Source organism: Ciconia boyciana, chromosome 1 (assembly GCF_034638445.1).
Source record: "Ciconia boyciana chromosome 1, ASM3463844v1, whole genome shotgun sequence".
NCBI classification, from domain to species: Eukaryota; Metazoa; Chordata; class Aves; order Ciconiiformes; family Ciconiidae; genus Ciconia; species Ciconia boyciana.
In genome coordinates this window covers 129,024,151-129,096,239 of record NC_132934.1, presented here as the reverse complement: position 1 = coordinate 129,096,239, position 72,089 = coordinate 129,024,151, and the positions used below count along the sequence as shown (strand labels likewise).

The 72,089-nt window shown below is 38.9% G+C and overlaps 1 protein-coding gene across 1 annotated transcript; it reads right to left on the bottom strand.

The window, feature by feature from the left end:
• Positions 1–39,187: 39,187 nt before the first annotated feature.
• On the bottom strand, positions 39,188–41,359 carry NR0B1 (nuclear receptor subfamily 0 group B member 1). The gene is made up of 2 exons (XM_072852505.1): positions 40,771–41,359; positions 39,188–39,432 (listed from the first exon to the last, which is right to left on the bottom strand). Exons 1-2 carry the CDS (start codon positions 41,357–41,359, stop codon positions 39,188–39,190), a joined length of 834 nt encoding a protein of 277 aa, XP_072708606.1.
• Positions 41,360–72,089: the final 30,730 nt, after the last annotated feature.

Below are 72,089 nucleotides of genomic sequence, written 5' to 3'. Positions count from 1 at the left end.
TGCAAGACTGACTGTGTAATTGCACCAGTCTATAAGAGGTGCCTATTTAAGTGATGTTGTTTAGGGCATGACTCCACTGAAAGAAAGACAAGGTGGGAGTCTCCATGTGCATTAGCTCTCAAAAAAAAACCCCAAACCAAAAACCAAAATACTCAAAACAAAAGCCACTTCCATTGTGAAGATTTTTAATAAAACACAATCTATTTTTATCAAAATGCAAATTCATAAAACTCATTCTGACTTTAGTATGTCTTGCTGGTTTTGTTTCTTTAAAATATAAAACACAGTCATTCTTCTGTTCAAAGCTATGCAGTGAAGCATCCTGGAGCCTGTCACTAGAAGCAACAGTTTGAGGTAAAGCTGTGATTCATTCTTCTTATCATTCTTGTTCTTGGAATACAAGAAAAAGAAATCCCTGAAGTCTCTCTTACCAGCTCCACTGCAATTTACACAAAGTGAAAAAAAATTTAGCAAGTGCTCTGTGCAATGGCACGGTGGCATTTCTGAACTCTCCCAGATGACAGGCCAGATCCCCTGCTCTGGCTGAGCTCTGTCATGCTCCGGCACCAGAATACTGTGAGTATACCAGGGCTCCTCTCTGGCAGTAGAAACCAAGATTATAAGTGGAAGAGATGTGCACCCACCTGTCTTTCCTCCTCTATCGCAGAGACATAATCCAGCATGCACCAGAACCTGGGATCACAAAGTAGATGTAACCAGCAGTTTCTCCAAAGTCCTCCTGAGCATCGTCCCTTGTCTTATATTTAGTTTATAAACTCTTCAGTGAAGAGAATGTCCTCATGTTAGTGTCCAGCAATAACACCAAAGGGCTCCTAACTGCTGCAGCTTTCCTGATCAAACCTTCCCAAGTTCACTGTGGATTATATGAAACTGCTCAAGAAGCATTAGAGACAGTCGCCTGGTGTCCAGAGCCTTTCTGCACTGTTATGGGCCCCGTCTAAGCTGCTGATGATCAGACACGTCGGTGGTGTGGTGTGGTTTTAAAACACAACTACCCGTTTTGAAATATAAAGCAGCTTTCTGAAATTGCCTGCCCAAGGACAAAATAAGGTCATACAAAATAAGATTATCAAAGCTTTACTTTTATATAACATTTATTTTTTAATAAAGACTTCTCTGACATATGACTCTCTCTCAAATTGAAGCAGCATGAAAGACACTCTCAACATAAATGAGGGCTGCTTCCTCACTGCCGCAGGTGCAGTTATCTCTACTAGCATCAGTTTACTTTTGTCACCTGTGAATTTGCTCTCGTCCTGTTGAATGTCATCTACAGCCTTCTTAATTCAGAAATTTCTGTTCTTTCCAAGACTATTTGTGTAACTCAGAATAATTACAAATCCAGCAACGTTCATGAGATTAAATTAATTTTTGAATGATTCAGCCAGGACACCAAACAAAAACTTTGTATTAAATGATATATTTACTTTTAAGAAGGTTGATTAGTCAGACTACTTATTAGATTCATTAACATAAGTTAATTATGCTGACACAGAACACAGTGATTCAGTACTCATAAAAGTGACTAATTAGGTATGTAATACCTTGATAAACCTTCAAAACACTTTCTTAAAATGGCTGCTACAAAATGATATTCCATGTTCACTTTTCCTTTATTTAACAGGTTTTATTTTGGCTGTGTATGGTGGGCTTCCTGACTGTAAAAAGACAGGAATAGATTAGAGAAAATGGCAAGAAAGGTAGCAATAAACAATAAATAGTTTAGCAGGCATGATCTACGAAGTGATGGGAAAGGAATGTAACCTGTACAGCTGAGAGAAAAATGGCAAAGAGCAGATATGATAACTGTGTCTAAATACTTCAGGGGAAGTAACATAAAATACGGGGAGGAATCACTTAAAGTGATTAAGAGTAATATAATAAGGAGTAATGGGCTGAAACCTGAAGAAATAAATTTAATTTAGGTTAGACATAAGGAATAAAAATGCTAAAAGCAAGGACAATTAGACAATGGAAAGATTTGGCAAGAGGGGTAATTGGGGAACCACCATTAGGAATACTCCAGAGCAGACTAGATAAAACATGCACAGGTTTACTACTGAGAGCAAATCCTGCCCTGGTGCAGAGTGATAAACTAGATAACTCCTGGTACCCTTTCCTAAGCTATTATTTCAGTGATTGTCACGAAAAAGATGAGGTACAGATGAATGTGGTTTAATTGAGCTCTGATTTAGCAAGTTTTAGAGAGTGATTTCCAGAGCTGAACTCCTCCCAGTGAGCCTTAATGGGGAAATGAAGACTGACAAAGCTAAGCATGGAAACTTGACAGAGAATGCCAGACAGAAATGAGAAGAAATGAAATTCAAAAGAAGCAAATATATCTTCCATAGCCATATGCTCCAGTCAGAGTCACTGCCTTAATCATCCTGCAGACACGGCTTCATGCACAGACACCTGTTCTGATCTTTGAGAGCGCATACTGCGACATGTATGTGTAGCCCAGTATACGGCTTCCAGAACAACAGCCCAACAGCTTCACAAATGTAACGAAGCCCTGAGCAACACTTCCAAATATGCATTAATTACTGACTGTGTACTTAGCTAAAGTGAGCTGTAATTCCATCTAATTTTAATTTTTTTAGTCAAAATCACCCTGGCACTGAGAGGAACGTATTAAGTGCTTTTCTGGGGTGTGGAATATACAGTAGCTCTATTATGAGCCCATGATAATTCATGAGAAGTTCTACCCCTCATCTTAATCTATGATCTAATTTGGGATCTCATTTTCTTCCACCCTTATCCCATCTCCCCCTACATTATCCTCCAAATAAAATACGCTCACAGAACACCAGAATAGAAATAGAAGTCTATAAATCTTTCAGAAACATTTATAGAGCTGCTCTGCACTGTGGCATGAATTCAACTGACAGCTGCTGCATGCCTTTGTGTTCTCATTCATTAGACATTGCTGTCTGGAATAACACCGGCATAGGGGAATTCTTTATATCCTAATTATCCTTCTGCTCTTTCACTTGCTTCACAAGGTAGATACTTTGTAGGTATATTAGGAAGAATGTCCGAGGTATTGCTCTGGTTAACCAGCAAAACGTCAAATGTTCTGCAGAACCTTCTCACAATGAAAAAAAAAAAAAAAAAAAAAAAAAAAATCTGAACAGTAGGTTGGGGTGGGTCAGTTTGTTTAGGGAAGAAATTAATAACAGGCATTCAGAGACACAATTAAGGTAAGTGAAATAATGGCCTTTCTCCGACCCTCAATATTTAAAGAATTTCAGGTATTTCCTAAAAAGGAAAAAAAGGGGCAAGGCCAACTGGGCAGCATAAAAGGGCTGTGGTTCTAAGACAACACAAGCTGGGAGAAGAAAATAGCTTTGTTAACTTAACAGCGTTGATCAGTCAGCTGTGCCACAAGTTTCAAAAGTATTGACAAAAATGTTATAGTTTAGAGAAGACCACCTCCATATAAACTTAAATGCTTTGCCTTTACCTAAATACCAAGGAGGTCACTATATCATTCCTGGTAACAAATAAGAGGCATAAGTCATCCGAAAAAGGTCAGCTTCCAAAGAATCAGAGATGTCTGTGCTGGACAGCAATAGCTGGTGCACTGCATTTTTAATTTCTCTGATTTCCTAATTAAAAATCTTCCTTAGACAAAATGTCAATTAATGATATTAAAATACGACAGAATTTCTCAAGTCATGATTTATTAAAACATCCACAAGTTATGCCATCTGATTTTTATACCTGCAGGTCTACTCAGGATCTTAGCAACAATATAGGTTGTGTTTATTAGCAAATCTCTAATACAACGTTTATATTTTCAGTCTTAAAGAGTTGGGACTTCTGCAGCAAAGCAAGTAAAAGAGATGTTGCTCTTTGCTGCATGCTAATGGGCACCATTTCCTGCATTGCATATCTTCAGGACCTGCTGGCCTTGAGACTGTATCATATCCTTGGGGAAAATAAACCAAAGATGACACAGGGTATATAATTGTGACAGTGGGCTCTCAAATGCAGGCATTGCCGTGATATAGTCCCTCAGTACATTATGCAAAGATTAAAGCTGATGCTTGTTATAGTCTTTAAAGTAAAAATACAACTTGACTTTCTTCTCTCAAAGTCTGCCATTTGCCTCAGTAAGGCTTGATTTAGATGCTTGGACTAAATTTTATTTTAGCAGAAAGCTTTCTAAGCTGTGGCAGGGAAGGATGAGGCTGAGCTGCACTTTGTAAGTCAGCCGTTCCTAAAAAATACAAGGTTAACTTTCTTGAACTTTGTATATGTCATTATATACACACTTAGGTACGTGCATTCCTGGACCAATTTTATACAGGAGGAGGTGCTGTAGTACTAACAGTGGCCATCTGTTTCTCACAGTCAAAATTTAAGCTAGATGCACTTTTTATCTCACTTGTCACAAATGTTACCATTTTCCCATCTTTCAATACTTACAGATTAGGATGTCGCTCCATTACACCATAAAGGCTAGAAGGCAAAGGTCAGTAGCAACATAAAAGTCAGGACTCTCATTCAATATGGTGGGTGAACTATACAGACTCACAGCGGCCCAGGGCACTTTACTCTCACAACTGCGGTTTAACAGAGACGTGGCAGAAAGGAGATGAGACTTACACATTGGGTGGAAAAAGATTTAAGTCATGTGTGTGGTTAACTGCTTACAGCTGAGTGACACAGTAGGGAAGGCACTGACCACAGCAAACTGTTGAGTCTGTACCAATCCCGTAAGGATACCTGTAATGTCTTTTTTCAGCCACAGAAGGAGTAGGGCTCAAAGGGGGATGTGCAGACCAGGGAATGACCAAAGTGTGTCATTCAGAGTGACAGCACGTATGCATGACCAATCACATGATGTTAGTTGGACTGCATGCTAAGGCAAATTACTGAGTAAAATACTTTATTAAGAAATACATGACCATTACTTGAGAGGAGGCAATAGCCAAGCACTGAATGCATGTCAGGATTAAATTGGAATAATCAGGTATGCTTCTACAGGCAAGCAGGATCTTTGCATCCAAATGACTGGATCAGCTGTACAAACTGGCTCTTTTTTGATCACTGGAATGATAACCTTCCTACTCACCATGCTTCCTCCAATAAAACAAGCTCGAGTGACACATGCAGTGCTGAGTAAAACTTTGTGGATGGGCATGACTGAACAGGCATGATCCATAGTATGTAATGGCTATGCCTACATTATCAGCTTACTCAGCCCTACAACAGCAGATCAATTGAGCAAAAGAGCAAAAAGAGCTGGATGGCATCCACATGGGATGTGCTTTGCAGTTTTTCTTCAGGCTAGCTCTACTCCTGCCCTGTGGAATAAACACCCTGTAATGGCTGGAGCACATTATGTGCACTCCTGGAGCACATCTCCTGTTTAATTTCACCCCAAAGGAACCCAGTTCATGTGATGAGACAGCTCAGTGATATAAACAAAAGCACACTGGGTGGGGATGGTCACAAAATTCAAGTCAAAAGCACACTCCCAAACCAAAATTGAACTCCAGTGAGAAGCACCCAGCAGTGGTTTGAGATACCTGCAGTGGTAATAGCAGCCACTGGGATTCTCTAGCAGTTTCCCAGCACTATTCCTGCAAAGTCTTTTAAGATGTTCTGGCAAAACATTATCCCCTCTACATACTACACATTTTTTTCTGTTCCTTTGTATTGTGGTGACAAGAGATCCAACGAAGAGTCATGACCCCATTGTACAGGGCCTTGTGCAATACTAATTCAATACACTAATTATATATAATATGTGTATACACACAAGTATACATTACAGATCACTGCACCACTGTACTTGTGGGTGGATTCATCTCACCAAACTTAATTCCTGTGAAGTCAGGTACCTAGTCTTGGTGAGCCATCTAGTCTCTCCATAGCAGTGGAGAGGAAAAGAAGCACCACCAGAAATCTGTTCAGTCCATTCTCAAATGTGTGTCTAAGACAGGTATATCAAAACACCCTCCAAAAATGCTTTTTTTTCTCATTAACCATAGAGGCTAATGATCACTGTCTTGACTATATAAGTTTTCAAAGCTCCTGCCTTTCAATTTTCTTGTTTCTAGAATTATGTGGTATTTCAGTTGAGTGAAAATTGGTTTATCATTATTAAAAAAGTATCACTCTCACAGTTGACTGTCACATGGTGGGATTTACTATCACATAGGCTTAACATTGTTTCAGAGCCTGAAAATACATTGACTGTACTAAAAACTCTAGGTGCTTCTTTTTTACTGTAGCAATGGAGAATGTATTATTAAAAACTAAGGTACCAATTCCTCTTTCTTTTACCAGAATACTAAATCCACCAGGATTTAGTATTGGTTCAGCTGTATACCAACTGAACTGGCTTCTCTTAAAACACACTGTTTCTGCAGTGAAAATAGTCTATCTTCAGAATGTTAATATGTGCATTAGTTGTAGATTATTTTAGCATTCCCCCTCATGCAGTTGCCAAACCCTCTGGCCAAAAGCACTGAGACATCAAAGGTCATTTGGGCCAATGATTACTTTTGTCAGCTGGGTAGTTTCTTTCACTTGGCTAATTAATCATGCTCTGCATATTTCTCAGCCTTAGCCTGTCTCAGAGAAACAGTATCTGTCATTACTGGTACTGGGTTTATTAAAGGCACAGCAAAGAAAGTAATTTGCAGATAATACAGAAATAAAACTACAAAGGAGAATATCACAATATTGGACATTGTATAATTGACTGAATAGATGATAGAAATGTTTTGCTTTTCTTGGAACTCAGATATTACCTAGTGGGCCATACAGAAGGACAGGTGGATAAATACGGAAACCGGGTAGTTTAAATCCTACAGTCTTGTCAGATTGTAATTTGATTTGTAATAATTTTGCAAAATTGCCCTCTTAGTTGGCAGGCTGTACAGTTGGCTTTCATACCATAATTTAAGATAGGAAAACAAGATATTTTGAAACATGGAAGACTGAAAGACCTAAGATATTGAGGACACAACTACAAGCAGAATGTCTAAAATTGTGACAGCATTTTGAAGATATTCTTGTGAGAAAATATACATTTTAACTTTTAGGTACATTTTATATAGGCATACATCAAAATGCCCATTTGCACTTATAAGTTGTCTATTGTTTATTTTGCAATAGGAGTCAGCCTAAGTTTAGCATAGCATTCCTCTACTACTCTGAATGCAAAAAGTAGCGAACAATAAAACCAAATAAATAAATAGAAATAAATACAAAAAGTAACTCCTGTTAAAAGCTTGCAAGTTAGATCTATAAGTTCAAAAGGAGCCTAAAGGAACGAGGTGCCTAACATCTAACTGTGGTTAGTAAGATCAGTTTTAATGACTTGTCTTTTCTTTCCTTTATCAGTGGGAGCCTTTATTTTAGAAGAATAGCATAAGCTGTAAATAGAAGAATGTCTGTATTTTGGCAAACAAAGATTGAAAAGATTAAAGGACATTCTTAAGTTTATATTTGTGGGAGCTCCAAAAACTTAATTTCTTGTGCTCCTTTCCAGTTCTTTACCTATGAAGCTACCCTCTTCTTTCCATGGGACAGCACCAGTAGCTTTAGCACTGTGCTTAGAAATATGTCTTCCAAATCCAAAGAAAATATTAAAGGATATGCAGGTAAAGATAATCAATATGCCATCATTTAATTAGCAAACATAGGGGAGGTGGAAACTTCTACTGTTAAACTTGTTCAGTGTTTCCTATAAGAAGGCCTTTTTTCAGGTGCTTCTAAATTTGATCTAGTCCCAGCTAGGGCAAACATATTATTTAGCAAATGTTAAAAAATATGGAAATATTTTATTTGAAATGCTGTGGATATGCTATGGTTTCATATTTGGCAATATCAGGATTGGCTTTTGTGATTTGTATGAGCCTTCTCCTGAAAATATGCTGACATCTGGACTAACATAAGCTTTTGAAAATATGAAGAATCACTTAGGTTGTTGAGCTGGAAATAACTTCGTCCCCTCTCATCCCACACGGATGAGGAGACAGTGAGTGCACCGTCTCTGCAGGAAGAGAAGCAGCTTGCAGCAAAGGGCTATGAGGATTTGCGGGCATCTTTCCTGCAGGGACTATTCCCAGGTATGCTGGAGGAAACTTGGGTAATGAAATTAAATGTGGAAAACTTACCCTCTTGTCTCTCTCTCAGACTTTGTGAGAGTGATTTAAAAACCTGCACTTTCTTGTCCTAAACCTTCTCTTGCCTGACAAGTACTGTGACAAAGTCAAAGTCATGCAGGAAGGAAGGAGCAGTCCAAGGCTGGACCAAAGAGGGGTCCCACAGGATGCGGGACTGTGGGGAGCCCATGGCAGCAGGGAGAAGGTGAGCACTGCTTGGAGAAGGAGGCTGAGGCATCTCAGGAGAGAGGACTGGGGGAGGGAAATTTTGAAGAAGGCAGGGGAGAGGCGACGATACTAGAGAAAAGCAGAGGAGCACATACCCAGCAGAACATATGCCCAGAGCTTGGAACAGAAAACAGGACTCCAGTTTTAGGTTTCTCTGCTATCAGCTGATAACTGTGACACCCGCTGTAAAGCATCTTGCCCCTAGCTGAGTGTCGCTCTGCTGAGGAGGGGATAACTCTTCTATCCAAAATTCTGTCAGTTTGGAGGGCCCAGGTCTCTGGAACAAAGATACAGACTGCAATAGCCAGATGATTATTTTTCTTTTTTTTGTTTCTTCTTATAAAACGACAATTTCAACTCAAGCAACTAAAAACTCCAAAAGATAATTGTTAATCATTGGGTAAGAATTGGGTACCATGTATGATTTTAATTCGCCTACTGCTACTTGTGGATATTGCAGATATGGTTATCTTTATTGACATGTTGCACACTATTTCTTTTTTTCCACAAGAACCCAACTTCACTAACAGCAATAGATTATTATTTAACTGAATCAACTATTTTATAGACTTATTTATGTCTTTATTTTCATGTGCTGTGTGTGCATTTGTATGCATTTATATATTATATATTTAGCTTCTCTGTTTAACAGTGGCCTTGTGTCTTGTTTACTGCACGTTATTAAATCCCTGCTATGAAAATAAAGCATTATTAATTTCCTCACAGGGTTTTCTATAGCTATCTACATTATAGTATCTCAGTGCTTGACAGTTGTTGTGTTCACATCATCGCAGTGGTGGCTGAGATAAGAAGGAACCAAACCCCATTCTACAGAAAGCTCTGGACTTTAACATAGAATGATTCATGTAAAAAAATTGCTAATAATTTTCATTATGTCATTTGACAGCCTTTGACTTGCTATTTTTGATAATCTGTTTCTACATAGTGTGTAATGCATTCACAGCAGTTGCAAAGATATAAATCCAGAGTCAAGTTGAATTGGTGGTTTGCTTCTGCAAGGTGGCAGAGCCAAGCTGGGGCTGTTTGGCCACAGGGACAGAAGAAGCCAGAGGAAGAGGCAGAGCTATGAGGGTGGTCTCAGAGGAGGGCTGAAAGAAAAACTTTTTCCTTTCTGGAAGCATCAGATTTGAATGGACCCTGCAAAACCAGGTTTGCTGCTCCTGCTGCAACCAGAGGTAGGGCAGGAGAGATGGAAAGAATAACTGATACTTCCAAGAGAAGTTTTGCTTCTTCACATCCACACTTACTGCCCTACATCCCCCAAACTTTCTCACAGTCACAGCAGAAGTCAGCTTGTCTTTGCAGGGCCTCAACCAAGGCAGAGCAGTCAGTGGGGCATGGCCACTTTGCAATTCTCTTTTTTCCCTACTCCTACTCTGCTGACCCACTCTACTGCCTTTTTTCCGTATGCTCGAAGCCAACCCTAGATACACCATTGACAAAACAATGTACGTAGTTCTGTGCGTATCGTAGTTTGTCAAGTTCTCTGTCAACTTTCTTTTGCTCAGTATTAAAACCTACTCATTTTAAAAGGCAGTTAGCACTTACCTTTGTTATTGCATCAGTAAGTTAAGCTTTTCTCTTCCTTATAATATTAGCTGATACAATAATTGTTCCCAATGCCTCAGTCCAATTGTTCCCTTTAAAAGACAACAGTAATTGTCAATCAGCTTTCGTTATCTGAAGTGCTTACTTTCAGTCCTGCTAAATACTTTCCCTCTCCTTCTTGCTTAAAAAGCTTGGTTTGGAATATCATATAAATTGGTTTGTTGTTTTTCTGTTTTTAAGTAACCCAGTTAAAAGCCCTTTTGCCCAGAGATAAATGCTGTTCAAAACCACAGGGGTGGCTATAAAAAAAGCTGTCAGAGGTACAAAGAAAACTGTTCATCTACCATATATAAAGACATGAAATGGAAAGGTCAAGAGAGAGTAGTAGGGAGGGGTCAAGGAAACTTCAGAGCAGTCAGATTAGAATGAGACAGAGGGAAACAAGGTGGGGTGGGGGAGACTAGGACAGCTTTTCAAAGGAGAATGCATAGAGAATGTCTTCATATGTCTAGCAGACATATTGTTGTTCAGATTAGTATCTCCCTGTTATACGCATGGGGCACTGGCTTTTTCCAAGAGAACCTCAAGCACAGAATATTAAATTTTTTTCTTCCCAAAGTAACACATTTAGAACAGTGAATTCTGTAGAGACAATAGAACAAAGAATCGTCATCTAAACCTCATTTTAGTGTATTTGAGTTTAAATCAGCAAGACTCACAGTTGGGGTAGATAGCAAAATAACACTTCTATCATCCTGGTGAATTTACACAGAGATAATTCAAATAGGAACATTAAAGAAAATGGTAAGCTTGTTTGTTCGTGGTGAGGAGCAGGGAGAGGGGAAATGGCAGCCATCATTAAGCAAACACAAGGAAAAAGAAAATCAAGCAGGGAGCAGAAAAAGAGTAGCAGGAGTGTGAGGAGAAAAGGCAAAGGATAGAAATATTCAGCCACTCCTCAGGAATATCTTAGATTCAATCTGCTCTCAGCTTTAGTCTGCTAGTTACCTTCAATGATAGTTGCGGCTAGCTAAGGTCTGGGCAAACTAACCATTAAGAGTTTCTGTCTTCAACAGGAGAAATGCCCCTCCAATTTGCCAGTGGTATACAGTTTACTGGACATGAAAGAAATGTGATGAGTCAAGAATTTGGGGTTCCCTTTCTTCTGGGTACCTGAAGGAGCAGAAGCGGTGATGGATTTGCTGGACATGGCAAACTCCTTGTGATAAGCAGTGTGGTAAAGTGGCTACAGCCTCAGTACTGAGTACTGCATATATGGGGACCAAAAAGAGCACATATCTGTCCAGTTATATCTCCTTATAAAATGGGTTATCTGTCACTGCCTTATTAGGAGCCCTTAAATGTGACTATTCATATCAACCCCTTGAGATCTGGACGTGGTATAGAAATCCCTTGCTGGTTTCCTGCCCCGTGCACGTTCACTTAAGGCAGGCAGACTTTGCAGTTTTGTCTGTGCAGCTTTAGGAGCTGCACTTGCAGCGGCAAGCTTCAGTCCTGTTTTTTAAGGTATGCTCAAAACGGATGACCTGCAGAGCCTGCTGTAGAGTTGAGTGTATGCCTAGTGCAAATTGAATGCTGTAAGATTTTTACAGCAAGTCTCTAAAGAGTTCTGCCAAGCATGTAAGAACACGGTTTTTGAAAGGCTTTATAAACTGGTCAAATCAGTGTAAATAATCAAGCAGAAGTAATGGCCACCTTTATGTCCTCAAGATTAGTCCTCTGTGAAAATTGAAATCTCCTGTCTAAAAAACAGAGACAATAAGGCTCTTCAAAGAAACAACTGGAGATGCTGTAACTTAGGCAAACCTTCTCTTTATCTAACTTTAGTCTTGAAAACATTATGAAATGTTAACTGCAAGCATTACTGCTATCTCTGCTTATGATATACAAAAGGAGAGCATGCAGCCACCAAAGTACTACAGTATGCTGCTTCCCTTGCCTTCCCTTCCCTTCCCAGTCTGGTGTTAAATTTTACCCAGCGTTGTTCACTGAGGTACCACACTGCAGAGAATAGAGAATAAAACTCTTCCTTGTCTAATTTACTTGCTAGCTTTGTATCTCCAGTGAAAGCCTGATCAAACATAAGCTGCTGCTTGAAGTAGGACACATTTGTTTACTTTTCTTTCTTTTTTTGTGTGTGTAAATTTATTCCTTCATTAATTCATCTGTTTGCTCATCAATTTAAAGATTATTTTTATTTTTCTTAAAGAAACACTCAAGTCTTCATGTTACCGCAAGGTCTGTAAGTTTTTAAAGTGGGCTCCTGCAAGCCTTTTATTTTTAGAAACAAAGGGATTCCACACAAAATTGGACAGAAAGCAGGGGGTTTAGTCCATTGAACCAGGAAGAGCAATTTTATTAAAACTCTATGAGCAGTCTGATGCAAAAGGGAAGTGAAACGTGGCCCGTACCGATCTTTAAAGGTTTAACAGGATTGTCATTTCTAATATCACATTGAAGGAGAGCTCTTTTTTCTGTTTGTGGCTCAGGATGCACAAAGTAAACATGTCCCTAGGAGAAAAAAATAGTGTCTTCAGTACAAACTGTGAGTCATGGCTCACTTGAAAAGAGAAATAGTGAGGGAGCAGTGCCATCTACAGGCTGTGTTCCTGTATCCCTGAACAGGGCTAGTTACCACGGTTGTCTCCTTCAGGCACAGTCATGTATAGCTAAAACAGAGTCAGCAGTCTGCAGTATGTATCTGAATACCTGTTGGGGATGCGCAGAATAAATTTTGCATTTTCCATTATTTCTTCTGGCTATGGGCTTTTTCTAGCAAGCCCAACAATCTGAGTATTTTATTTTGCATTTTTGAATTGAAATTTCTGAAGGGCTGCACAGTGGTCTGAGAGCAAGAGTTTTCAGTGTTGAAAGGAAAATAATTCCTACCATAACACAAATTAAAAAAAAAAAAAAATCTTCGGTGGTGAGGAGACGTCAAATCAGTAACATGTATCCATGATTTCCTACCAGGAGCAAAAATGTCCGTGGTAAGCACCAAAGCAATCATTATGAAGAATATTTAAATAAACAAAAAGCACAACTGATTTGTAGACCTTACTGCCAGAGGTTACTGTGGAGCCAGGGTTATACATGTTCAGAAAGGAGTTAGACCACTGCACAGATGGAAGCAGCTGGTCCTTAAACACTATTAACGAGAGTAGTCTGGATGCAGTTTTTTTCAAGGAAATTCCTAAATTTCTGAGCTCCTTTGTGAGTTCTTGGGCACTATTGCTTGTATTTGTTCTCTAGACATCTGTATTTGCTCCTAATAGGGACGTGATAACCAAGTACAGTGGACTTTCTCCTGACTCAGTGCATCCATTACACTTGTATTTGTAGAAAAGGCTGAGCATGCTTGCAGGAACTAATCCTAATACAATACTAAAATCTCGAATGTAAAGGAATAAAAAAAGGCCAATAAAGGTCTAGTAAACCATGATTAATGTTAAGCAAAATAATGGGCTATGCATAGAACTTTCCTCACTGTAACATGTGCAGAAAGAAACAGTTTATCTTGTTAGATATTTTCCCCCAAAAAAACCCCAAAAGATAGGCATGCAGGCTTGGAGGCTGAGAAGACTGCTGCAACAGAAGGTATCAGAATATGAGTAAAGAGATTTTGTTACTCTGAATTTATATTGCATAGTGATAAAAGGAACTGATAAAAGTGATTGCATCAATAAGTCTGTTACCTCTTTTTTGGGGAACCCAAATAGATGTCTTCCTACATTTACCCCAACTCTTTAAGTTGTGAGGAGTCTGTAATTGGCTTTATAAGACACAGAAATGTAGACACTGCCTCTCATCAAAAGTTGTTGGGTAGGATTTATGTATTTTCTTTCATTTCGTTTTATGCTTAAAAGCAAATTCTCATTGTTACTGATGAAATACATCAGCATAACTAATCATAAAAGTGACTTTATATTTTTCTCTTATTGATTTCAGGTTTCTTCCATATTCTGAGCAGACACAGGTGTGCTACCCACCACCAGTGTATTCCACTTTCTTTTGCTTCTTACTATCACATTTTCCTTTGACCTTTAGAATGGCAGCAGCCCTGAAGAGGTTAGTGAACATCAGATAAGCTGCATGAGATTCGCATGGTACCAGTCTGAAGCTATTCTTTTTTCTGCCTTCAAAGGAATGACAGACCTGATAGCTTCCATTTAAAATTTGTTCATTTAAAGGCTATCATATTCCCTCTGGAGTTCTCATACGCCTTCCCCTTTTCTCAGACATAATCAGAGGAGACTTCCAATGTTAATCTCAGTTCTCTTAATCAAAAGAATGCAAATTTTACTGCCCTATCTCAGTTTGACATCAGCAGGACTGATTACTACTTAGGGACAAGGGTTATGCTAAGCTTATTCTTCCAGGGTAGAAATATTTTATAGCTTTACGCTGTTTGTAAGATGCCACCCTATTTCCCTTCCTCATTATAATCATCACTGATAATGTTCATGTTTACTCAACATTATCATTAGATCTCCCAGTAGTAGTACTGAATGACCATTTTTATTGCAAAGACTATACGTATTCTTTTCCCTAACCATTTTGTCCCTGCGAGGGACTTAAGGAACAAATTGAAATTTAATGCAGGGTAGGTTTTCTATTGTGAACTACATATATCTGGTCTGGAAGTGGCAATCAATAAAGATGATGTGCCACATTGTTTGTTGTATATGGACCTGTTCAATTCTTGATGCATGTTTCTGGTTACTTAAATAATGCTGCTTTTCTTGGAAGCTGTTCTGCCTATATTGTGTTTAGGACCATTTCTGCATTTCCTGCTGCTGTCCTTAATACTGTTCGCATGTTCCCCAGCTGCTATGAATGAAAACATAGCAACCATTCTGGATGGGAATGTTAACTGAAGACAGCAAAAACATGGAGATATGCAAGAGAATCAACTATTCAGAAATCAGACTGTGGGGGCAGAAGTAGGTGATTAATAGTCTGCTGAATTTGACCAAGTAAAGCTCAGTGTTTTTTTCAGTATTACTTAGGCCCTTCCATGTTCATAGGACCATTTGTACCACTATAAGTAGTCGGTATTATGCAAAGGTAAATCCCTAATATTAGAACTGACGGTAAACAACTTGTGTAAACTTAACTTTTTATTGATGAATCAGGGATGTGTTTCAGTGTACTGCAGGAATAAAAATCTGAGATATAAACAGGAGCTGTGAATGGATCTTCCATTATCTTCAAGTTGACAAATATGCCAGCCACTTTTAAATATGGTAAAACCTACTTTATGGAAGAGGTTTTTACTTATCTAGTCATCTCATTCATGCTGGGACACACTGACTCTCACCCAAAGTTTTCTTTGGAAATACACAATCCACAGGCTCAAATTTCAATGTAACGTTATTAGAAGGAGTAAAGTGCCCTACCACCTAGTCCACCTAAAAATATGCATGTTTTGAAAAGTCAAATTTCAGAGCAATGGATAACAGGGAGTTGAACAAAGAGCAGTCTTTTTCTTTCTTTCTTTCTGGCTTAAACCAGAACAAAAATGAAACCTTATTTCAAAGCTCTGATGGGTTTGTACTGGAACTGAAACTAAAACAGTTGCAGTCACAACTGAATCCAAAATGGAATGGGGCAAAGGTGTTTGTTAGGTGAGCTCCAGAGCTCAGATGCTGAAGAAAAAGAATGTAATCCTGAGATAAGTTTATAAATTCACTGACGTTCTGGTCATTTTGCTCTGGTCATTCTCATCTGTCTAATATCTTTCCTTTGACTGATCCATTTTTAATTTTTTTTCTATCAAATTAACTGTAATACCATTTTGGTTTATATAAAATTTGCATGAGTGAACTAAACTATAGCAGAGTTTATATATGAGGCACTAAACTATAGCAGAAGAGAAAATGAATGGAAAAAAAAATCCTGGAAAATTTACAGAGTTTACATTCCTCCTGCTGTACTTTTCAGAAAAGCTAACACTAGCCAAAATTACCCTACCCATAAATATTTCATTTTATACTCTCTATGGGGCTAGATAATGTTATTGAATCTGCCTCAGAAAACGTGAAAATTTAGAAGTTGATTCTGCCCCTTTTGAGCCTTTGCAGCACAAGGTGTCATTCAGAGAAGCTTGGATTGAAAGAAAACCTGAGAGTATGGAAGCTGCCTACAGTCAACTGAAAAAGCCTTGCACAGCCTTCTCTTGAACCTCCCTGGGAACAAGTGGAAGAGTGGGAGAAGAGTGAGAAGACTCACACCGAGTGTTGCAGGACAATTTAAGCTGTTTTGAGGCCTGATTTCTGTCCTGAAATACTTGCTTGGTGCTGTAATTTAGTCAGATGCTTTGTCAGAACTAGAAGCAGAACCTGAAATCCACGAATTTTATATAATCTTTTATGCTGGCAGATCCAATATGGCATTTTTCAATAAAAATATTTAGAAAAATGCACTTTTACATTGTCGTAAACCTTTATTTTTAGTCTTTCTGTCACTCCTCTTAATCTGGGCATGTTTATCAGCATCATTCCTCCTGGGCTGCCTCTGTAGGGTTGTAATGTATTCTGATCGCATAGTGCCTATTCATCTATAATGCTGTTGAGTCAGTTGCAGTCATATTTGAACATTTGATAGTTTAACCTTGAAATAAATGGTAGTTGAATATCTTTTCACCACACCCAAATATGTTCCTGACTAGTCATCAGTTTTTACTTCCATTCCCCTGTCATTACTATAATTCCATTTTTACAGCAGAAAAATCTCCCTCTTTAAAATATTGTTCATTATCTAGAAATAAATGACACTACCATCATCCTTAATATACACTAGTTTTGTGGGGGTGTTTGCAGTGTGTGTGGGAGTGAATGCATGTTCTTTCCAAAATTTTATCTCAAAGTTAAGCTGAAAATTCACTCTTTGGTTCCACGCAGGAATGCAGCCGCATTCCTAAAGGGAAATAGGGAGCCTAACAGCTGGCCCTGCTGGAGCAAAAGCAAAACAGCTATTTGGCTTCAACAGCACCAGGATTTTGCCCTCCTTGCACTGGAAACATAAAGATACGAAGGACTGAACAAACAGCTATTTGTATTCTACGAGGCATACTGTGCATTCTAGGTTATACAAGTCGATGTTATTCGTCAGTAATTACCTACACCTAGTAGGAACTAGGTGCCATTTTTATGAACAACACCTAGGATGAACTACTAGGAACTACAACTAGTACAAACATTTTAGGAACAGGTTCAGAAACACACGATTACTATCCTTACCATCCTTTCTTATATGGATGCAGTGGTGCCTCATGTAACCCAACCCTGTACTAATAGAGCTCAAGAAAGGAGGCTGTTTTAAAAACTAGGTTTTAGGCATCACCTGAGCAATGGATAATTATTCCCTGGTATGTGCCTGTACATCCCTTGAAAGCTGAAACTATGTAGGGGTTAAAGAGTGCAGTGTCATAAGCTGATTGTGGTTCACAGGCTGGAAGCTGGGCCACTCTGAATCAGGAGGTAGTGTGAACTCTTGCCAGCCATGAAGAGGTTTTGAATGCACTAAGGAGATGTGCATAAGGAATTGACTGAAGATGAAATTAAAAAGGTACAGGGTCATAGAGACAGCACTTCCCCTTATTATTACTATGTATCTTTATTGTTAAATTACATATTCCTACACAGCAATCTTTCTGGATGGCTTAGTAGGCTACAGTTTATATCTTTTTCAATCTACAATAAATTTACATTGCTGATATCTTCTCTTTTTTTTTCCTTTTTTTTTCATAATTTACTATATGAAAGGACTTACCAATTGTCGTGGTAAAATTAACTTTATCCCAGCCAAAACCAGGACACCAATCAATCTTGTAAGCCTGCATAACAGGTCAAGTGGCAAATAGAAGTCTTGTTATGATAATGATATATACAATGCAGGCTGTTCATGTTTTTCTCCAGAAGATTAGGTATTCAACAGCAATTTGCCAAAGTATAGTGGACCTATAAAGCTGAAAAGCTAGAGGGTCTATGGTTGCCAAAAGATGGGAATTCATTAAATATATGGAGTAATAGGTAATGGAAAACTTTTGTGCACTACAGTCTATAAAAATAATACAATCATAATTAAACAATAGAGAAATATTCAGGTACAAAAGTTCAAAGTTCAGATGATGGAAGAAATGTTAATTTTCTTTACAGTTCTGTTGTTACTGCAGAAAAAAACCGCAAGCTTGCTATGAAAAGATGCAGTTTTATTTAGCTCCCTTGTTTATCATAATATTACTTCAAATATGCTACCAAATTTTTAGACTCATCTGTGTAGAACCCCAGGATCACGGCTACAATTGATGAAATCAGGTTTTTAAGTTACTTAATTATAGTAACTGTATAAGTTATATATAACTTATAAGTATACTTAAATATGGTAAATTATATATAAAAATATGATTTTAAAATTATATAATTTTAATTAATTAGAATGGAGTAAATTATTTTGCTAAGTCTTTTAAATAGTCTTAAGGTTCTTGAAGAAACAAGAAAACAAATCCAATTTTATGATGTGTTTGAGGAGATACAGTATTTAAGTAGGTCTTTTTATGCTATATTTGAGCATATTGTGGAGTAGGTAAGGACTTTGAATGAAAATCTGTGTATTTGAATGAAATTTTCATATGCTAAAGCAGGAGACTTACTATGCTACTAAATTTTAAGTACAAAAAAGTTGTTTAAAATAATCTAGACTTTATTACCACACAATCATAATAGCACCTAGATGCAAAGTGACATAATCATCTCAAATTTTTCAATTTGTCAAACTTAGATCGTTTCTGCCCCAGTAACGTATCTTTTATTAATTTTCCCTGCAGGTATCACTGAATGTTTCAGTATGGCTTTGTATTCTGACAGGGATTTTCCCAGCGTGCTTTTCTCATTGGTGTCTTTTAAATCTAGCAGCCAGTAAGGTGATTGCCCTGTGTGGTTGCTGTAGGTTGGGTTGCTTCTCTTTCCTTCAAAATGGTAAGCTATTTTTAAGTTTCTGTTACATTTGGACATTTTCCCTCACTGCTCTGAAGTGCTTGCTTACTGTGTTCTGAAAATGTTCCTGCTATGTGCAAATTCTGGGAGTTTTTAAAATGAAAGTTATAGACTTAGAAAGTAGATATGGAAGCAATATTATCTCAGGGGAGGGAGAGCTCACTACTATAAACAGGATGGCTTTGAGGTAAAGTGATAAAAGTATTCAGCTACCCTAACAAAATAATAAGGAAGACAATAAAATAACTTGTAATAATTTGCAATAACTTTTTCTTAGAAAATCTGTTAAATAATTTTTATAATTTCTTAAATAATTTTTAAATAATAAATAATAATAAAATAATCTCTTAAATATTTTTTAAATTATGAGAATAATTAATCAAATGGAAAAAAAGATACTGAGGATACAGGAAGCTAATACAAAGCAAAATTTGTCTTGCCTACCCTGCAAAATAGATTAAAGCCAGCAATGAGCATAAAATCTGGAGAGTTACCTGTGAGGAGTCAAATATTTTACCGATGCTTGATAAATAATAGCATCTGAATACTATTGTATATACTAAATAACATCCTTAAGTCTTAAGATTGGGAAGTCAGAGACATTTTGTATCCTTCTGAGCATACAGAACTCTTATTTATCGCTGTAGTAAGCCATCTAAAAACATTGAGGAAGGTGAACAGGAGATGAGGTGATGGATAAACAATCCATTTAATAATACCATTTACTGCTGCTGTTGTTCCCATGTGTCTGCAAAATTCTAATTTCCATATGCTAATGAGCATTTATTGTCAGTCCCCAGTAAATTTCATTGTTTCAGAATATATTTGTTTATTTGTTTGTTTGTTTATCTCAAAATTGTACTTACAGGGCCTTCAAGTACAGTCAAAAGTGGATACTGCAAATCCTCCCACTTCTTGCTCCACATTCCAATATTTTAGCAACGTCCCGTTGACTCTTTCACCTGTTCAGTTTTCAAAGCACTGCCTAAGGTACAAAACCTGCTTTTTACCAGTTTCACATTTCACATCTGCCACATTGAAGCAGAAGAGAAAAAAAATCTGTTTAATTGCTCTTCCCAAAAGCAGTGATCTGTTCTCTCCCCTGCCACCTTCTTAATGCATTTTTATTTTCTTTACTACAAGTGCAGCAAAGATCATTGTACTTTCTCAGTAGGCTACAGATAGCTTACAAGAAAATTAGTGTCTGAAATGTGGCTTAGTGGTATATTAGTGTCTGAAATGTGGCAAGAGGGCAAGACAATGGAATTTAGATCTGGGACTTGTGAGCCCGGTGTCTCATAAGTAGGGAGGCTTTGATAATGATAATAAATGGATTCCAAACAAGAATGAGTCCTCAGACAATTTAGACATAGATTTCAAAGGCATCCTCCAACCACCTCCTCTAACCCCTTCCCATGCACATACACGAAAGTACCCTGCTCCTCAGCAGCTTGTCTGCAGAGAGGTGCCATTTGACAGATCCTTACCAGAACTATGTAGTAAAAGTGTGTTATAAAGCCGTGTTATTCTACCCTTCAGGTAAACTTAAACAGCAAAAACCTGTATACAGTCAGCTCATTTCTACATTTTTGTGGGACCCAGCTGGCTGTGTAAGGTAGCTCCTTTATTCAGAGCAAGACGTGAATCAAAATTTCAGATGTGGGTGTACAAAATGTGCGGCTTCAGTTTCCCAAAGCAGGAGATAAGTTTTGGTCTAGTTTTACTTGCAGAGTAAGTGTTCAGTGACGTTATCCTGCACCACCGTTTCACAGAGCTAAAATGTATGTGATGCTCCAGTAAGAAATCAAAGCCAGATTTACACTGCAGCTAAAACAGGGGTCTCAGACCTTAAAGAGAGTGACTGGACAGGACCTGACATATCCTCAGCAATTAAAAGAGGCACGCGGGGTGTGCTGCAGCTATATTCCTGTGAGAGGCCACACCTTCTCATCGCAGTGCAGAGGCATGTGGTCAGGGCTGCAAAGGCCAAAACAAGAAGCTCAGCTATTTTACTATTCCTGACGGTTACTTTTTATACAGTATTAGAGTCCAAACCGAGTCCGGAATAAAAAATAACTGCAAGAGTATCATATAAATGTAAATACATGCAAACACATAACTTTATAAAAATTTATTTTAATACATCTCTATTTACATAAATGCATTACATATTTGTATTTATAAAAAGTAAATATAAGTATACAAATATAAATGCTCATTTTGAAATAACTGATTGAAATTTCTGAGCTATGTTTTCCACATACTTTAAAAGACAATACTCCATAGGGCACTCATCTAATGATCTGTATTTGGGGTATTTCCCTGTATTAGAAGCAGCCATGACAGAACTATTTCATGTCAGGTTTGATCATTTGGGTGATTTACGATAGGATAAAGAATTAAAACCGAAGTATTCCTAATTCAGGTATGCAGTTTGATTCACTATGTCTTTCTTGCCTTTTGTGGTTCCCTTTTGCATTAACATTATTGGAATAAAACAGAACATTTCAAAATTTCTTCTCACAGCAGAAAATTCAGACACCTTATTCCCTTAAAAATTAAAAATACAAGTTTTATTTCAAAAATGGAAAGTATTATATGTAAAAAAATATTACGAGCTCTTTGATTTGCTTATTTTTCTGAAACAGACTGCGATGTACATTGCCTAATATTTCAACTGGAAAGGAAAAGGCACACTTCCATGAAATTTAGTGTTCCACTGAAGTAAGGGAAACAGCAGTCATGAAGTACTGCGTGAGAAAACAAAATAAAAAGTTAAACTCCCTTGTGACAAATTTTACTGCTTGAGGAGAAGCCATGTTCTTACTGGTTTAAACCCTGACAGCAAAATATCACAAATTTCCTCTGAGGATAGTGATTGTGTTTAACAAGATGCTCCTCATTTCTTCTGTATCTTTTGATGGCAGCAGCATATCTTCTTTCACCTACAGGAATATGCCTAATATTCTAAGAGAAGTATATGCAATACAGGGAACTACAGGTTTTATGCATAACTATCAAAACAAAACAGTTTTCAAAAGGTGGTTTTGTTTTTTTTCCTTCTCCTAGGACCTTTAGCCTCAGTGTGCCATACAAAAGTCACTTTCCATTGGTCTGTGAGCCTGTGTGACCTTCAGCGGACCTCCTGGAGAGGGAATCACTGTGACTCAGACACTTTGGCGAACGTGGGGTGACCTGCAGGTGAACACTGACCTGGTCCACATCCGTGCCCGCCCTGTAACCCCCAGAACTGGTGGTGCTCAATTACCAAAAGCTGTGTTCCCTTCCTTCCTTTCCCAAGACATTTCAGCTTTCCAGGTTACATACCTTATTCATGTATTTTCTGTAGCCGATAGTTATTTCTTTTAATTTCTTATGGCAATCATGCAAATGTAGATGTCATCTCTTTATGCAGACTTTGTAATTGCATTTCCCTGTGGACGTGTAGGTTTGTTAGTTGGAAGCGTCAGTTTCCATCCATCAGGCTAAGGAGATAACAAAATGGAGGAAATCATACCTACACTAAAGGAGCAAATTTGCAAGTGCTTTGACCCAGCCTGTTTATAAAGCCAGATGGACCATAACGTCATGAAGATTATTCAAGGTATCAACCGCAAGGACTGTTCAGTGCACGCGCTCTGAGAAGGCAATAGGAAGAGAGCGGTGCAAAGAGTGTCTTCCCTTTCTCACAAAATGGCCATAACAAAGGTCAAAAGATCTTTCATTCTCCTTTTCCTTGGTATAGCATCAAAATCAGAGCTGAGAGAGGGAAATATTCTCTACGACCAACGAGTACATGAAACATTGGCTTTTCCAAAACAGATTTAGTAAAGCATTAACCTAACCAATTATCACCAGGTTTGGTTTTGTTTGGTTTTCTCCACCAGCTCTCTAGGATTATTGTTGGGAGTGTGTCAGGAGAGAACGAAGGCTCCAAGACTGCAGCAAAACCTGCTTGTGGTAGAAGCAGGGTCAAAGACCAAGCCTACACTAGAAGTAGAGCAGCACAAGAGGACGTGTCGAGTGAAACACTGTGCTGAAGACCTATTATTCACACTGTAGGCCTTAAAGATATTTTACTTTGAACGAACCCTAGCCTAGTCCCATGAACTGGATGCCTGCAAGCAGCTGGAGCTCACCTCCTGGCTTAGTTTCATCTGAAGGGAATTCAGCTCCTGCTCTTCAACACCTGTCCACGGTGTGAGCCAAGGCATGGTATATGGGAGTGACTGGAAAATTCACTTCAAAAGTACACTCCCAATCCAAATGATACTGCTAATGTTGACGATTCTTATGCTTTGTGAAGGCACAGGGACACTTAGATAAAGTCTTTTTTTGAAAATAGGACTGCACATCCAGCACCATATTGGGAGAAATAAGAGATTTTTAGGTGCAAAGCAAAATTACTTGTTTCTTGCAATATAGCTTCAAAAACTGCAGATATTTTAAACTAGTCTGAGGATGGACTGGGAGTGGACTTTGTTTGGGTAGGGTATGTCTATATATATATGAATTCCACATATCTAACGTAATTCTCCTTTAGGCCTAAAAAATCCAGGAGCTCTGAGTGAAATATTTATGTCATCTGTCTATGTGTTGCCTGGCTCAAGTCAATACTGTTTGTTCCCAACTTTCCCACTACTTCCCATCTTTAAAAAAAAAAATCAGAACATAGCCTAAGAAGGAGGTCCTGGATTTTTTCCATTGTTGATTTTTAAATTAATTTAAAGAAATTTGGAAGAAAATAAAACAATATACCTGCATAATCACAAAAGTTACAACACTGTAGTCATTATCTTCTTGTATTTAATTTTGAAGGAAATAAATTTTACACAGGTTACAATGCTGAAGGGGAAAAGAATATGTGCATATAACAACAACCTTTATTTCTGTTGTGAAATAATATACCTTAAACAGCAGTAAACATTCTAATGAAATAGCAGCTGAAGCAGTAGAGCATAAAATTAATATGCATCAAATGACAAAAAGGAGATGATGAGTTGATAGGCTGTTCCATAAGGTTTGCATGCATAATTCAAATGATGTTTAGCAATTCATGGATCGCAGTTATAGTCCTTTTTTATTGCCAAGTCACAAAGTATATTTGTTCAAGTAATAATATCACTTTTTTTCATGGCAAAGTTTAAACAATTCAGATGTCAAGTATTTGATCTGCCCACAAGTGCTTTACAAATTGGGGGCAGGGCTGGGGGGAAATTAATATAGTGAATATTTTACTGAACACAAAGACAACAGAGCAACTTTTCACATTTTCTTTTACACTATAACTTCAGCATAACTTCAGGTCCTGGAGAGAGACTTATACTAAAACTGAGAAGTATTCCAGTTTTCAAGTTGATTACTTGAACATTATTGAGACATAAATGCCTGCAATTTAAGCTGTGAAAAACAATACCATACAGATTGCCTATAAAGAAAGAGTTGGAAAGGGTTGAGATATAGAGCAGTTTGTATATGATATAGAAAGAGTTTATATTTAGTAATCGAGAAAGAGTCTGACATATTCTGCTGTTTGCATTTGATATCCAGATAGGAACAAAATGTTTTTCTTAATATACAAAACTTTAAGCTTTAATCCTTTCAGCCTAAGAATTATAATACAGGCACAAAGTGATTCTGGCCCTTGAGTCTTCAAGAACAGTCAGCAATGAAAATGGCATGGAAATGCAATAGTGACCAAGATATCAAGAAACTGATATGTTCCTGTTACACATCTGAGAATACGGATGGATTCCTAAAAGAGGAGTATAAATGTAGCAAAGGAAGAGGCATACAGCAGGTTATTACACAGCTATGAATTATCTGCTAGTTGGTGTAAGGAGAGCCTGAAATTAGATATTTAGAGAATTTAGATTTTGCTAACAATTTTTTTTATATATATAAATCAACTGGGTAATTAAATGGAAAATAGCACAGTCAGATGGACTATGAATAGACAGATGGTTATTATTATTTAAGTATTAATGTGCCATTGGAAACCTTATCATCATGGGTTTTAAACTAAATAAATTCTCTTGCTGTGGGACTTTGAGGACTCTCTTCCAAGATCAGAATGCCTTAGAGAGGCCAAGGTAAGGTAAGATATTGACTAACTGGACAATCATTAGCCAGGAAAGAATATCCAATGGGAAATATTTTCCAAATGTGTCCAAACATTTCACCTGCTACTAGTGAAAGAGAAGTCTAACGATACAGCTGTACAAAATACAGAAATTCTGTTTCACAGAGAATTTCAAAACTGTCTTTGTTTTGAACTGGAATGAAACACAGGCTTTTTTTACACAATCTACAAAGGAGCTCATTGAGGGGAGAGGGGGAGAATGCTGTCTGTCAATCAAACCTATTTCTTGCTACTTCGTATTGGTGCTCATCAAAGTTAAAATATAAAGACAAAACTAGACAAGCAATTTGAAAACAAAAATGGATCTCTTGTTTCAGTGATATTGAGAAGGATGTTTGACTATCAAAAAAATTCATGGATTTCTTTTCAAATAAAATTACTGTCAAATGAACACAATTCTTGAAACTTTAATATTGATAGAACTGCACATTCTCAGAGGATTTAGCTCTTCTGACTGAGAAGCTCCATCTTAAGAAAGGTAGCCACTAGGGCCCATATAAGGAAAAAACAAAAGTATCAGTTGAGTCACAGGCCTGTGCTACCTATAGATACAGAAGACTTCATGCAGCAGGATTGCTGAATGAGCCCCCTAGAGACATTTTACTCTGTGTAGCCCTGAAAAATGCAGTAGATATACATCATATTTTTGAATCTATCCTCCCTCTCTAGAGGCAGGGCATGATTTACATAGTGCTCCAGGTTATGAGTAAGAAAATGTATTAAACTTATTTGGAATTCTTTTTGGACACTTTTAGTCACTTGGGATGAAATCCTAGATAAGCTGAATATGCTGGGAGGCTCGATCATGATTTTTAAGTAGTCATGATTTCTTTCACCCGTTAGTGTCTATTTCAGCATTGCAAACTTGCATTTAGCCTTCTTAGTCATTCAGATTCTCCCCTACTGACTAGAAGAGAATGATTTAATATTGTAAGGATAAAAGTGGAGATCCCAAAGGGTTATACATTTTTTTCTTTGATTATGTGCTCTCATTTTCTTGCAATTTTATCCCTTTGTCCTCTCCTATTTGATTTTCTTGTGAAGCATCCATTGTAATAAAGTGCCATGTTCAATGGAGTTGCAGTGAGCAATTTAAATAATAGCAGGTGTAGATGTGTAGGAATTTTGATTGTAATGCGCTACTGTGAAGAACTCATGCATTTATAGTGCAGTATATTTCTGAAACCATTATGGCAATAAGCCAATCAGCTTGAATGCACCAGGGCACTGCTGCAAACCTATAGAGTTGATGGAATTTATTTCAGTCACTTATTCTTGAGGTAGGATTAGAGGAAATTTTGATCAGTTCATGCATCTCCAATTTGGCCTGCAGCTTTGAGCTCTGGCTACAGCAGAGCTCTCAAGCTGAGCACAGATGGGGCTGGATAGTATCTGGGTGAAAAGCTTCCAAAAAAATCTAAATGCTGCAATGTGTAGGTGTTGGTAACTCACTAGGCAGTATGCTTCCCTCAGGTCTGCTCCTTACATCCGTGCCTTTCACCATGGTAGCAAACGCCAGCTTGCTAGAGGTATTTCCTCTGAAGATAAGAGATAAGATCAAGTCCCTTATCAGTTGAAAATCCTATTATATGTTCTCCAGTAGCAGCCTTGATATTGTGTCTAGCTTCCAGCTCAAGCAGTTCCATTATATTCTGTCTACTTTTTCCCATTTCATTTTCAAAAGAAGCAAATTAGAACTGCTGTCAATATAAAACAGTTATGACTGCATTTTGCAGAGAATTATTTGAGGCTATCTGTATTAGAAGAAAGGGGGTTTTGTTCTGGGTGCTAGTCATGACCAACTGCAAAAGCTCACTTTTATACACATCTGTTGAGAACTCTTACCTTTAGGACTGTTACTTTGTTAGTATAATCTCTATAATCTCTTCAAATTATCTCGAGTCTTGCAGTTCAAGTCAAGCTTTATTTTTTTAACCTCGACTTCAGTTGTGCTAGAGGACCTCAATTACAAGTTCAAGCTGCACTGCAGCCAGGAGTGCAGTTGCAACTTTCAGCATGTTTTGCAGGTAAATATAACATGACTTACAGTTTACTGTTCTATGAAGCATTTGCACACCCACTAGACACAACGTTGAACAAGAACTAATATGGATTGCTCTGGAGCAGAGTAGAAAAGGCCATTTTTCAGGTGCTCAACAGCATGTCTTACCCATTGGTTTTAACACTACTTTGCAATCTGGGATAGGTGTCCCTCAAATCCACTTCTAACATATTTGCTGCTTAGAAAACTCTGTTAAGCTCTTCAAACATGAAGGAGGTTTTTACTGAGCTCTCTCACACCACAACTGTGCATGGAAGCTGGAAAGTGAGTTTGGTGCTAGAAGCTATGCTGAAATATCACTGAGGATGGGGGGTGGGCGATGTGGCACCATGGCTGTGTGAAATGTCGGTCATGCCGTGGGCCAAGTTCTGTTCAAGTTACTTCTGCCTGTAGAAAAACCAGTAGAGCTGCATGAATGTATACTAACTAAGGGTCTCGTCTTAGCCTGAATTTGCTAACCTACTGACATTGCTTTGAAATTACAGAGTGGATCATTGAATTTTTTCTGGTTCACATAGTTTGCAGGTAAAATGAGTTGTACAAAGTATAATGGAGGAGGTAAGAATGACACTGTGAAGTTACATGGAGGAACATTACTTTTATGAAGTGCTTAGCAATCAAAAGCTGCCTTTGCACGCATTGACACACTATCATCACATCTCCTCAGTAACTCACCCCCAAACCTAACAAATGTAGACAGGATGATAATTGATGTAATTTTGGTGATTAAATTATCTATGATCTACCAAAATTTATTCAAGAGATGTTATCATCCTGCACTCTTTCAAAGAAATACAGAAAAAATTATTTTCTGTAGTGATGGGAGTACATTTCGAAAGACAGGAGATAAAGCAGCCTAACATGCAAATTATATCCGTAATAGAATGGCCATAGCTATCATATATCACTAAAACAAAAGCACACAGGATATCAAATTTGTCTCAGAAGGCAGGTGTTTAGGATGGGCTATCTCTTTTATTCTCTTGCAGCTGAGCTATTTTTTCAGTCTTACTGAATTTTTAGTCACTGTAGTTACAAGACAAACTGAACGTGTTAGGTTATCTGACAAAAGGTTGTCTGCACACCCACAAAGGAGCTCAGAGAGACAATGGATGTGGGGAGCCCAAATAATACCCTGCCCAGCCACTGCCAGGCCCATGCCAGGAGCCATCAGCCCATCGAAGACTAGAGGAGCACAGGGGCACAACAGCAGGCAGAGGGGAACCCAAATTGAAGACTCAAAGGGAAGGGCACCCTGTCCGGGACCCTCCCAGGGCTTCCCCAGCAGAGCCTCAGCCCCAGTGTCCGGGTGTGGAACCCCTCACCATTAGCCATTGGGAGCAGCTCTCTGGATCACCTTTCCGACTAAGGGCGGTTGCTGTCTAGGGGTGGGACACATTATGGGATGCAGGGGAAGAACCTTTTAGGATTGCACAGGATTTACTACGGGCTGTTTAAGGAAGGAATCAAAGGTGAGAAAAAGGGACTGATTTAGGCAATTTGGGGAGGAATAGATGGAGGGATAAGGGAGTAAAAGGGTCCATTTGCATGTAAGCAAGGGCTGGTCAGTGCAGTTGTCTGGCCCTGCCCTGCGCTTGATCATCACAATCTGCCTGTCTAGTTATTAAAGTCCACCTTCAACTGCTTTCCAGGAAGGGGCTCTTTACCGTCTGTGTGTCTGTCTGTCTGGGGATCTGTGGTGCCAGCAACTGGAGTGGGGCTGCAGCCTTGGGAACTCACACGTCCAGATGCCATCAGCTGGGGAGACTGAGTAAGTCCAGCTGCTGGACAGATCCACCTTGTACGTGTGCACATATACTCCCGCTAAGGATCCTCTGTCCTGCCCAGCCAGAGAGGGGAGCAGGACGAGGCTGTAGTTGCTGCCTGTGTTTTGCGAATACCCTGAGTGTGACCTGCACCTCAGTCTGTGACCTTCACAGCCAGCTGTCTGTCTGTATATGTATATGTATATGTATATGTATATGTATATGTATATGTATATGTATATGTGTGGTGCATGCATGTGCTCTGTGTGCAGGTGCCTGCTGGGAATACATTTTCAGCCTCACTACCGGTTGGCCCTGGGGACACAGAGTGGCAGCAGCCTTGCCTCCCTCGAGCTGTCAGATCCGGCATGATATACTTTATCATGATATATTTGGAATTTCCAATTCCAAATTCCTCTAACAGAACAAACACCAGTTTTCAATAAGTCTGAGAGAGTCTGCTGCTTAGCTTCCTGAATGCAGTCCTTTCCTTTGACAGGACAGATTTATTTCACCTGTCAGAAGTAATGTCTGCCCCAAGAGTCCACTGGTCACCACGATAGCCATGAGATCCTCAATCAGTGCTGGCAACCATAATGTGCAGATGTTAAATTCCCCATTAAAACTACTCAAATACAACAATACATCTTAATACATCCTGCCATTTAAGTGTTAGATTATGAAAGGTCAGACAGAACTCAGTTACAAATGGAAGAAGGTTCTTCAAGGTACAAAGACTGCCTGTATGTCTACCTTTCAAAACTCCATGTGTAAGCAGTGATTGCTCTTCTAAATGAATAACTAGGCACATGAATGAGGACATGCTTAGATACACAAAATTTGCGTGATCGTATGTGCATATGATAGTATTGGAAAGTGTTGTTCAACAGGAATCATTGCATTATATCAATATTCATATGCAACATATTTTGAGGGAGAAAAACTATTTAAACTAAGAAAAAAAAAATACTTCAATAGAGATTAAAAAAATAATCAGATTTCAAGGAAAACTGAAGGATGTCACAGAACGTAATAGCTAAAAATACTAACTTTCATGAAGCAGCACTGTAAGATATAGAGGATGATTAATATTCACTGTGCAGATTACTGGAAAAATCCATAGATGTTCAAAAACCTTAATTGGCTATTCCAGTCTCAAGAGAGAGGGAAAATAAGCCTGTTATTGAAAAGTACATGAGCAAGAAAGCAAGCTTTTGAAAATGTCAGCATGGATCCCAATCTCTCTTTCATGGGCATAAGGTGAATATTGATTAGTGTAATTTCCTTGCTTTTTGGGCTGCGCTTTTTTACATTTCTGTAAAGAAGTTCTGAAACAGGCTTCAGTTGGGGTTTTTTTTCTCATTTCTTAGTATGCATACGAACAGTATCTGCTTTCTTCCCCAGCAATAGCAATGATATGTTACTACTGCCTTAATTTTAACCAGTTTAATGTGCAGAAAAGCATGGTGTTACACGATGTCAGCAATTCTGCAGAGCAAAATGTTGATGGAAATGGCAGGCTGCTGTTAGAGGCACTGATGGGGTTATGGGAAGCCCAGACTCTCTGTGAAAGGAGTCGGTGAGGGTCTCTGGGAAAATGTGGAGCAGCAACATCTGTGTTTCACTGAGCTCTCACGAGAGAAAGCGTTTTGGATGCTTTTTATTACAGGCTTTTGATGAAACTGAGATGGCACCATTGAATGTTTCCAAGATTAGAAATGTTAACATTTCCTTCACCACATTTGGGAGCTGCTTTTGACAGAGTATGGCATAGCAGACACAGAGAGACCTGCTGTGTTGCAGATTTTGCCAGGCTCCATAGCAGCCATCATATGCTCCTTTAATCTTGCTGCTTTCTTTTTATTTTATTTCATTTTTCTTCTTCTCTAGCGAAATTTCTGATATATAAAAGCCTGTGTTACTTGTGAAGTAAAAGGTCTGCAGTAATGATAGTGTTTAACTTTCGATGTAAAGCATTCTTCTTTGGGCATGTTGCAAATGAGATTAGCTGTTTTCCTTTCATATTCTCTGCATACTAATTCCAGCAGAACTGCTACATTACACAAGCACTTGGTTCTTTTTCTCCTTTTCTTTCCCTTCTATTGTTTAAGACAGTTTAAAGAAGTAAATTAAAATCCACGGTTAAGTGGAACCTGTTTCTCTCAGGAAAACATAATAATGGTCATTGAGACAATGGCACATGCTGATATTGTAATGAACTGATGTCATGAACTGCATTTCATAGACTCAAGGCAATTAGGCACTGAAAATTACCCATCCACTGAGTTTACCCACCCACACCGACAGTTTAAGAACTGTCCCTCTAGGGTATTTCCAAGTACTTTGACCAGTCTCATTTTAAAATTTCACAAGTGTCAAGACCACTTTGAAAAAAGAAAACCCAAGAGATATTTCAAATATATCTCCCTTTAACATCAAATACTACAACCATGAGGTTAGAAAAGTGTTCTGATTTACCAGAATGCAATGTATATCTATGCGGAATGTTTAGAACTGCAGCTGGAAAATATGTTTTAACACTGGTTATTGACTATCAGAAAGTGCTAGACTGATACAAAAGAAATTAGTATAAAATATTATCTATAAAAGATTCACTGTGCTGTTTAAAAAATTATGACAAAATAGTGTAAATGAATTGTAGAGGAATATAATTCATAAGTGTTCTGTTTTTTCATTCCAATAGAAAATCTAGAAGTTCTAGTTCAGGAATGATGTTGGCCAAATGGGTGTCCAGAGGAGGTAAGAGGTCTAGGAAACATGGGTGGTTGAAAGAATCCAGGCAAGTAGCTTTCTACAAAATTATGTTTAAGATTAATAGACTTCAAATATGCAAGGATCTTCTGCCATAAACTTTATCCATGTGGTTGGTGAATAAGTTAAGAAAACAGGGGATTATGTTACAGTACAGAAGGGTCAGCTTAGATGCCTGGACAACTTTCGAATTTTAAGGGTAGTGACACGGAAATAGACTGAATGGGGGTTGTCTTAGAGACCGCATCACTGAAACTTTTAAAGACAGGTTAGACAAGCTCTTGTCAGGTATGACCTGGTATATAATTCATCCTGTCAGGACAGGAGGATGGATTAGAAGATCACCTGAAATCCCTTCCAGCCATACGACTATTTAGAAGAACAGAATATACACCCACTATAATTTATAACCTGTTTCAGCTTTACTGCTTCTCTTCATTTTTTTTCTTGTTACCTTTACTGTTCTGTAATAAAATAACTGATAGAAAAAGGGTTTCTTTGTTGAATTACCCTTCTATGGTTTATATTAAGGAAACATTGAGAGCATACGAAGACCAAGCATATTGAATTTTTTGGGAGCCAGACAAAACTTTAAGTGCCTACTTCACGCTATCAGTAACTGCTTTACACTTACAAAGGCTTCGGGTCTGTCCCATAAATAAGGTAGCAAAGACTTTCAAATGTTTGTCCCAACATGTGAGGAAGTGACAAAAAGGGAAAGATATGGATAACAGAATCATGTATTGCTCAATACTGAAAAGAGCAATCATCTGCCCCTTCCACGATGCATCTTGAGTAAGCGGTGCAGGCTGCAGCACGCTGCAAGGGTCTAGTTTCCTGGTTGTCCAGCTCAACAACCTAACTGGAAGGAGTCACAACTTACTTTCAGCCCACACATCTGATGTGCTTCTTACAAAAACCAAAGCACTGTGAGGTAGGGAGGAGGACAGAGAGAACTGAGAGAGGAAACTGCTGGCATACACACTGTGGTTTCATCCCAGAGCAGAGCTGGGCTGTAGTCAGCGTGTGCATCCGGGCACAGGAGCCCAGAAACATTCCCAACTCCTCTGACTGAGCTGGAGTCTTAATGTCTGAGCTGTTTCTGAGCAGAATTTCTAGATAGAATAACTAGTTCCAACTGTTTCCCATTAAGTGTCTTAAAGTTCAGCTGTATGATCCACTTACCTTTATTTAAAGAGTTACTGCATGTTAACTGGGCTGTGATAATTTGTCCATAGCAAATGCCAGTGAAAGTTTTCTATTCTGCAACTCAGATATCACAGAACGATAGAAAGAAGCTGTTGCAAATCAGCTTAAAAGTGGCAACTTCTTGAGCTTTGGGACTTTTTTATCAGAGCCTACTCAGCCATCATTCTTACACCCCTTAATTTCTGTGTAGTTTACCTTGTCTGGAAATTAGATAGAAATAACTTATACAGTACAGGTCATAAATGCTTCCTCACTCATTTCACCTTCTTCGTAACAGCTGATATTCCCAGCTCAGATCAGCTCAGATCCCACCTGCAACAGATTTTGCTCTCTTTACCTTATTTGAGAGTCCACTGATAGAGAAGGAGGGTTTCCACCTAATCGTTCCAGACATTAGAAATGCAACACTGCTCCTCAGCTTCGAGGAAGTCCCCCCTAAAGATCACCTCCAGCTCTGGTTCATCAGGACACCAGAGTCCTTGACAAAGGAGTTGCACACTGGATGACCGCTGCCTGCTAAGTTGCAACCTTTTGAACAAAGTCATATCTGTTCCTATGGCTTCCTGACCTGGTAAAGATAAGATGGGAAAACTAAAAAAAAGAAAAGAAAAGAAAAAAAAAGCATCCTCACTCCAGTACTGATCATTTTGGTCATTTGCTCACTCAGTCCTAACTGCTTATTTCAGTTTCAAAAATAAGATAAAGATCTGTCAACTGAGAAAAAATAAACTGGATTCTCTCTTTCTTTGAGAAATGGATTAATTTTCTTTAGCTAATTCTTATTTAAAGAGAGAATCTTAAATTATACTTAAGTATACTTAAAACCTGGAACAGTAGGCCTGCTAGCTCCTGGCATGGATGTGGTTACATGCATGAAAGCTTCCTTTCTAAATACCTCTCTCTTCTACTCTTGCAGGCTTTACCGACTTTTTTTGTTATTCCTCTTATCCCAGCCCCACTAGAAAAAGAAGACATTAATTGTCCTGGTATATTTTGCCATGTATGTGCATGTGTGTATGGACACATGTATATGTGAGAAGCTGGACTACAGTCCCAGCTGAAAGAAGCCGGGTAATGCTTTTCCAGAAGTGAGGGTGAATCCAAAGGCTCCAAGTTTCACTTTTCCGAACTGCAGTGACTGACAGTTCAGTATATAACCTGAATCTAGCCGTACTCTGCCAAGTACGAACCAATAACTTCACCCTAAAATAGGTATGCTGGGATCAAACGCCATCTGGAGGTCTTTGTGCCTCTCCATTCAGTCCAGATGGAGCCTAGATGTTCCGACTTGACTGGATGTCAAATTTTCAGACAGTTCAGTTTAAGCAAGGTGAGATTCATCCTATGTGACAAAATAGTGAGTGGTAATATAAAATGAAAGGACAGGTTCTTTCTTCTGAACCTGAAACTAGTGTAATTTTCCTTATATAAAATAAGTAAATAACATAAGTATACACAGAAGAAAAGGTGTCTGTGTATCATGTGTGCTTGTATAAACACTTGTGTGGTTATTTACCTACATCTAGACATGGTGCGAATATCTAAAAGGAGCTGGGCCAGTTTGGTTGCTGACATAAGCAGTGAAATGACTACTGATTTATAGCAACAACATGAACGATTTGTGGATTTGCAAACAGTGCCATCTAACAAGTTATAGCCCTGTGTCCTCACAGTGCTTGTTGATTTAAGGACATTTTTGTCCAAGTTCCTCTGCCAGTCTCTAGTGGTTTCAGCTACTGAATCTTACTTGTGTACATTTCAGATTTAAAATACTAGACTTCCATGATTTAAAATAAATGTTAAGAGTGCTAAGGCAATACGTGCATTCAGAGCTCAAGCTGCATCTTAAAATTTCAAAATGCCTTGATATAATATTTTCTTACAGTTTGGGACTTTTTTTCAATGAAGGAAAAACAGATCAGCAACTGGCTTTCTGGCATTTTATTTTAATTTATTTTAATTTATTTTATTTTAAATTTTGCCATATATTGCAATGCCCACAAGGTCCACTAGAGGAATAAGTTCTGTCTTTAAAGAGAAATGAAAATGACTGACAGTGTAATAAATTCAAGCCAGTATCTGAGGCCACTTCAAAACAAGAAAATTTAAGTTGCAGAACCACACCTTTGGGAGCAAAGTTACTGCTTATTAGGCATTAACAGCATTCATAGTCTATCCACAACAGCAAACTGCTGCACAGTTTAAAATAAACTATTAGAAAGACTGCCCAAACAAAGGTTATATATTAAACTTGGAAAAGTAAGATTATAAATACACGCCATGCTTTTTCTTATCTAAAAGAAACACTCACAACCATATTAACTAAAAATGCAAGCTGGTTTCTAAATTATCCTTTCTCAGATCTCTTCAGAGAAAAGGGTATCGCGCAGCAGCAAGCTCTGCCGAATGGTGCTTCGTGATTAGAAGTCGGTGCCTGGACTGCTGGTGTTGCAGTCCTGACCACGAGCAATGGGCATCTACGCTGAGGTGGGTGGGAATGGCTTTTTGTACAGCACTGCTTCTATCTAGCTGAGACAGTCGCTGTGGGGATTGCAGGATTAAATTGCCTGGAAGGCTGCTCTTAGTTAAAATGTCTCTAACATCCTGGAAGGCTGAAAAAAAAACCATGCTCATGACAAGATTCATGCCCAGAATGCCAGGGATTGAGAGCAAACAGAGAAAATGCTTAAAAATCCTCAGAAGTCTGAACTGGAAAGCAGTCTTTACTGGTACATTTAAGAGCATGAGGAGACACGTTATGCTGCACCTAACAGCACAGAGCTCACAGCACAGCGCAGCACTGCTCAGCAGAAGACGGGGCTGGAGGCAGGCTTCTACCTCCGCAGGAGTCCCAGATAGCTGACAAACAGAGGTCTCATCCACTACGCCTTTGGACACCTGAAGCTGCAGGAGGGTCTTGACCCCTACTCTTTCTGGTAAAGGCTACGTTATCATGGGATCATCCTTCTCCTATGCCCAGCCTTCCCTTCTCCCCTGCCTGCCTGAGGCCTCCAGCAGGTTGTCCTACCCCTGCTGCCAGGGGTACCCAGAGATCACCTCTTGTGTCACAGTGGCGGCCATGGCCATGTAGGCTATCCAATTCAGAGTTCACCCATCCTGCACAGGACAGAGTTGGGGCAGAAAAGGATCTAGCCCAGTACTTCTCCCCAGTGGAAAACTGTGCTGTAGAGCACCCAGGGTCAAAGGTCTGGGGCAACAGAACAGTTTTGCTTACTTCTGCAACCACCGTATGCTCACAAAGGCTGAGCAGCTTGCTCTTCGCACCTGCACAGCTGCCACTATGGCCCCTTCTTCAGCAGAGGCACCAGTGGAGGAGAGAACAAGCCACCCAGTCCTGTCAGGTTGGTGAAGACGCCTGTGTCCTCCTCTGCCACCTTCTGGGGTAGGTTCTTCCCTGCTCTGCAATATTTTCTGGACTTGACACAGAGTACTCCCACAGGCACCCTTTTGCGCAAGCTCTGGCTTGTCTTGTGAGTTACAATCTCTCTTCATCTGTTTCCAGTCAGCTCTTGGCACTTTGTCCCCACACTAAAATCAGTCCCTTCCCACTCTGTTCCAGAACCATACTAGTCTCTTCTGTCCCATTCCTGCATGGATCTCCAAGTCCTCAGCTTGGTTCCTCCTATAAGTCTTTTTTTAATTTCTTGCTTTGTCATTCCTGTTCCTCTGACTCTCAAAAAAGAGACACGTTTTTTGCTAGTTCTCTGCAGAAAGCCTTGACAAATCGGTTTTCCCATTCAGATTTCCTACTTACTGTTCCCAGGTGCTTCCCTTTGAACAGACAACAGCTAAATGACTAACAGTATTGCTGGTCCGAGAGAAATATGATCGAGTATGGCGAGTTCAAAGTGGATTCATTATGCACAGAAGCAGTATTTTTCATGACAACTTCAGAAAATTGAGCAGAATACAGAATTTGTTCAGAGGGTGATATTCCTGCTTATCAAACCCGGAGATGTAAGCAGGTCCACCTGAGTCACAAAAACTTTTGTATTTAGTGGCACAATAGATCCAAACTGCCTCAAGGTGACTGTTCAGCTGAAAATCCTTGCCTGTGACCAAGGTTCAGCTATTACAATTCATTGTTAGGAGTACTGCCAACAAGTCTCTTCTGCCACCCTGCAGAAAAGTCTGAACACTAGTGTGCATATTAACAAATTCTCAGTGGCAATGAAGTTGTTTTAACCTGAGGCTGTCAAATTTTTTTTAGTCCTTACCCAAGAGTAATCTTCTGCCACTAACCACTATTTAATTATTTTATCATGCTTTGTGCTTTTGTGAAGAGATTTGTCAGGCATCCTTGAAAGCCAACTATTGTAAGCTCATATGCCATTTACAGACAAAGAGGGAAACATATACATACATTTATGTTACAGAGATGTTAGATAAGCTCAGAAGCTATTGTAAACTCACAGAACATTTACACATACACAGTAAATATTCTCTATATGTATATATTTGCTATATACGTTTACATGCGTGTGTGTGTACATATAAAAGCATTAACATAAAGACTAAGCCTGCTCTACTATGGTCTGAACTGGTCTGAAGTGTGAACTGGTAGTGAAGAGCACTTTACTTACGTCCTTTTTGTTCTTTGGAATTTCTGAGGAGCTCCTCAGGGCACACAACCCTACCCAGAGTTAGGTGAGCACCAGAAGAGTGAGCATTTAAGCTATACCATTGCTTTTCAGGATAGAGGTTGTGTTTCTTGCTTTGTTTTGTTTGCTCAGTGACAGTATCCCAGCCCATGATGACATTCTTACTGCCGTGGCAGTACAGATCTCCGTGATAATACTTATGGATGAACTTGTCCCCCTAGAAACGTTTGGCTACCTCTCCAAAGGCAGGGTAGGTGCAAGACAACAAGAGTCCCCCCCTGCTCCTTACCTGAGTGTAGGAGCTGTGATTATCCTTTGCGCAAGGTGGCAGCAAAAGAAAGCTCTTAAAACTCCTTCCTCTATCCTCTGCACACCTCCGATTAAGGAGAGTAACTGCCTCAACTTTATTAATTGTGTTTTAAAAAACACCTCTTATTGCTAGTGGTTAATATGCATGTGAGTGATTCAGAGAGTTACTGGTATCTTTTACTTCAGGAACACTGTCACACTTCTCTCGCCATTTTTTACCAATATTCCCCAGGGGAAAGGCTAGAAAACTACACACAGACAAAGGAAAACCATGAAACAAATCCCCCTTAACTCACTGATTTTCCCTTTTAAAAGAGGATTTTTTTCAAAAAAAACCCAACTGCTTTGGGAGAAAGGACAGGACAAAAAAAAAAAAGTGTAAGCTCACTGGTTAATTAAGACATCTTCATGCTAGCTGACAAATTCTGATGGATGTACCAGTACTACACCATGGTTCAGCATAATAATTTTGTCTTTCTATAAGAATAAGTAGTCCGAAGAATCTGGCTTTTGAAATCCTAGCTAGCAATTACCTAGATGAAAAACAAAGAAGTGTGGAGTGCACACCAGTAGCTGTCCTGACCCTATTCAGCATTTGCTGTTTGGATATTTTTAGAGGTGTTTTTGTTTGCTTGTTGTTTTGGGGAATAGATTTACTTTATTCTCCTGGAGCCCAACAGGTGGTGAATGGAATGTTTTACCGCAAGTGTTAGAGTTGGCCAAACTACTTTAAGTCTCAAAATATTCATAACACATTTTTCCCATATGGAAGAAAACCTTAGGTGAATATTTTCTTTAATATTCTTTATAGAATTAAACTCTGTTAAAGTCAATAGAAGTAGTTCACTCACTGCAGTAAGCCTTTGATAGAGCCAGTATTTGAACTATGAGCAGAATTGACTACAGTACCCTATTTTAATATTACTGAAATACATGAAGTACATGGCTTGTTCATTCCCCCTTCTGTATGCCAACTATGTTTAAAATGTAAACCTAGACTGCTGCTTCTTTTGAAAAAGCAAGGATTACTCACCTTGAAAGTACAATATAGTAAGTGTGATCTTTATTCAGAGACATGGTAGGAGAATAGCCAGTCAACTTTGGATATGAACATTCTCCACAACCTTAAAGCTTGTTTTGATGACTGTAATCTTATTCCAAAAACACTGTGTTTAATAAAAATTAATTTCAGAACGTGAAGAATATTTTATTATGGAATACAAAAATACTATCTATGTAAAAACAATAAGTTAGTTTATTTACAGTACTTTACACTATTCTGCTCTACGGCTTCCTTTGGATTGGATTTATTTTCATTTCATTTCATTATTTTACACGCCTTTATAATTTTGCACAAAGCATTTCCAAAAGCATGTCATCCATGTTCACTGCTCCAATGATGGGCCTAAAGAATAGTTCGGCAATCACATTAGCATTAATAGATCTTAACAAGGATAGAACAACATTGAGCTTGGCAAATCTGCCTTCATCACCTCTGTGAATGAGTCTGACATGTTCATTTAGAGCTTGTTGTGCTTCCCTCTGCAGTCCTTCAATGTACTGTGTACACTGCAGTCCAGGTAGGTCTGAAAAGAAAAATAAATTATTTTGTTTACATAGATTTTGTCTATAAAACAACATTCTTCTTACAGAACAACTACTAACGGCTTACAGATTGTATTTATCACTCAAGAAATAAAGCAAATGAAATTGCTAGAGGACTTCTTGTATGCAGAATCAACATGCCAAATTTTATAGGGCACTTCAAAATCTTATCATGTCGGCATTCTGGACATTCAATACTCTCCTTCGCTACAGAAACTTAAAATACAACATTCACCAACATTCATTTAAGTGTTAAATGAATTAGCTGATAAAACCAAAACTTTGATTGAAGAATGCTCTCCAAAACACCTTTAGAGTGACAAATGCAACCTCTAAAGGTGGGGAAGACAATAAAAATTGTTAACTTGTTAACTTGTTCACTTCTACAAAACGCATTATTCACATTTAAGGCATCTTTTGACAACTGTTTCTGAGTAGCTGCCGATTACAAGCGGCAAGAAGCATTAACTCCAACGTATGACAGAAAGTTTCCTGGTGAACCATAGTAAGGACACTGAAGGACAGAGTGCAGAATTTCCCCTTTTCAGGCTAACTCACAGTTTGACAGTGGGGGCGCAGGAAGAGCCATATCCCACTTTCACACGGTACTGGCATGTTTAGGAAGTGCCGTACCCAACCTGCCAGCTACCTTTCAGGTAAGTCACCGACATGATAACCAACCACTTGGTAGAGCTGCGTCTATGGAAGTCTCCACAAAGAGAGATGGCAAAAAAACCCTATCATAAATCCTACACACAAAGCCGAAACAGCACTTTGCTCCTGGAAGCCCTGAGCCTTGTCTTGTTTTCTTTCCACGGCGTGCAAACCTCCCGGAGAGAGCACGCTTAGACCCGCCACCCTCGGACGGCCGGTGACCCGCGGCGGCGGGGCGGACCCCCCGGCTCCAACCGCCTCCCTCTGAGGAGACCCCGCCGCCGCCAGGCGCCCCGCTCGGAAACGAACGGGGAACCGCTGCTGACTCCTAACTTTTCCTAAGAGACTGCCTCGGGTTTGTTGTATTCGTGGAAAACCTCTGTGCAAGGCGCCAACACCCGGGATCCCCGATCTAGCCGGTAGCGGCAGGCAGGGCGGCCGTTAACGGCTTCTTGCCTGCCAGCCGGGGGCCTGAGGAGGGGACAGCAGGGTGAAATCTTGACCCGCATCCCCCTCCTCCACCATCTCTTTCCCCCTGAGGAAAAGCCCCGGGTCCGCCCCGCTTCGCTGGGGATACAGGCGGGCTCTCCCCGTTAGCCCGCTCCCCGCCCGCCCCCCGGCTCCCCGTGAGAGAGAGACCCCTGCCGCTGCGTCCGGTCACTCACCCGGGTTGAAGAGCACCGTCCCCTTGAGGTAAGCGTACTCTTTGGTGCTGATATCCAGGCTCCAGCACTTGGCCAGGAAGCCCTTGATAGCCTGAATCTCGCCGGCCGAGGGCAGGTGGGGGCCGCCGCCGGGGCCGTGGTGGGGCCGGCCCGGCGCCGGTCCCCGCGGCGGGGGCTGCTCTCCCTGCCGCCGGGTGGTGAGGATCCTCTGCAGCATGCTGGGCTCCGCGCTCTCCACCGTCTCGAAGTGCACCCGGTCCTGCGCCAGCCCCAGCACTAGCAGGGGCGCCCAGCAGCTGCGGACCAGCAGGAGCTGCTCGTCCAGCGGCAGCTCCTGGAAGCAGGGCACGTTCTGGACGAAGCGCAGCGTCTTCACCAGCACGGCCGAGGCCGCCTTGCATGCCGCCTGCGGGCTCCTCAGGGCCACCCGCCGCCGCGACCCGCACGGGCAGCCGCGGGACGCCTGCCCCCGCCTCGGCCCCTGCCCCGCCGGCGACGCCGCCCGCTCCTCGCTCCTGAGGATGTTGTAGAGGATGCTGCTGTGCCGCCTGCTGTCCGCGCAGCAGCGGCAGCGCTCCACGCACGCCATGGCACCCAGGGGTACGGCACCCAGGGGCCGCGCCGGCCGGGCTCAGCCGCCTGGGAGGCTCGGCGGGGCGGCGGCGGTCCCTCCCGCCTCGGCCCGCCGGGAGACACGCACTGCTCGCCCGCTGCCCGGCTCTTAACTTATTTATAGCCGGCAGCAGTGTGTGTGCGTGTGCGTGTGTGTGTGCAGCCGCAGGCGCTGCACCAGCGGTTCAAAGGGGCAGACACTCTTTACTGGCTGGAAAAGAGAGAGAGAGGAGGGGGAAAAAAGTAGGAAAAAAACCCAACCCACCTCCTCCTCCTCCTCCTTTCCTGAGGCGGCGGTGCCTAGAGGGAGCCGGCGAGCCGGCCCCCCCTGCTTATAGGCTGCGGCGTGATGAGCGGCCAAACGCCCCCCTCTTCGCCCAGTGCGGGTCGGCGGGACGCCCCTTCTCTCCCCCTTTTTCCGGGCCCCTGGCCCGGTTTATATTATCCCGGGCCTCTTTGAGGAGGGCAGGGCGGGACGAGGAGGGCAGCTCACGCCGCTCGCTGGTTTTGCCCCCGCCATACGCCGCCACCGTGCGGGGCAGCTCCCGCCGCCGCCGCTCCCTGAGACCGCCGCGGGGCCTCGTCGCAAAATGGCGACCGACCCCCCTGCTCCCCCGATAGGTAGCCGAGCGGTCTGAGGCAGGAGAGAGAAAAGGTGTATAGGGGGGAGGGAGGGCGGAATTGGTCCAAAGAATAAAATTCCTGCAGGAGGGGAAGAAGGAGACGCCGCTAATGATATCAAGGGGTTTTGCATATGCTTGTCCTAAGGAGTGCTGTTCCATGCGCCTAACTAACACCTCAGTGCTGCTGTGCAGGGAGGGAGAAGCAGACATGTTCCTGCCCAAACTAGGGTGGCTTTGTGAGGTTGGGGTGCAAGCAAGGCTCTGTTCAGGGTGCCCTGGGGCTGGCACCCCTGCAGCATCTATGTGGATCCCCTATGAAACCATCCCCCGTGAATAATTCCCTTCCTCTGCTTTGCAATGCATGGTCCACCTTTCTGATCTCATGTTGTTCCATCCATCAGTTTAAAATATTTCCATTTTCTTTTCAGGCTCCGCTTGTCCTGAAGTGAATCTTTCCTCCTAGACTTAGATACCCACTTTTCTGAGACCCATCTCCTCCAAGTGGCATATGGACTCCAAAGCAAGGAAATAATCCTTCCAGGCCCTGATGTTTATGCCGGAGGGATAGGGGAATAGTGGTTGTCCAAATGTGATTTTACTCTTGAATGAAAAATAGGCACATTTACTTTCTCAGTTGGGCTAACTAAAAGTGGATGCAGCAGAGAGGAGTACTTAATCACTACAGAAAGTAAAGAGTTACTTCTGTGTGCCGCATATGGGCTAAAACAGAAACATTTTATGTTTCGTGTGATCTGGAAGAACCTTGGCACAGATTTAAAGAAAGTAGCCAATTGCAAGCAATCTTATGTACCTTCTCCTTCAATATCTGCTACCAAGGGATGTCTAAATCACCCCGGGAAAGACACATTTTCTTTCAATAAAAGTATGCATGTTTTTTAAGCAAATACCATTGAGTGCTTTGGATTTCTTAGAAACAAAATAACTTTAGGCTGGATCTCAGCAATTTCTTTTCCCTGTGAAGTCAGTCCTACCCTATCAGCTTACATAGGTATAGATTCATATAGTCATTTTGAAGTAGTTCTTCACAATTGGATTCAGAAGGGATATTATTTAGAAATGCCACAAAAGGCACTTTTATATAAAGCTATATAAAGCACTGCCTCAAGTAAACCTTGTTTTCCAAATGCAGGTTGTCCAAAATCTGGATTATTATACTTTTGGTTTTTCCTATGAAATGCATTTTTTTCCACAGACGCAAATATGATAAAGCCCTTTATTGGCTTTGCAGTAGTGGAGAGCTGTTACATTGCACCAACGAAGTGTTGTCTAGTTTGCAGATGGGTCATTTGGGTCCCTGGAGTCAAAAACAATGACGTTCCACCAAACATCCTTTAAGAAAAAAAATGCTTAGAATTCCAAACCAAATTTAATAATATCAGATGTGACCAAATTTTTCATTTGAAAAGTATCACTGGTAATGGAAAAGCACTCATTTATTTGTCTAGAACATTGCCTTGCCATTCTAGATTGTTTCCTGTTATATTCATCAGTGTTTTTTCAACATTGTTATGTTAGGATTTTAGAGGGTTTATTTTTGCCTTTTTAGTGTTTTTCCTTCTTAGTTATTTGGGTTTTTGGGGTTTTTTTAGGGGGGCGTCCACTAACTTCAGAGATAAATCTTGCCAAGTTTTAGAAAATTAGTATCCCTAAGCTTTTAGTTGGCTTCACTAGCACTTCTCCCATGAGGTACATATTACTAGACTGACTGTGGAATCTAACTGTGGTTTTTATGAGTTTGTAACTTGGAAGGTATCTATGGGAAAGCATGGTGCAGTCGAGACTCGGATCATTGCCTTTGCAGTTTTGACCTTGGGCTCCAATTATGTGAATGTTCTGCTTCTTATGGGAGGATGCTGCTTACACAGGGCCATAGACAAAGGCAATATTTAACTTTTATACCAGGTCTACAACAGAAATTTTTCCTGATGTAGCAATATTGGTTGCAGGTGTTTAATTTTTCAAGGCATTTCTCTTTCAACCAATTCTCAAATGTAGATGCAATTCTACTGTCATATAATGATTTTGCTGACAGTTAATTTTCTAAACCAACTTATACAGAAAGGCTTTGTCTTTGATAACTATGTCAACATGCGTATCCCATACTGAAACTGAAACTTGGTTTACTATACAGTGCCAGAAATTACATTACTGTAGTTATAAGTGTACCTCCTTCTCTCATAAGTGCATGTAAGCACTCATTTCTCTCTTTCTACCTCTTGATGTATCTTAATGTATCCTAATGTACATGGCATTTTATTCTGGGTAGATCATCTCTTTCCCAGCTAAAACATCAAAAATGTCCTAGAAATATTTATTATTGTTTTTCACATTGCTATTTAGCAATTTGAACAGTCTTTATTTTCAAGTCTGAGTTCTGCCTGTCCATTCAAGCTAAATTAAAGGCAACAAAGCTTTCTATTTATAACCAAAAAGAAAACAAAACCCCTCACAGGCAGGTAATTATGTTTTGATGGAAAATGCATGAAAACACTTTTAGCAAAAAGTGGATGTGTCTGATTTGTGCTAAAAGATCTAATGTTAGATGAGTGTTACCAAGCTCCTTGTGGTACAGTCATGAATAGATTCACATGCTTCCAGGCAAAGGATTACTTATTTGTGGCTTTTTTGGTTGTTTTTGTTTGGGAGGTTTTTTATGGGTTTGTTTTTTTTTTAACTCAGACAAAAGCCTTGGATATGAAGGTGATACAGTGCAGTCTTGGCAGTCTTACTGTTTCATGTTGCTCTTCAGTGTCTCTGTATCACTCATCTGGTAGCACATTTGGTTCTTGGCCAGAGGGCAAGACTTCAGTTTCAGAACAAGACCAAAGAAGCATTTGTTTTTATGCCGTCAGTGCTTTAGTGCATCATTAGCTTGAAAGAGAGCTTTTTTCCAGTGGGGAATTGGACACTGGTATGCTCTAAATACCTACCTTTCCTTCCAGTATAAGTGCTGAAAAATAAAATTTGATGTTAAGTTCAGATGTAAAGCTGAGAGTCAATTTGCTAATTAGCACAAGAGAAGTTAACTTTTTCTCTGGAAAAAAAAGGGTTGAATGTGAAATATGTTATGAGGATATGATTAGCAAGATGTCTTTTGTATAAGAGAAATACTCCATTAAAACAAGGGTTTGGAATTTAAGTATATTGCTGTTTTTCATGCATTTCTCATTGTGACTGTCCATTTGTTAGACTGACCGCCTTTCACGGTTCCCTATTTTACTGGGGTGTTTACTTGAAAATAAGTGGGGATTAAGGGAAAAGTATCACCATAAGCAATGTTCTACCTATATGCTGTACCGTGTATTCCTGATGGCACTGTTGCCTCCTTCCTTGATGGGCAATGGATTCCTTGGGGGGAGCATATTGAGAGCCTGACTGATGCTGCCTGAGCTAAAGACAGTTGATGAGTACCCAGTCAAGGGATGCTGACCTGAATTTGCAGAGCTTTTGCAGCTGCCCTAAGGCTGTGATTTGACTGTCATTACTGTATTCCACCGCCAGCTCACCTAGCAGTATGTGTCTGTTCTGGGTCAGGATGATCATATGGTGACATTTTTATGGAATTAGCCAGAGTATATAAAAAAGAGTTTATACCAGTTTTAGACTTTTCTGCCAGCTGCTTGAAAGTAGGTGATGTCTAATCTGGTATAAACTGTAATGATGCAAAATCAACCCTTCAACATATCTTAAAAAAACATGAACCTGCAAAAGGGAAATTATTTTTTTTTTTTTTTTTGGCCAGATCAGTGCTCTGCATCATGTGGCCATGGCATTTGGGATACAGAAGTAGGAATCCTGAATTTAAATTTACTCTTATGGACCATGCACTTCACTGTCATATTTCCACTGGCAGATAGCCAATTTAAGGAGGCCTTCACATATCCCAGACCTTTTTTTCTTGCACCCATATGCTAATTCACCTTAGCTAATGCAACTAGGTTTCATGGGAAGCAAAATTAGGGCAAGAGAAGCAACACTATAAACTTTTTGCAGTTAAAGGCACTCAGCTCCTTCCCATTAAAAAAGATTAATTGATCTTTGGACTCTGTAAAGAGCTGTGGGTCCCAGCAACCTAAAACCATTTAGGTATGCTGTTGCGGGGGTTGGCCGTTTCAGTGTTTAAATATAAGTAATTCATTTTTTTGTCCAAAGTGAGTTCATACGGCTCCCAAACATCTGCCAGTGTGGCATGCTTAAGGGTGCAGTCCCATAAGAGTGGCTGAGCCAATCTAGTAGCTCATTGGAGCTGAAAGCGGTGACTCCCACAGACACACTTGCTGCCACTGCTTTCCTTGTGCCAGCTCTGTCACTCACCTGACTCCTCGGTGAGCCAAATCCTTTACTAAGCTGGCAGCATTTTTATAACAGTCATTACAAGAAAGGTAGCAGACAAATGGGATACCTTGAAATGTGCTCTCCTTGCTTTGTTTTCCCCAGTGATGCTTTTGAAGTTTCTGCCCAGCCTTACAAGTTGTAATACTCCTGTGATATGGCAGAATTCTGCTTGGCTGAATCAGAAAAAAACCTAACCCATCAAGAAAAAACATGTAGTTTTCTGCCATTTTACTGAACTGAACTCATTCAGCTAGGGATCAGATGAGTGCCAGAGCAGGTGGAAAGGAGTGGCCTGACCTCCCTTCCAGGAGTTGGAGGAGAAAGGGGAAAGACCAGGACCACTGCTGCAAGCCATTACTCTGCTCAGCCACTGTGTGGAACTTCTCCCTCAGGGAGGTAAAACCCTAAAGCTTCAGAGCAGAAGAACTAGGGGTAGGAGAAAGAGGGCTTGTAGGAATCTTTGTTTTTAAATTAATCTTTTAAATACCATCTGAAATTGATCTGTACTCTTGCTAATGACACTTGGATACGGGAATTGTGTTATAAAATATTAGCGTAGAAATATCTTTCAATTAGTGAGCTTATTACATTTTTTTGCCTTGAGGAATACATTGCTGATACAGAACAACAGATGAATAACAGGCAAAAAGCTGGCAAATTAAGCTCTTTAATAATACACTGTTTAAGGTTGTGACATAAAGAATAAAACACATTCTAGCACTACTGTGGCAATAGGACACTATGTATCCATTACTCAATTCTTAAGTTGAAATTTCTGTATAAATACATACGTTATTGCAGCTGATTGAGACTGACAAGTTCACAAATACCCTTACATTTGTGAGTAATATCATAGGATATGCTACTAATAAAAAATTTACATTTAAATAGGCTTATAAGTTAGCATGCATTTTACCTGAAAATCGATGTGAGGGCTTTTAAAATCCATACATCTTTCCATAGGTTTTAATTCAGACATATTTCACTCAAGTTGGATATTTAAAAATACTGTCCTTCTGGTGAATCAGTGATATAATTTCTCATTAAATCAGATTTATGTTATGGTATTAGGAAATTATTAATTTCCTTTTTACCATTCTTCATACATCAGTTTGACATGCATAAATGATTTATAGGTTCACCCTAAAATCTAAAATCCTATCTCAAATATTTATGATCTTCAAATAACTTCCATAGTTCTTTGGCTACATTCTTTGCTTCAATCACAATCCACCAGGTTTCTAAATCTATACACCTTCTGTAGATAACAGGAAAATCATTTGGCATTCTGTTCTGCTGGCAGATGAGATAGACTGCATCTTCAGTTTTGTCAAAATAATCAGGTTAGCTTACCCTCTTTAAAGGCAGGATTTTGCTAACCTAGATCATTTCAACAAAACTGGATTAGGGAGTGACCCAGCAGTTGTGTTGGTACATCTAGTGTACTTGCAGTCATTGATAGCCCAAAGTACAGTGAGAAGTGCTAACATCTTAATCTATCTCAGCTGCAGCCAGACAACATCCTTGGCTAGTCTGAGATTCAGAGAATTTAAAGCTGGCTGGAACCATCAGCTCCCCTTGCTAGACTTCCTAAAGGCACTGTTAAACACTGAGCTTTTGTTAACTGAAGTGCAGCTTCTGCTCATCTCTATGCCTCTGCAGGAAACCATTCAATTTTGATTTGAAAACTCAGTCCAAGAGATAAAAGCCCACCACCCCACTGGCTGTTTATCCAGGATTTTATCACTCTTACTATGTAAAATTAACACTGTGCTACTACTTTCCAGATTCAGCTTATAACTTCTAGGCTCCTGATACAACTTTCCCTGCTAATTTAACACAGGAATTATCCCTGTCAATAGTAACTAATTTTTTAATAATTAAACCAGATTTTAGCTTAAAGACAGAGCTTGCAAACTAACACTTTGAACGTTTTTCTTCTCCTTAAGACCTATTCCGTTGATATCTTTTGTGGCCATTGCAACACTTTTGCCAACTTCTAAGACCCTTTGAAGTGTGGACATCAGAACTGCACAGAGTACTCCAATTACACTGTTCTCACCAGTGCTATAGAGAGATATATAGTCATTCCCCAACTCACATTCATTACTCTAGGCCTCATACATTAAAGGATCATATTAGTCTTTTTGAGTCATTATTGCAGTGGGAACTCATGTTAGATCGCTTGTCTGCTCCAACTCCCTAAATAATTTTCTGATCTCCTTTCCACAACAGAGCTGTTTATTAACAGAGGTAGGATGCCTTTCTTGTTTCAATTTTGCATTTGGCTGCATTATAATGCATTTCATATAAACAGGTCCAGCAATCCAAGAGGAGAGGTTTTTTGGCCTAGGATTACTTCTCCTCATGACCATTGATCATCATCATCCAAGAATGCCTAGGCATCCTTTGAGTTAGAGATGGAAGTATTCTTCTCAATAAGTGTGTTTTGTCCATTTAATTTTTAACTTTATTAAGTCTTTTATTGGTACTGCATAGTGCTGATGTTTTAAATGGTATGTCATGTTACTCAGGAAAATGCCTTACCAGAAATCTAAAGAATGTTGTATCTAAGTGATTGCTTTTGGCTGGACCTAGACAGAGTGGTATATTATAGTGTACTCCATGATTCCCTTGTTCACGTTGTCCAGATCAGGGGCTTGGCCACAACACTCTGTATTTCTCTTTTAATCCATGCACACAGGGTGCCATGGCCCTAAGTGAGGGGCAGAGGTTCTGCAACATCTTTCCCCCCACCCTTAGGGTTTAGCTGCCTGTGCTCAAAGCCAACTCTGATACGTGCAATTGTGTAACCTTAGATCAGAGCTATGCAAGACAGAGCTGTGAGAAGCCTTGTTGGGGGTGTCCCCCACTTTGTTCAGAACTTGCTTTTATGCTCAGACCCTTGCTCCTTGTCTGAGCTATGTTGTAGATATGCCTGTGCCTGGCCCTGTGCTTTGATAATCCTGACTTTGACCCCTCTGCCTTGACTTCCTGGCTTGACCTTGGACCTGCTACAGGCTTGCCTGCTGATCACTGGACTATGGCCGACCCTGGTCATCATCACCGGACCTGCTCCACTCTACTTGTTGAGGTACTGTGGGAATGCACACCTTGTTAATGGGGAAACAGCCCCTGTCCACCTTGTTTTGATCCTCAGCCTCTGGCTCACCTTCCCTTGCAGAGGAGGCTGCTCCTGCTGTTTCCTGACACAAGGGTACTTCCCATGGACACCAAGGTGCAGGAATACGAAGCGAAGAGGAACAAGTGCTGCATGCTTGGGGTTCACCCAAATCAAGAGCTGGACATTGCTGGTCAAAGAGCTCAGAAGTAATCTTGGCTCTGACAATTTAGGCTTTCTCAGAATCAGCTAAACAAAAATGCAGTTGTGTAGGTTTGCAGGTAGAGTGTAACTAAGAAATGTAATGACAAGCAGAATTGCAAGCCTGTAGTGAAGCATTTGAATTGTAAGTCAGCCTTGGTTGGTAAAGAATGTAGGCAAAGCTGCAAACTTCTTCCCACTTTGTGCTGGATATTAAGATGTGGATACTCAAGCCATTTCAGAGCCTTAAAGTGGTAATCATCAACTGTTAAACAGGAGATAAGTATTAAGATACTGTGGATAGTATTGCAAAACTATTAACATTGATTCAACACTTGCCAATTATTTTTAAAAATACCCTTATGGTGTTGCTAGAACACAGTGACTCACTACAGTAGTCAAATGTATGCCTTCTTTTACAGCAACTTTCTTTAATTATCTCAAATCCATTAATTGTTTGACTTGTATATTTTTTTTTAGCTATTATCACCACCTTCATAATACTTCTTGGCAATAGCTCTAGATGGGTTTTTTTCTCAGATGCCCTCTTTCACTTTTCCAGTAGTACATCGATTTTACTATAATTCCTCTTGCATCTCCAGAGCTGTTAAGACACATTGTGTGTCTTCTACTGTGTAGCTTCTAGCATGTGTGGTCGTAGATATTATTGCACCAGGTACTTCCATCTCAGATGCGCACCCCAAGCTGATACTACTTTGCAAGCTGAACTGGTACTACCTTGCAATGCTTACTCTGTGACCTTGCATCATTAGAGAACATCATAAACAGTATTTCTGAGGAAAAAAATATTAGCCAGGTCAGCAGAGTCATGTGGACAGATAATTTTGCTTCTCTTTATCACCAGCTGCAAAAACAAGGCAGGAGAAAATGACAGGACTTAGAAGTCTTTGTTTATTCATGTCCTGTTTACATGTTGGAGAAAAGAGAAGAGAAGAGAAGAGAAGAGAAGAGAAGAGAAGAGAAGAGAAGAGAAGAGAAGAGAAGAGAAGAGAAGAGAGAATAGAAGAAAAGAAAATAGAAAAGAAAAGAAAAGAAGAAAAAAAGAGAAGAGAAGAGAAGAGAAGAGAAGAGAAGAGAAGAGAAGAAAAGACAAAAGAAAAGAAAAGAAAAGAAAAGAAAAGAAAAGAAAAGAAAAGAAAAGAAAAGAAAAGAAAAGAAAAGAAAAGAAAAAAGAAAAGAAAAGAAAAGAAAAAAAGAAAAGAAAAGAAAAGAAAAGAGAAAAGAAAAGAAAGGAAAGGAAAAGAAAAGAAAAAAGAAAAGAAAAAAGAAAAGAAAAGAAAAGAAAAGAAAAGAAAAGAAAAGAAAAGAAAAGAAAAGAAAAGAAAAGAAAAGAAAAGAAAAGAAAAGAAAAGAAAAGAAAAGAAAAGAAAAGAAAAGAAAAGAAAAGAAAAGAAAAGAAAAGAAAAGAAAAGAAAAGAAAAGAAATTGTGAGAGTGTGAATCTTCTGACGCTTTGCATGTCTACAGACTTGAGTGGTTAGGCTTGCATTTTTTAGGTCCACTTCTCAGAACATTCTGAAACCTCTAAATACTGGGATAGTAACACTGAAATCAATAGCATAAATTTCACTTAAAAACCCACACGAATCAAGGATCATATGGTATTTCAGAGTTAATTGTTCAATAAGGGTGTCATAGGCAATCAATTTAGTAAAGTTTAGATTGTTCTGCCATGAATACTAATCAAGCAATAAAGGAACTTCATTTAGAACTAGAAATTAGTGTGTTTCCATGAGAGAATGCCATTTATATTATGTTAACTTCTGGATAACACATTCTATGTGTTATTTTTCTTTTATTTGCTTAGAAGCAAAGATGAAAAAGAGCTTACAGCATTGAGAGATATATATATACCTTTCTCATTTCATTTTGGTGCTAGCTCATTTCATTCATTTTGGTGCTAGCTCCACAAAGCTAGCACCTAGCACCCATCTCTGCGCAGACATGAAATAAAAATACCTCTGCCCTGTGTGTATATTGGTGTCTCGCACACCGGGTAAACGACCTCACACTTGTGGGATAACACAGGGAGCTGAAATAAAAAATAAAATTTTCTTGTGATTTAATAATCTTTAAATTAATATTATTGGCTAGTGTTACACTCCTTCTACATTTGGTGAATATGAAGGGTTTGTGGGTTTTTCAGTGACCATGACAAGAAGGTAGAGACACTGAATGCTGAATTAAAAGAGGAGGAAGTTTGTTTATCGTTACTGAATCAACTGCTGAGGGTTTTTTACTGGATATCCAGGAAAATGCAAAGCATTGAACAGAAAAGTTACTGAGCAAAACATTGTTAGTCTCCAATGTCCGTACTAGTGGCTTTAGTTCAGAGGGGCAAGCAAGTGAAACACATGCATGTTGTTGCTAGGTGAGAAGCACCTATGATGGAGGAGAAATTTGTGAATGAGTGAAAGAATAGGTCACTGCAAAGAAGGATCAAAGGCACTGCCACTGGATGGTGATAGAGTAGCCATAAGATGTACATGTGAAATAAAAAATGAAGGACAGTAAGTGGGCATGTTGAGGAAAACTTTAATATAGAAAACTGGAAGTGGAAAATTTTGAAGTGATGAGAAATAGAGAAAGGAAAAGGAAAAAGAACTGAAAATACAGTAGAGCTTGCAAGAGGAGAGAGACCTTTTAAGGACAGACAGAATTAAGATAGTTGGTCCATAGAAATAGGAAAGATTGATAAATATATTTCCGTTTAGTCTTTTTGGTAACCTCTTGTTAGGGGGTTGGTTAGTTTTGTTTTGGAACAGGATAGGGAGTTGGATTTAGAGAAGGCAGGCATCCTCTTTTTCTCCTTCCAACCTGTGAAAACCGTACTTCATGTACCTCTCTGTTTCTAGTGAAATTTCACTAGAATATGACTATTTTGCTATTTCACTAATTTTGCTGTCATCTCAAGGCATGTCTTTCCAGGTTTTGGCTTTGAAAATGTGGTTGCCTTAGAAGAGGAAGATTGAGAATTCCTCCTTTCACACCTTCATAATTTATTTTGCTTACCAGTATGCACCATGCAGAGGGTCCACATCAGAAGGAGAAAAAAAACAAAACCTAAATTGTCATTGTTGACACTTATTGTCTCTTTATTACATCCAGAAACATATTCAGTTTAAATCTTTCACTCTTTTCAAGGACAAGTTTTCTCTGTACACCTGTAACGCAGTAAATCACATCATTACCTTGGACTTTTAATCTCAGAACTTCAGGAGCATGGCCTGAGAATGAGAAATGAGGATGTTGCTGATTGTAGATGTTAATATCTAAAACTTTTAGCAATTACATGAGGGATAGTTTGGAGTAAAACGGCCATGTTTACTTTTGATTTGAAGTATGACTTCTTACTTTTAATTAGCCGTGTTCTGTCCTTACAATAATAGTTCCCACATAAAGCGTAGAAAACTTAATCTGATATTTTGTAGCTTCTTTTTACTTCTCCTAAAGCAAACTTGTGTGCTTTTCTTTACCAAACTTCACAAGGGTTGGTCTGTTACACACATAAATCCCAGAAGTTCCCTGGAGACCTCCTTTTCCTCTCAACAATCTTCTTCCCTTCCACCTCCAAATCCCATAGCAGTTCAGTTCTTATAAAAGTTTCTATGTCCAAGCCAGCCTGAATCTTTGCCAGTCTTTCCAGGTAAGCAAAGACCAGTTCACTTTGAAGCAGATCAGACTATAATTTAAAATGTGCAGAGAGGAGAGAGAAAAATTACCTTATTATAACTGAAACTGGGCGAGTGTGGGTTTTTTTTTTTTCCCCAAGGTCTTGCTTACCAAAGGATATGAAAAGTCTGATTCCATTCTGTGGTAGATGCTGAACTCCACCCTGATTCATGGCATTCTTCTCTGATTACTGGAATTATCCAGTGTTAGGGCTGATGTAAAATTGCAGTGCCTCTGACTGTTCAAAGAAAGTCCTTTAAGGCTTTTATCCACCCCACAAAATTAAACAAGGGTAGTTTTAGTAAGTCTAGAAGGAGTAGCAATGACATGATGGAAATGACAGTCACCGTCCAAGTCCTCCAGGCTGTCGGTTATATCACCTTCATTCCTATGGCTAAGTTAAAGCTACAGTTGTTTCACATCTTCATTTTGATGAGTAGACATACTCCTAATATCTTTGATTTGATCCAAGTAATAACTACAGCTCCCTGATGTTATGAAGCAACATACAAAGGAAATCCCATGTGTTCCTGGCATATGGTGTCTATGCTGTACTGTGAGACTGTAATTTGGGAAGGATGATACGCTACTAAAAGAAAATTAACAGTGTTTCTCCAAAACAGTTAAAAGCTGAGGTGATGTTGCTGAAACACCATCATTTCATATCTCTGTTGCTGACACAGCTCATGTTGAAACAGTTTTATTAAAGTCATTACAGGGTCAATGGAAAATCTCCATGCATATCTGAAGTATTTTGAGTGATTTATGTGAGTCCGTGGATATTCATTATAATGATATTCCTTCATGTTTCCATTGACAGGCAGAACAATGTCACCGGTAATGTCCAAAATAAATTATATCATCGTAAAGCTGGACCTTAAATGCAACAAAATTAAATTTAAGATAACTCTTAAAGTTTGACAATTAAGGAAAGTTAAAGGACATATTTCAAGTAGTACTTGTCACCCTAAATTGCCCTGCTCTGAGTAAGTGTTGACACGCGGTAGGCTTTGTGACACAGAAACAGACATATCATCTGTAATCTGTGCTACAAGTGCAAGGCAAAGAATGTGGTGAGAGAGCCTATTCTAAATTCTCTCACCTTGTCTGGTTTATAGGTACTCTGTATCAATACACTGTTTTCAATGCCATGCGTCTCAGAGTACTGCAGTTTTCTGTATTAGGTGTTTGCTCTTGTCTGTAGCTATCAAAAGATTCTCTTCAGTGAGGGTTCATGTGTAAGTACTCATCATTATCCCCAGCAATTCTGCAACTGGCCCTAGTGAAAATACGGAGTGCTCTTGGATTTCCTGATGCAGTCTGCTTTTATATTGTCATTTATGTAGGATGATGATAACTAAAGACTGAGATAAGAGTGCCATTGTGCTTAGGAACTCTGTAGCTAGTAGTAAGAGACTGTCAACAGTTTGGCACAGGGACTGTCACAATTGACTGATGAGGATCAAAGCCAGAGAGGACAAGCAACAAAGAGGTGGAATTATTTGCCTGAGGTTATTTAGCAAATCAAAAACAGAATTGGGAAGCAAATCTACCAGTGGAATTATGGCTTTGTTTAAGTCAGCAGCAAATTATCCCCTAGATTCAATGAGGCTAAGATTAATCCTAAATCTTATGGCTTCCCTGCTTCATTCCCCATTCCACACCAGGCCTAGCATACACCTTAATGTTAAAATATCACAGGCCATATTCAATGTGGTACGTTCATTTGGCTGAAAATACAAAAACAAATTGGAAACTTGGTTCTCTAGTCAGCTGAAACAGGGGTCAGCCAATTTCCTCATCAATGAAGCACTGAGAAATGTGAGCACTATTCACAAAGGTGTGAATCATGCTGGCTATTAAATGTTCTGGATCAAAGTGCCACTTCTAGAGAAATAGTAGAAGTTAACATCAATGGAGTAATCAGCATTTCTAGTACCACCATCAGGAACATTGGCCTATTTGTCCTCTGCTGATGATGTGCCAGAGCCCTTTCCACCCGGTCAATATTGCACAGCAGATTAAATTCTACAAAACTTCCCCTTCGATTTTCCTTGATCTTCTTTGTTTCCTCGTATGGTGGTTTCATGCAGGTGTTCATTCTCTAAAGCCTGAGTTTTTCTCTGAAAATGCTTGTATAACCATTACAGGGCCCCTAACTTCAGGATCCAGTCATATCTGTGGTAGTTTTCTCCAAAACACAGAAGTTACAATCTCACATCTGTGTCACATTTCTTGAAAACATGCACTGTTCCTGGGGAAGGGGAGCTGGGAAGAAGAAAATACCATTAGAAAGGCTGGATAGGAGGGCCTGTTCTTTCATAACCATCTAAAGCCATCAGAGTGGTATTTTAGTTCTTTGTGTTAAATTGCTTAAGTTAAATGAAAACATAAACAAAGAGGAAGAAGATCAAGTGACAGAGATTTTCCGGTGCAGAAACCTAGCATTATGCTGAAATTAAGCATATACTTAATATCCTCAAGGACACTATCTGGAAAAAAAAGCCAACATTGTGAGACACCAACTTAATACACACAATTTGCATGCTATTAACCCTGATTTGACTGTTAACAACGAGTGAAAACTTCAGTTTTTAATTCAGTGATAAATAGTGGGTTAATGAAGAAAGAATGACTTTTATTTTCCCAATTTAAAGCTGTACCTACATTATAACCTTGTTGCATATCACATATCTACTATCAAGGCATGTAACTCTGCTCAGCCCAGCAATTTTGGTCAGTGAAACAGTACAGCTTAACAGTCCCGTAGTGAACTGATGAAAACAGGTCTAAAAATAATGAACCCTGGAGTTATGTATAGAGAAACACATTGCTCTTTGCTTTAGCAATTTTACATTTGTTTAGCTTCTTCATTGCAGGCCAAGAGCCCTGCAGAAAGGAATGGAAACAAGATGGGTAGAATAAGTAGGCAGAGCAAAATTTGTATAGTCAAAGCATATCTACAGTTTCCCAGTAGATAAGACTGTTTGCTGAATATCAAAAGATTTATTTGGTACTTAATTGTATGTAATAGATATGTGATTGTTTTTTTAATTAAACACCAAATCATCAGAAAAATGTATGCGATTTTTAATTTCCATTAAATTCTCCCTTAAATGAGTGTTTGTGACTGAATTCTTTTGTTGACTTTTTTCAGTAAACTGGTACAGTTATGCTCTACTTTAAGTAGCTTTATTACCTCTATGGTCATATGGTCTTACACGCTTAGTCCTTTTTTCTGGTCCTGAGAATTAAGTACTTAACTCAGGGCAATGGAGAAAATCTAGTTCAAGAAGCAAACCTTTTTTTTTTTTGCTTATGCCAAGAGAAAAGAAGAAATTTACATAAATTTCAGATTTATATGCCAGGGATGATATTAAATTTGCCTAGGTAATATGTAATCATACATAGCACCATATGGATGTACTTTATCCATTCTGAAACAATGCAGGTGTTTCTGAAGCAGATCATCACTGTATTAATGAATTGAAAAGTTCAAGATCTGATGACTGCTGAAAAGTCGATTACTTTCTTAAAACACACTAATCAATTAGAGTGAAGATCACAGAGCAACACAGATTCATTTGATTTACTATTGGTTTTAAAGATTTTCATAGAACCTTCTCTGCCAGCTTTGGTTTTATTTTTTATTTAGATCATAGAAGTGTGTAATAAGAATGCAAATGGATTTCCCAGTGGTTACAGGAGTAGTATTTTTGAAAATGAAGAGGTAAATGGTTTGAACCTGTAGCTCAGTGTTCAGTTTACCAGTCTGGGGATGCCCTAAATCTTTTGGTTAAAAAATAAGAACACTGAATCAAATCCACTGATTTGGAAAGTAATGGGGGGGGACACACAGGGGGGGAGACAGGGGAAAAAAAAACAAACCAAAAAAACCAAAACACAACAAAAAACCAAACCCAAACCCCTAGAAAATAGCTTATTTTAATAAGTGATTGGAAAAAACATCAGGATAACAAGAGTGACTGAAAAACAATTCATGACCTGCAGTATGATTCAGACATAGTTATATCAGAAAGTTGTTCTGAGAGGTTGTGAACTCTAGAGAGGATTTGCCCTCTAGCTCATTTTATTTTGACTCTCAGAGCCATCCATCATCCATCCATGCATCCATCCATCCACCCATCCCTCCATCCATTCCTTTCGCTCAATAACTATTATTTTATTTTATGGCTAATATTTTTAATGTCTTTGAATTAGTTTCTACTCAGTCCTCTAGTTATGGTGAGTTTTTTATTCATTTATTCAGAGTCTGTGCAGTACAAAAAGGTCATAGGTGAGCCAAGTCCTAAAAGGTGCTCAGTCAGTAATCAGTGGGAGCAGAAGCTTGACCAGTGTTCATATAAATTGCATCCTACCTTTATGGGGTCATGTTAGTCCTTAGTTTTGCATTTCATATTCTGTGTTTTATCATGAGTGTTAACTGCATTACTTAAGGCCCAAACCCGTGGAAAGTTCTGTCAGTGCTTAACTTTAGGCATATGATTATTTTCCGTGGATTCAGGAAATCTGGTCTGAGCATAATGTTTGCAAACTTAGAATGTCGGAGAACGTGCCTTTGTGACCTAATTAAATTAAGTAAGTTAAACCTCTCTCTCTCAGTTCACCTCTTTATCATAGCCTTGCAATTTAGTCCTGTAATACCTAAATTCAAACCAAATTATTCAAACAGATTTGGATATTTGTCTTGGTTTATTCCTTACTTCTTGGCTGCACTTCTGCTAACAGACATTTCCACCATTGAAATAGAGAAAATCTACCTGTCTTATTGGGCTTTTTCTGCCCTGGCTTCATTCACTGGGAACAGAGGAGAATGGCACAGAGAGGATCTTAGAGCAAAAGAAGCTCTAGCAAAAGAAGGCAGAAGACACATTCTGCATACCTTGCATATTCATTACAACGTTAGAGCATTCTGTTACTTAGAATTCAGAACTGTAGAAACACTACAATATGTTGTGTATGAAAAAATCCAAGATCACTAATAGATAAGCTAGAGATCTAATCAATTTTGCTTTACCCCCCACTCTACATTTATGTGGCAATAGGCTGTCTAGTGTATACTAAATAATCCATGTTCATCTTTACTCTGACCAGAGTATTAAGTTCATTTTTAAAGAAAGGGTGATTTACTAAAATGAAATAATGTACTTTCTTGTACATTCTCACTTGTTTTAATTGGATGCTGTCCACCCTGATGGTTGGCAGAATTGATTTTTAACTGATAATAGATGCATTTCTATAGCTGAGAGGTTGCAGCACTTGCAGCACTGCTGGCAGATACTGTTTTCATGTACATGGTTCTTTTACTACTTACAAAAGTTTATCATCCATATGACGTTCGGGCCTGCAGTTACGGAGAGTCTGAAACACAAATTGCCTTGGTTCTGCCACAGATTGGACAGATTAGAAATAAGAACGTGATGATAGGTTCAGTAGTTACATTGAGCAGCAAGTACAAACTTCTCTATGTCCTCGAGTTCTTGTGCAACAGAGCACCGAGCCTAGGCACTGGAGATGAGGGGATGATTTAGGATTGAAACATGTCTTGATACAATCACATAACATCTTGGATTCAGGGTACAGCTGGAGTATGCATCCACACTGAGGGCCTTGAAAACACTCTTGGCATCTCAAAGTTCAGATGACAAAGCCTACAAGTTTCTCCATGTTCTTTGCTGTTACAGCTTATTGTTATTAAAGGCAAAGTAACTGTCTTATTTGTATGTTTTGTACACTTCAGGGTTAGTCTTGCTTCTCCTGCTCCCATGCTGTCTTCACAGCACTTCATTCTTCTTAGATGATTTTTTGACTGGACTTTATTTTCAGTTTTCTGAAATATGTTCATATGTTTTGTACATAATTATATATAGAGAGATATATAGATATACATACTTTGTGTATAGATAAAATCCATTCCATTTGAGTGTACTTTTTGTCCAGCAGAATTCTCATATTTCAAAAACTTAGTTTTCCTTTCTCTTTTTTAAGGCTGCATTTTGTCACATCTAGTAACCTGTGCTCTGTATCTTTCTTCTGAAATCTGTAATACTACTTGTACTCATAAGGGCCTAAGGGAGGCAGAAGGTACCCCAGAATCTGTTTATGCAGTTTCATACTGTATCAATTAGTCTTTAGCTTTTATGTCTACACATACAATTAGTTTTGATCAGTCAATGGTTAAATTGTACCAAGACAATTCATGAGGCAAATTCACTATTTTTTTGTCCTCTTGGTTTATAATTACTTTTATTCTCATTTTAGCCTTTCCTCTGAAGGAAAATATGTACTGAGATGAACAAGACTTTGCCATGAAGTATGTAAACAGTAAAACCAGATTGCTCCTGCATTCAGGTTTGAGGAGGATAAAGGCCATATATTTTAGTTAGTCTCCATGCAAAGAGCAAATGAACTAACTTCTCTTTCTTCTCACTGGATATAAATCTCTGGGCAAGATTGTTGCATGTCACTGGCCAGAAATATAGGCATAGTTATGTGATTTTTCAATAACGAAGAGTATTTCTTTTCCTCTGTGTCTCCACACAAGGAAGGATTTAACTCTGTCCCAGAGTTCTGTTCTGAGCAGGGACTATTGTGTTAGTGATGCATTTGATCGTTTTTCTCGTGGATTTAATAGAAGCCTAGAGGATTTCTTTTCCTTTCAAGCTCTTTTATATTTAATTTGTTAAATCTTTCCCTTATACTTAAGACAGGTCTTCTCTACATGCTCAAACAAATAAAAAATAAGTCTGACTCCTCTTTCCTATGGTTAATGCAGTTGTTGGAAAACCTGTAGTGGAATTAAGATTCTTCATTTTTACCATATCAACTCAACAAGAATGATGTGTGTAACAAATATTGTTTATAGTCTTTGCAGAAAGTATTGTGAAAAAGCCTCACTTTTTCTTGTGTCAGACACATTTGATTCCTGGATTTTGACTTGAAATATCTAGTGATAATCAGAAAACAAAGCAAGACAGTAACCCTATCTTCAGCATTCTCTTCCCTTATGATTCCTAGTTCAGGGTTCTCTGTAGCTTTCACTATTGAAGCTTGCTTTTCCCTGCTTTGTTCTTCCCTGCTTTGTTTGGCCTAACTCAACCTAACTCAAAACCATTTGTCTTACCACAATATGGAGAATTTTTTTTTAGTCCTTCAAAAAAATTTTGTCAGTAAACAAAAATGCCTGGGCCATTTTTCAGTTAGTAGACACTAATATGTTCCTGTCATTACTTGGTAAAGAGAAATGCAGAGTATACCATGCATCACTGTTGAAGCGGGACTACAGTGTGTGTTTCACTTACTGTCTCAAACAACTTAGTGTTGTCATAGGTAGAGAGACTATGAATATCCACATGTTATTTCAGCAAGGCTTCTAGTGCCCATTTTTCAATGACCTTTTTTTTTCTATTATTCCCTTACTAAATAATGAGCAGGAGAAGCCCTTTCTCCAGAAAACGTGTGAGATGAGACAGTACAGATGTGGTTCGACTGTCATTTTAAAATAAACAGGAGGCAATTTTTCCTGATATAAACCAGCTTACTGATATCAGTTCTATTTGCTATCATTACTATTAGAAGAATGATCTATTAGGACTTTTCTTTTCTTTCCCCCAGAGAACCTTAAGTAAAAGCTCCAAGGACATTTTCAAATAGACTGTAATAGTTCAGACATTCTTATCAGCAGGACATTATGAAACTGTGCTGGCTTTCTCTTACTTTTCCTACAAGCCTATGAGGCTTTTCTCATAACATCAGCAAAGGAAGGGCAAATTCTATGCGTGTAAGTGCAAAAAACCCACTACCAAACTGCCTGGCACTAGCATATAGGCAGCTGTAGATGACTTTGTACCTTTTCTGAGTACCCAGTCTTCTATACCTATAGTCTGTAAGTTACTTATTGAAATTCCATTTGTAGAGAAGAATTTGTCCATACTCCAATGAAAGCTGCAGCTGATTCATTAGAGGATAATATGCCTCCTAAAATACAATGAGCAACTTGTGGTCTGAGTGATGAGGCTAGTAATATTTAGAAAAAATATTCAGCATAGCCAGTAGAAGGTAAGTAGCTTAGTATCTGTGTAAAGATGAAATAAAATCAGTCTCTCCTTACTCAAACCAACATATCCTGGAATTTTCTGTTGGGTTTTGTTTGGGCTTTTTTTTTTTCATTGTAAATCAGAGCCTCATTTTGCTAATTGCTTGTAATTCCTTATTTATGTGTTGTAAATTAGGGATAGACAAAGCCTGTCCTTTTCATTATTTATAATAAATTACAGAAAGAGAAATAGATACGTGTGGTTTATCTACTGTTACAAGCAAGTCAGCAACAGAATTAAGGATACAGCAGTTTCATGTTTCTCAGTACATAAACCTCCAGATACTCACAAATACTATTTTAGAGTAGATCATTAAAGTCTTAAGTATGCCAAATCCTGCACTGCTAAGCCAATAGTCACTTTTGGCTTTGGAAAATAATAGCAGATAGTTTAAACTGTATCTGCTGTAGAACAGCAATAAAACCAAATTTATCCACCAGCTCAGGAATCAGAATTTAAGCAACAGAATAGGCAAGTAAACTCTTATTACATGTTAGAGCCAATTTTATGTCCATCCATACTGCATGAACTGTGCATGAAATCACTATTTTTTTCTGATTAGCTTGTACAGCTCCTTTTTGAATCACATAAATGTCTATTGCACCACTTGCATTGTTTTTATGACACAGTTCTTGGAGTTAATTTTTCATTTCTGTTTACTTGAAATTCACCTTTTTGTATACCCGCTTTTGTGATGATTATTGGACAATAGAAGTACAGTGTTTGAGAACTGCACCACAAAGCTTAGAGACAGGGAAGGTGAAGCGAAATGTGTTATAGCTCTAAATTACCTCAACAAGATGATGTTTCAGCACATTAACGATATTTTTAGACTGCAGTTTATGGTACATAGTTGTCAGTCTAACAGTTTCAAGTATACCACACAGACAACATACTGTCATATGCAATTATACTGTGCTGTGAAGTAAAAGAGCAAAGGTCCAGAGATTTAAAATACACAATAGACTGATATGTTTTCTTTATGGAAAAGCAATCACTCAAAGCAGAGGCATTTTATATTTAAAAAATGATACTGAAAATCTGTAATATGTTATAAATTTATGTGGTAATTCACAGAATTGTAAAAGTGTAGGCCACTGTCCAGAGGAGTTTATAGCATCTGTTACAGGTGTCCCAGGCTAGTCTGAGCTCCATTAGCATTAATCCAGCTTTCCTTGGATGTTGTGCATAACAGTTCCTAAGTTCCTATAACTTTCATTAGCTACATCATCATAACATACAGTGACAACAGAGACTAGGATTTTATTTGTAATATTGTGATTTGCCTTTTTCCTTGTAACTCAGTAATGAAAAAAGGTATCTTGTATCCACTTCTTTTATTGTTTGGTTTCCTTAATTTCCTTGACTTAGTGATTGTATTGAGAGTTTTTTGAGTTTATTTTTCTGAGATTTAAAATGGTTATGGTCAGCTGAAAAACGTAAGCAGAACAGCTCAGCTTCTATCTCAGTGTCTATGCTTTGACTGTCTGGTAAACAAGAATGAAAACCAAAAATGTTTATGACTTTGTACACCTAAGTGACAGGATTTTGTCTAAAGAAAAGTTTGTTTATTAAAAGTTCCATCTATGACCTTTAAAAACATGATGTACATTATTCAGAAAGCAAAGAACAGTGACAAGCCAAGTGTTCTTTTCACTAGAAACACTCTTCTGAAATGATTTCATAATAACAAAACCTGAAGAGATACCAAGGACAATAGAAATATAATGTTCCTCAGAGAGGGAGAAAAAAGGCATCGTTTAACAAAAATGCTGGCACTGCATTGAAGGAATTCAAGAAATTCACAATAATGTAATAGTGAATTAAATTTGCCTATTGTGCTTTCCCAGTGATACCTTTGTTTATTTCTGTTTACCACCTGTTTCATCTGCTTGTCATTAGATGCTGTATTTTTTTCCCATGTGTTAATGGTTCTCTAGATAATCACCATAAAGTAAGTAATAATCACGCATAAAGTAAGATATTTTATCTATTTTTATTTCTGAAGTTTTTTCTTCATGCAAAGAACATGAAAATTATGGGTATAAAAACTGAAAGTGTTATCACTGTTACCTTGATTATAAAAGTCCATATAGTTGGCTTAATGATATGAATTTGGCACTATAAATTTCAGATTTTAGATCTAACACGTTCTACTGTGCTACAGGAATCATGGACCCCTGAGGTATTATGTGCTTTAACAGCAATGGAAGATGTGACGTTACAGAGCGTAAGTTAGAATTGCTAAGAATTGAAAAGAAATAAAGTGAAACACCATTACATTTCCATTTTAGCACTTCATTTAAAAGTGTAGTCTGGAACACAACAAAACGGGATTATTCTCCTGGTGAATTAAATATTAACTTTGATTAACTTTGTGTTGCTGTACCACTTAATCCTTGACATTGACCTAGTTTTCTCTTTAATTATTTGAAAAAGTTATTGTGTAGAGACTTATGTCCTTGTTGTTTGTAGAAAAAATATCATACTGTTGCGGGCTTTAATTAAAATAACTCGCACTTACTGAAAGTTTTAGCTTCAGCCGTGTTAACTCCTTACAAGCTTGCAAAAAGCTTGCAAGCAGCAGCTTATTTTAAGCCGATATCAAGCCTAAATTAAGGTCATATTCAACATAAACAGAAAGAGAGAATTAGATGGGATGTTGGCAGTGTACTTGTGTAAGACAGTGGAGATCTCTGTTCATTTCCCAGCTCAGACAGCAGATACTGTGACTGACCTTGGATAAAACAGTCTGTCTCAGACTTCAATTTCCCGCCTGTGAAAGAGGGCTAATATCTTCCTACCACAGAGGCGTATTTTGAAAATAATGTCTATTCATGACGGTGAGACAGTTACTCAGTGAGGTTTATATAGATACTAGATAGTTTCACCAGCTGTAGTGCCAGGTGGTGACACAGGTTATGAATAGCGTGCCTCGGAAGGAGGTATTCCACCTACTAGAACAGGTTGCTTCTGTACAGCATCTCAGAGCATGGCTAGACTCCAGCTTTATCATCTTTATAACAGTACTATTTTTTTTCCTTATCCACTGACTCTAGCACTTTCTGTTCCATGTTTTCTAGTTGTATTTGAATTTAGTCTCCCTGATGATTTTTTTTTAAGTCTACAAATAAGACTAATTGTGACTGGCCAATAAACCCCTACAATGGAAGAAGGCTCAGAGAAGATGGGCAAGGAAATGAGCCCATGAAGCTCAGGGAATAATGCAGGGTTTGACTGACCACAGCTGTTGCAAAGAAGCTGACTTATCTCAACACCAAGGGGACCAGAGAGTGGCCTTTGTTTTAGGTAAACAGCTGTCCACAGCTGAGTGGATCAACTGGTGGTGTAAATGTTTCTCCCTGAGTTCATTAGAAGACTGGGAATGTCTCCCTGAGTTAGCCAGACCAGCATGGTGGGGAGTGAATACCTGACTCAGCCCAATATAGAGTATAAAAACTGAACAACTAACAGAAGAATTTTGAAGAGAGCAACAGGCTTGAGCTGGCTTCAACCAACATATGCTTTCCTGGGGATACCAGCATCATGATGGTGAGCATGTTATAGAGACCAGTAATGGGAATCACATTGGTATTGTGATTGAACTCTGTATTGCATTTGCTATATATGCATTTTGCTAAGTGTAACTTACATTTGTATTGTGTTATGCAATATATTGTGTATCACTCTGTTAAATCAGAAATCCCATGTAACATAATCTTTAAATAAGTAAATTTTATTTTAAACATTACACCCTCCATGTGTGGAATATCTAAAAGAACCTGATCAGACAGTATTGGGCTTTGATGCTAATTCACACCCAGCTTCTGAAATATGTAAAGGACAGTGGTGGCTAATGCAAGTGCCTAAAAATAAACTTTGGAGTAGATATTCCTCTGCCTTTTAATAGGCATCAATCCACAATTTTGATCTCTGAACACGATGGCTTTTTTAACATGCAGGGTTTCTCTTTTGTTTTCAGGGCAGTTCTCTAAGCACCCCAAAGTTTTTAGCTGCTGTGCAGAGTCCATCTTCTGGCACCTCTGTTTGCTTTTCCTCGTGTTTTGGGTGGCCAGCATCTTGTAGAACAAGAGCTGCAAGAGGATGAGAGATGCCATTGTTGGCAATATGAAAGTTGTGGTGGTGTATAAAATGTAAATGGTCATACCAATACAGGCCTCAGCTGGTACCACACCATCTTAAACAGGTGTTCCATACAAAGACCAATTATAAAAATGAATTTAAACCTAAGTATTACCACACTGCAGAATTAGATGGTACTTCAAAAGTTTATTTTCAGGCTGTGTTACTAGCTCCTGATCACCAAAATAATCCCAAAAAGAATAAGGATTTTCATTATATTTAAAAGAACGTAAAAGGGCAACTATTAACAGCTTGTGATAACAGTTCATATGTGGACTTCAAAATATAAAAGTTTGTCTTTGTAGAGTACACTCCAGACAGGAACTACAAAGTGTTACACTTTGTGTTTGGTTAAGGATTGCCTCCAAACAGTGCTGAACAATCACCTCTTACTACTAAGACTAAGTACCTGCTGGTCTGTCAGTAGGGGTCAGAAATGACCCCCAGTAGAAAGAAGGAAGGAGGGAATGAAGGAAATGCATCTTTTTCAAGATATTTTCCACTTTGTTGATGTTAGATATGAACAGTTATGGTCTTTTCTGTCCAGTGTTTCAGGCTAAGAAATAGCACATTTGTTTGCAGTTGGGACTTTGTCTGAAGGCTGAAATTCGCAGGTTTCATAGTGGGTTTCTGACTGGAACTATGATTCCAAACTATGCACTAGAAATCTCTAAAGAAAAAGACATATTAATTATAGAAAATTCAGTTACTGATCTCTACAAACCTTTGGTTTTCATTAACCTTTCTTTTTAACCATTACAAGCAAATCTAGGTGGAGTTCATATCTTGTGACAGACAAAGGTAAAAGATTTTGTGCCCAGACGCTTAAGATGGCTCTACATGTAGCTGACAATGGATAACCTCACCAGATCCCTTCTTCATTGCTTTTTTATTATTGTAATTTTTTCTCCTATCTGTAAGCCACAGTTTTCTTCCATCAGTAGTTAGGCAAAAGATGTCATGGGTCACTGTGCTATCCATGGTTTGTATTGCTCGTGAGCTGCCAGTAGGAGACAGGCAGAGGTTGGACTGAAATATATTAAGTGGTTATGTTAAGAATTTCTACTGTTTAATATTTGCATGCCGTGACTGGATGGAATTTACAGGTATTTTTCCCTTAGACTGTGTGCTTATAATGAGAAAACCATTCAGTAGACTTTCTGGAGGAAGCATAGTTCAAGGTGAAAGTCTGCTATAAGGAAAGACTACATTACATTAAAAATAAGTGCACTCAACAGCTCAATTCTATGTGCATTTAATCACAGCTGCAGAGCTGAGTACTAACCTTAATCTAGTACTGCCTTTACCTCCTAGTAGTGCTTTCAGAATTGCATACCTGTCAGAGAATATGAGATCTACTACTACTTTAATAGCCCTAGGCATTCCCTAAATTCTTGCTATCAGTCTCATAATTCACACCTTTGGACTTGCATCAAAACATGTTAAGAGACGGCAGTATTTGCACAGCAGACTGTTATGTGGCAGTGTCAAAAATATTATTGTTTCATTAAAAAAGGTACAGATCTAAATAAAAAAGAAAAAAAAAAGATTATCAGGGAGTACCAGGCTTTGAGAAAAATACAAAACAATGAAAACAATGAAGTGAGTAAGATTTTACTGAAAATCCAGATGGGGTCTACCTGAATCCACCTTGGTTTCAGAATTTACTTTGGAAATTCCCCAGAAAGGACAAAGTTTGAATCTGGGGTTCCAACTGCTTCCAATAATAGAGTTAAGGTTCTCAGTGTGAAACAGTCTACATAGCACAATTTAACAGAAGCAGAGCTAATTTGGGCACTGACTTGATTATCTCTGATAGCACTACACTGAGCAGTATAATTGTATTGGTAGGGCTCAGCCAAGCAGCAGATTGGAAAGCCACACTATCAAAACTATTACTGATTTCACTGTATAAGGTAGTTCACTTAGAGCTATTTGGAGTATATCTGTGCATAGCATTTCATTATCCTGTGCTCCAGCATTTCTGAAGAGTTTGACCACATTTTTGTGGTCAAAACTAAACCAAAATCAAAACTAAACCAAAGCAACCTGCATTCTGACCAACTCTACTAGCTAGTCATTAAAGAGGTAGGCTTTATGATGCCCATAAAGTCTGCTGCAGAAGGAGAATGAAAAGGCAGAAGCATTTTCCATAAGGAAAAATAATCCTTTTCATACATCTGGTTGCAACCATGTCAGCTGCCTGCTGCTGCCTTCTCCTTCTTTCAGGTTATTGCCCCAGTAGCCTGGGGGCTCAGCTACTTACCCAAGCCCTCCTTCCACAGTTTTAGTCAAGCTGAGCTGAAGCAGTAAGGATCACGCATTGTATTTTATGGGGGAAAATAACACATCATGAGGCTGTACTGCAGTAAACTGCCTTGTCCTGAGTATCAAATTTGCAGCCCCCTGCCTCTTACTCTTCCCTCCAAAAAAAACATGCACATTTAGTGCAAGACCTCCTTTGGATTATGTAGAAGGCACATCAGAAGAGTTAGACACATTATTGAATGTATGCATGATATCTAAACCTATATGAAGCCAGCAGAGCTTCACAGTTCAGGAGATTTGATACTTCCCTTATGATTTTTCTGGCCTCCATTACCTTTCCTTTTTAAAATCCATATAAAATCCATGATTTCCAAGCAAAAGTTTAGAGTATAAAAATTACATGGTATCATGTTTTAAACATGTAAAAGACAATTCAGATTTCAAAATTTCAAAAACCTCATTAAAGCTTTACATGTGTGTTTACTGCTACACTTTTTAATGTGCATAAATACAGGCCGAGATCAGCATACCCATGACAGGCTGTGCTAAGGTAGTAAAGGGATTCAAAACACAGACATTGGAAAAAAGGCAAAATCAGATTCACAATGCATCAGTGCACATGCATTTCTCAAACAGATTAAAAGTATAAATTGGCAACAGATTTTCATAAGAAAGATGAGGTCAACTTGCCCTTGTATGCTATTGAAAGCTCTCAGTCATGTAAGGCTAAGAACAGTCTAATAGATTGAACTTGGTTGAAAAACTTTTTCCCTTGATGGATCCAGATTAAGATTTTCCTGGCCTTGACAGAAAGAAGCAATTAACTAGGAGTTTTTGCTCATCTACAGCCAAATTAAGGTTGGTCAGGCATGCTATTTTAGTATCTTTGTGAAGCAAACATAGCAACAGTAGACTAACTCTTGAAGAAAAAAAATATTGATGCTAGGAAACTGCCTGTGTAGTTCCAAGACCTAGGCCTTCCCACAATGAATTTTTTTGTCTGCATAAAATTTCATAGTTAAAACCAAAAGATCCTACAACTTCATTTGTCCCAAATAATGTCGAGTTCTTTATATATATATCAATTATTTTGAAATGGAGAGAATTAAACTAATCACAACTAAGAAAAATTTTAGAAAACATAACTCCTTATCTACAAAAGACTTGGGCTATTTACTAATTTAATCAACTAAAAAGTAATTTCCCTCAGCAGTTTTTAGACATTTTCACTAGTGCAGACCTTAATCCGTATGTCCCTATATTTTCAGGAAAAATGTGGTCAAACTCTTCAGAAATGCTAGAGCACAGGAGAATGAAGTGCTATCCACAGATATACCCCAAATAGGTCTAAGTGAACTACCTTATACAGTGAAATCAGTAATAGTTTTGATAGCGTGGCTTTCCAATCTGCTGCTTGGCTGAGCCATACCAATACAATTCTACTGCTCAGTGTAGTGCTATCAGAGATAATCAAGTCAGTGCCCAGATTAGCTCTCTTTCAATAAATGGCATTATCAATTAAAAAAAGTTGTAATTTGTAATAAAGCCAGTGACATTTATGAGGGAAAAAAGTAATCAACTTCATTTTTAATTGATTGGTTTGTTCAGAATTTCTTCCGGTGACTTGAAGTGACAAATGGCCACTTTAGTTGTAGTGTGTCCTGGGATTTTCTTGTGACATTCTGCCTATTGGGTTCATCAGTGGTTGAGTGCAGGTGAGATGAAAAGTAAAAGCAGTAGTTCCAATAAGAACAGCAAACCTCTTTCAGGGGCCAGCTTTGAGGGCCCTTTTTGAGGCTACAGATCAGTCTGGTTTTAAAGGGAATATGTTTTCCTACATGTCTACAAATTGTTACTTTAAAAATCACCTTTGTCTGTATTTCAATTGACCTACCTAGTTTCTGGAACTTCTGAGTGACAAGTTTCAAGTCATGCTCACTTTTCTACTTTCTTCTTACCATGTGTGTCAGCTAAAATGCAAATTTTGCTTCATTTGCCTTGCTCAGGATGGCAAACAGGTATGAATACCTATCTATCTTTGGCTTGCCTTCCTTCTTAAAAAATCTAGCTTCATTTAATAGCTGATGCTATTCCATTCCTTCCTAATTTAATTTTGGTGACAGTTATGGGTTGACTATTTTCCTTTCTTTTTAACTTAGACAGCTCTGCCAGTTTACTTGAATTTATTGATCACATTTCTTAAGTTCTCTGACACCAATGAACAAGCCATCCCTAACAGTTCAGAAATATTCAAAATAGTATATAGGCACAATGAATGTCAAATTTAAAGATAGTATTTGTAATATATTTTGCTTTCCTGTATACACATTCTTTCACAATGATTTTGCTGTTTACTTCTAGTCTTTTGTGATGTGTGTCTTTGCATGATACTTTAAAAAAAAATGTTCTTCAAGACAGTGCTGTACTATGTGCTTCTGCAAATGTTAAGCAGAAAATCAAGAGAAGAAAAGTATAATAGAGCTGAAAATAATATTACCTCAGCTGTTCCTTCCACCATCATCGGTGCTATTGTTAAAGAGAACACTGTATTGATTTCTCTTAGAGAGCTTGCTTCACACTCAATTCTGAAGGATAAAAAGAAGGGGGAAAAGGAAGAAGAAAAGAAGTTCATGAAGGAACTTAATACAGCAGTCCAGTCAGTATTTTAGTTTAGCTCAGAAGGGCATTTTCAAAATGCACCTCGTCAGTATCCCCACAGACTGTGTTTTGGGTTGTATTACAGAGTGCTTTTGGATTGTGCAAACTAGATTCTTCTAGGTGAGGCTAAACTGAAAATTTATCCCCAGAAATGTACCTGATGCTCTTCAGCTGCTAATGGGATTGGTTCTACAGGCCAAACTGGAACTAGCCTAAACTAAAACCCCTGAAATGCATATAGTAACGATGTTGAATCCTCAGCACGAACTGTTTTATTCTACACATTGGCTCCCACTGTGCTGCACTGCAGTACTTGCTAATGTAGATACAGAGTGATTCTATTCCTACTTTATATAATGTTGCCTATCCATCCCTCACACAGCTGTTGCCTGAGAGCTGCTGTAGCAGATCCCAGTATGAGGTAGATGAGAAACAAAATTCTTCCAGGGGAAGGAAGGTTAAGGCTACATTTCAACAATTAAAATTGCTCAGTGTAGAGGATGCTCTTGGAACTCAGAGCATATAGAGAACCCAGGGAGAAAAAGAGTAAACTGGATTCCTGTAAGAGAGACGAATCAGCAGTAGGAGACAAGTCTTCAGAAAAGGCTCATTTCTATGTGACCAGGCCAGGGTTCAGGAACAGATTGAGCAGAAAAAGCATAGATGCAGGCAGAAGCTGGCAATGTCTTTGCTTTCTCCGATATTTTCTATTTTGGTTTTGGAAAGAATAAAGTTGTTAGAGGAAAGAGACAGTCATAGAAGGGCACTGCTTCTTCCTCTGCATGCAATTTTTCTCAGTGGCATCAATCATCATGCATAGTTTCTTATATATTTCTTCAGTGTGTGTTAAAAATAACTTTTTTGTAAGCAAGAATTTGAATTGAAGGCTAGGACAAAAGTGTCACCATTTGCAGACACAGTCAGTCTGTGTAGTGACCTGCCAAACCACAGATATCACATATGCTGAAATGTTTGTAGCCCAGTCACAGGGCACTTTTGCCACACTCAAAAGCCTCAAGAGAAAAACAAACATGGAGCAGTTCTGCAGGACAGCAAAGCCAACATCACTAAGACCTTCACAATATCATCAACTGACTGCAGTGTGAAACCTAACACTTCTCTTTGGATGTTTCTTGGTAAGTGCAGTAAATTTTGAAGATATGGAATGATCAATATGAAGATTACTCTTTTTGGTAGTGCTGCTATTCATAGATTAAGTCAATGATGTTTTGAAACTACATGAATGGAGCATTTCTGTTTAAATGGCCTTTGGTCCACCACAACATTCTTACCTCTAATTTGGAGAGATAGATTTGATGGATGGACTATTAAATAGATAAGGAATTGGCTGGATGGCTCCATCCAGAGAGTTACAGTCAACACATTGAGTTACAGCTCAATGTCCAAGTGGAAACCAGTAATGAGTGGTGTCCCTCAAGGATCTGTACTGGGATCAATACTGTTTAGCAACTTCTTTAATGACATAGGTAGTGGGATTGAGTGCAGCCTTAGCAAATTTACAGATGAC

Bases quoted from the DNA above. Each gene is read 5' to 3' on its own strand.
- NR0B1 (XM_072852505.1), bottom strand. From the start codon at position 41,359: ATGGCGTGCGTGGAGCGCTGCCGCTGCTGCGCGGACAGCAGGCGGCAC. The intron at 39,433-40,770 runs GTGAGTGACCGG...TTTTCTTTTCAG, and splicing joins GACGGTGCTCTTCAACCCGG to ACCTACCTGGACTGCAGTGT.